The following is a 72,089-nucleotide window of genomic DNA, read 5'->3' on the forward strand; positions in this document are numbered from 1 at the left end:
ATGTCCGAGACCTGTAACCAAAAACAAAAGGGCCTTCAAAATTTCTAAACTAGTTTGAAAGGCTACCCTCGGTAAATTGTAATCTAAAAAGTTCTAAGTACTTTGGGGAAAGCTTCCAGTCATACCAATCCCCCCCCACGAGTCTTAAACAAAATAATATCGAGATCAAGACCTATTCGAACCTCCGAACAAGACCTAATTATTACGTGCTAAGGCATTCAATATATTTACAATCATAAGGAAAAAAATGAAACGAAACGAGCTTAAAATCTGTCGAAGGGATATATATATATATATATATATATATATATATATATATATATCTTTACAAAGGTCAAACGGCCTTGACAAAAAAGTACAAAAATATGGAATAATCTACAAGGCACTTAAACGGCTTGATCTCCACCGGAGAGTGTCTCATCACCGGGACCATCAGAGTCTTCTCCGCCCCCGGATCCGCCCGAACCCTAGGAGTCTTCTTCGTCCTCGAGATACACCAGTTTCTTGGCTTTGACTTTGATTCCCTTAGCAGTTTCGACCTCGGCCGACAAATCAAAACCCCGGGGATGAACTTCCTCGAGGGTCTCCCTTCAGGACTGCTGCTACACATATTAGACGATATATTTTAGTCGGTCATGGGCTTCCTCGGCATAGGCCTTATACTGGGCCACCATCTCGTCGGCATCAGCTTTGGTCATATCAACCATCGACTTGGCCGCTTTAAGCTTCTTGGCAAGGGTCTCTCGATCGGAAACAACCGAGCTTACCTGAGACTGGAGCTCCTCCATTTTTGGGACCGTGCCTCAGCCTTCTCCCTTGTCGCTCGAAGCTGGGCCTCCGCCTAGGTCAGCTACACCCGGGCAGTCTCATTTTTCGAGGCCAAGTGGTCCATCCTGCCTCTCCACTCTTCGGCCTCGACCTTTATTGCATCCATCTCGGCTCGGAGTTAGTCGATCCGATCAATCTTCTGTTGGACCTACGGGTTCCGACCATTAATCACCGTGTCTAGATCATTGTCACTAACTTCAAAGATTTTTATCTGTTCAACCAGGTCGTCGTGTTCTTAATGAGCCACTTCCAACTCAACTCGAAGGATCTAAGCCTCTCCTTCATGAAGCTCGCTGAGAAGTTTGTACGTGTCTTTCTTCTCAGTAAGTTCTCTGACTTCGGCTTCAAGTCGATTCAGCTCATCCCGATACTGGAGGAAAGTTTCGTGGTGAAGCACCGAGGCCTACAATTACGAAAAAAAATATTAGGATTATCAATGAATTAGTTCAAGTATAAGAGGAGAAATTGAAATCATCGATAGTTATCTATCTAAAGTTACCCAGTTCAGCGCCTGTTGTGCTTTATTGAACAGGCAGGGCACGTCTACCTCGTTCATTTTGGCTTGGTATTCTTTGGTCACCAGGCACCGGAGGTAACTGGCCACCCCTGTGAGGGCGGAAAGGACCCGATCATCTTACAGGACGGCGATGATGATGGAACGCTTCCGATCAGGATCCACACTCAGGGCACGGAACCGGTTGATCAGTTTCATGCTCAAGTTAAGCCCACTTTCCCCTAAAAACGGGCTCTTCCTTGGTACCTCTAAGTCACCCAATCTAGTGATGTCATCCATGGCTATGGAATCCACACCATCAAAAAAGTCGCAGAAGGCCTCGTTGTACATGGGCTCAGTAAATGAGGGTGACTCGAAGATGTCTATCACACCTAGTGCCTCCTTCAGGGCACTGCCCTCATCTCGGGAGGCCTCGGCCCCAGTCTCCTCATCGACCTCCCTGTCTTGAGGAAGATCGGCCTCATGGTTCTCTGGTTCAGATGCCTCTTGCCCTTTGAGCTACGACAGCTCGTGGGCCACCAAAACAAAAGATTATTCTTCTCCTTCGGATTCGTCCCTGAGCCGATAGAGTGAATCCGAAGCTGGTGCTCGGGCGATAGTGTTTCCTTTTGACTTGCGCACCAACCTTCTCATTGTTTTCTTTTTCTCCGAGCTCGGGGAACTCAAATCCCTCTCCCTTTTCTTCTCTTCAGCCTATCTTGGATCAAGGGACTCGACATGAAAGTCCTCGCCACCGACTGGAAGCCTCATCTCGACATCCTTAGATAAACCTGCGAAAAGAAGTAAATGGAGTAGGGCTTAATGTTGAAAGGAGAATCCTAATACTACCTACTTGGAAAAGAAGTCTCACCATGGGAACGAGCCTCCCAATGGACCTTCGAGAGTTTGCACTAAGAGCGCTCGGAGTAGGGCATCTATGATACGATACCCTCGACCCACTTCTTGAATCAAGGGACAACATTTAGGACCCTGCGACAGTTGCACCATCACAAAGCACTGATAAGGAAAAGAGAAGTAAGTATAAAATCGACATTCGAAAGTAAGTTATACTTACGTGATGTATTCCACTTCTCGGGGAATGGCCTGAACTCGTCTGGGATCAAGTCTGAAGTCCTAAATCGGAAAAAACGTCCTTGCCAGCCCCGATCCCGATCCTCATCAATACTTGAGAACGGGGCTTTACTACACTGATGCACAAGCTTTATCAATCCCCTCGGAATATTCGAGGACGGTATAAGCGAAGAAAATTATCGATGGTGAACGAGATCCCATCGATTTTATTCACTGAGGAGGATTACGATCCTCCAGATCGATGGATGAATCTGGTCTAGGCACACGTTGTACCTTCTGCAGAAATCTAAAATGACCGGGTCCACCAGGCCCAGTGTAAAGGGATATGTGTAAACACTTTAGTATCCCTCAACATAGGTGGTAATGGCTTCATTGGGGTCGGCACTATGTCTTTATCGGCCCAGTTTCAATCTCTTCGGACCATAGGGAGGACCTCTTCGGTAATCGCGCAGATGTATCTCAAGACCTCCTCACACTGGCCATGTATAGAGGAAGGCTTTTCGACCTTGAAATCGATATTGACTGGTCATCCCTTGGGGATGAACATTTTCAAAGGGGTTCAGATACTGGTTCATCGACGGCCGCGTGCATTACGGTCTCCTCGACCTCAGTAGCCGACCGCGAAGTAGAAAGAGCTTCTTTCTGGGGAACGATTTTGGAAGTCTTTGCCATTTCTTTAGAAAATAGAGGAAAATCTGAGAAAATGTGAAGAAAGAAAGGAAGTTGAAGGATTAGACTTGTTATCTTGAGATTAATATGGGTAAATATTCTTGCAAAGGACCTCGAATAACCGGGGTAAAAGTGCAAAAGTGAATCGAAATCTTAAAGGTACGAGGGTAGAAAGTTTGGATGTGAAGTTAAAATAAACAAAGGATGGGGTATTTATAGCAGTTCAGTGGCGTTTCGCATCCAAGGACGGCCGACCGGCGGCTGACATGCATTTAATGCCATTATGATTTGAAAGACGAGATGTTTTAGTTGTTTTGTCGTTTCTGTCACGGTGTATCAAAGTAAGAATCAGAAGCTCATATCGTTTCTAGTCGTTTACTCTCTGAAAAATGAGAGGACTATATGTTTACAGGTAAAATCGAGCTCATGGTGAATCCTAGCCTCCGACAAAATAATCTAGGCTCGAGACATGGCAATAAGGGACCGAAATTGAGCCAAAGTCCCACCGGTCCAGAACCCGGGGGCATGATGCCTGCCTTCGAGAATACCGAGGCCATGGTCCCTGAATCGGTCCTAGCCTCGAACGACTTCAAAGAACATTGTCAAACAATCTAGAATAGCCAATAGAAGGCCAAAATATCCGTGATCGGCCAAATATTATGGCGGGGATCTCGGCATATATCGATAAGGAACCGACAATTAGTGAATCAGAAGATTTTTTTCTTTTATAGAGTTGTACCTAAAATATAACTCCCCCACTATATAAAGGGGGCTGATAATTCGTGAAACACATTGTAACACGCACTCAAAAGCAATTATATTATTATTTTCTTTATCTCAAGCTCTTGTTCTTTTTCATCTATACCGGTCTTGGTGAGCTCGATTTAAGAGTGGCTAGTTCATTAAGGGTGAAACTATCCAACTTGTGTGGTTTGAATTTATTTTATCTTATTTTATTCAATAGCAACTTAATTTATCTCTTTGTACTAAATTAATTCGCGTATCCTTAAAATCACTTACACATTTAATTATTATCCGATTTTGAAGGTAAATATATATATACATATACACAAACTTGTGCTAGATCAAATTTGGTAATGAGGCTGCCTGGTATTGCCTCTTGTGGTCCAAGATAGGAGCTGATACGTTGGTTCTGCACTATCTTGGATAAGGAGTTAACAATGAGAAGCAAATATACTTGGGGGTAGTTATACAAGAATTATAATACAAGAATCTTTCTACTCACCAAATTATTTAGTTCACATGTTTTTAGCGAATGTATGGTTCATTGCATTAAAAATAAGATATACAGTGTATACTTTTACCCATAACTTTAATATATAACTATATCTATATTAATATAAAAGCATGAATAAAATGTTGGATTACAAAAATAATATTTTAAAATTAAGCATAATAACTCACAATAAAAGGACATAATCAGAATTTTAGACATTAGCCTTGTAATCTGTAACGATCCAACCGGTCGTTTTGCCTTTTTGAACCACGTTCCCCTAAATAAGACTCCTTGTATGTGATTTTACTAATTTCTGACTTGCGGGAATAGTTAGTTCGGGATTTGAAAGTGTTCGGGTTGAAATCGGAACACTTAGTTCCTTAGTTTGGCTTTAAAAGGGGCAAGTTTGACTTCGGTCAATATTTTTAGAAAATGACTCCGAAATTGGGACATGACGGTTCCAATAGGTTCGTATGATACTTTTAGACTTGGGCGTACGTTCGAATCGGGTTTTGGACAACCCGGGAGCGTTTTGGCGCTTAATAGTAAAAACTAGCTATTTAAAAGTTTAAGGTTCTTTAAATATGGTTTGGCGTAGGTTTTGGAGTAATCGAGGTCCGTTTGGAATTTCAAACCTGGTAATAGCTTCGTATGGTGATTTAAGACTTTCACGCAAAATTTGGTGTCATTCCGAGTAGTTTAAGTATGTTTCTGCGCGTTCAGAGTAAGTTTGAAGAATTTGAAAATTTTAAGTTGAATCAATTTGTTTTGAGGTATGACTCTTAGTTTTGATGTTATTGTACACGTTCCGAGGGTTCGGCGAGTCCTTTTTATGATTTCAAACTTATTGGTATGTTCGGGCGGGGCCCCCCGGGGTCTCGAGTGTTAACCGGACGAGGCTCGGACCAAGTTTGGAAATTTTGAAGAGTAGCTGTTGCACCAGGCTTCTGGTGTAATCGCACATGCGGAGGCTAGCCGCAAGTGCGAGCTTGCAGAAGTGAGCCCAAAGCTCGCAGAAACGGCCAAGTGTTGGCAGCCCAGAAGTCGCAGGTGCGGACGAGCAGGGCGCAGATGCGCGACCGCAGGAGCGGTCCAAGGGACGCAGAAGCGGGATCCAACGTAGGTGCAGCGCATGCACCGCAGAAGCAGGATCCAACGCAGGTGCGGGCGAGCCGGTTAATGGGGGGATGCAGAATCGCTGAAGCGAAAATGTTGTCTGGGCAAAACGTTTTAAAGGGGCGAGGCTCAACCATTTTTGCCCATATTTCCTCCATTCTTGGGCGATTTTTGAGTTTTTTGAGAGGGGATTTCAACTAGCAACTTGACGGTAAGTTAATTCTACACACTTTGAGTTAAATACATAGATTATGGATAGATTATAACCTGTACATCGTGGAAATCAAGGATTTAGATGAAAAACCTAGGTTTTGATAAAAATGAGATTTTAACCACGAAAATGGTTATGGAATGGGATAAAAATTATACATTTGAGTTCTTCAGATTATGGGTAACAATTTCCTCCGAAAAATTCTGAAATTCGGGCATGTGGGCCAGGGCTGAATTTTAGAAAATTTTCTATTTTTGGTTTTGTAATTAATTTAATAGCCTAATTTCGAATTGTTGAGCATGTATTAATTATTTTGTATAACATTTGGATAGTTTCAGATTTTTCGGCATCGAATTGAGACGTTAACGCAACGTTGTGGTCGGGAAGTGGACTTTGAGACAAGGTAAGTCTCTTGCCTAACCTTGTAAGAGGAAATTTGCCTCATAGGTGATTTAAATTAATAATTTTTGCTAATTGCGGGGTCTACGTACGCACGAGGTAACGAGAGTCCGTGCGTAGCTACTAATTATGCTATGTCCAGGTAGTTTAGGACTCAAATCATGAATTACTTGTGATAATTGCATCCTTTATTTAATTAAAGTACTGGAACTATATTAGAAAATGTTAGAGGAAATAGTAAAAGGCCAAAATTTCATATACTTGAATTTTGTGCAAATTACTTTACTATTAATAGAAATTGTACCTCCTTATGTGTTAGCCTTATAATAACTTCTCATTCTAGAGGTTCATAAGAAAATGTCCTTCTTTCTTGTAGAGCGAGCCGAATGCCTCGGCAGTATAGATGCATCTATGGATCGTGTCGCACGTCCATCGGCAGTGTACACGATACTCTGGACCGGGCCTAACGACCTCAGCATAAATAGTATTTAATAATAATAATTACACGATGTCTTGAAATTTAATTGCAACTTGTGAAAATAATTGAGTACTGGAAATCATTGAATTTGAAAGAATTATTTATTTTCGCTTGTTAAGAAAATTATTATTATTATTCACATAAATCATGTTCATTTAAATATTATTATTTTAATATTATTGACCCATAGTGACTGTCAAAGTCGACCTCTCGTCACTATTTTTTCGAGATTAGACTTGATACTTATTGGGTACACGTTGTTTACGTACTCATGCTACACTTACTGCACTCTTTGTGCAGGACCTGAGACAGGTGCGACAGGTGGTCCTACCGGTGCATACCCGAGATATCCAGAGACTTAGTGGTGAGCTGCTTCCTGAGTCATCATGCAACCCTTGAGTCTCTCTCTTTTGGATTTGTATGTTTTCTATTTTATTTCATACAATATTTAGAAATTTTGTATAGTCTACTAAATGTTCATATACTTGTGACACCAGGTCTTGGCACACACACTAGTAGAATTGTGGATTTAATTATTTTCTTGGTTTTTATTTAATCCGAACCGATTATATTTTCTTAAATAGTGCAAGTAAGAAGGGTTTAATTACTCAGAAAAATTTCTAACAGAATAAAATATATGTTTAATTCACTAGTTGGCTGGCGTAGCTGTGATGTTGGGCACGATCACGACCTATAGGTGAAATTGGGTCGTGACAACATGGTATCAGAGCACTAGGTTCACGTAGGTCTCACAAGTTATGAGCAAGCCTAATAGAGTCTTGCAGATCGGTACGGAGACGTATGTACTTATCATCGAGAGGCTATAGGGTGTTAGGAAACTATCTTTCTTCATCTCCTATCGTGCAATTGATATAGTACTAAATATTTTTCTTTTATTCTCTCACAAATGGTGAGAAAGCGCTCTAATGAGGTTCCAGATCAGGGAAGAGCTGCTCCCCCAGTTTTTAGAGGTCGAGGCAGGACTCTAGCCCGTGGTAGGGGACGAAGACGTCAAAGAGTTATTCCAGTTATGCCACCAGTGGTTCCAGTAGAGGATCATATTATCGAGGAGCATGGTGAGGTTCCCGTAACAGAGCCAGCTCCGGTGGATTTTACGTCCGCACCAGGATTTCAGGAGTTCTTGGGCCGTATGCTATGGTTCATGGACATTATGACTCAGACTGCTTTATTTTCGGTAGACGCAACCACATCTCAGGCGGGAAGGGGAGCACAGACTCCTACTGCACATGCTCATGGGAAGTCAGCTGTTGTATATCAGACCCGGGGTGTACTACCCGTGGGTGGAGCCCAGCCAGTGGAAGCAGCTATACATGAGCCCAGACCCACTGCGTCCGCCGAGCCGCAGAAGATATTGGACATATGGACTAGGCTACATCCTCCTGTATTTGAGGGAGAGTTACATGAGGATCCCCATGACTTCATTGATAGGTGTAGGGACATACTGCACAACATGAGGATATTGGAGTCTCATGGGGTAGACTTTGCTACTTTTCAGCTGGAGGGCAGGGCCCATAGATATTGGAAGTCCTTTATTCTTGGCAGACCAACAGATTCTCCTCCCATGACTTGGGATAACTTCACCCGTATTTTCCTGGATAGGTATATTCCACCCTCCCAGAGGGAAGAGTTGCGGTTTCAGTTTGAGTAGCTCCAGCGGGGTCAGATATCAGTGACTAATTATGAGGCGAGGTTCTCTGAGTTGTCTTGCCATGCACTTATAATACTCCCTACTGATGCGGAGAGAGTGCAAATGTTTGTTGCGGGTTTGCACACTAGCATTCAGGCCACTATGGCCCGAGAGGTTGAGATAGGGACTTTTTATGAGTTGGTTGTATAGATAACTCGGAGGATTGAGGGTGTGCGTCAGCGTAGCCGAGAACAGGTTACGAGAGATAAGAGGTTTAGATATTCTGTAGAGTTCATAGGTGGCTCGTCTCGGGGTAGAGGTCAGTTCGTGAGAGGGCAGTCTGGCAGGCCCTCATATCTAGCACCACCGTCTCCTTGGGGTGCTCCAATGAGACCTTATTTCAGTGTTATGCCAGAGAGTTCTTACGGCCCCCGGCTATTCAGGGTTCTTCCTGTGGGTATTCAGGTCACCAGGGCCAGACTTCAGGTCAGCAGCCCATCGTACCGAGAAGTTGTTTAGAGTGCGGGGATTCTAGCCATATGCGAAGATTCTGCCCCGGGCTTCGGGATAAACCAATGCAGTAGGGTCAGAAGCCTATGATTACTGCACCAGTTGCTCCACCAGCCATCTGACCGCCCATAGGTGGAGGGCTGGTGGGTAGGGGTCATCCTAGAGGTAGAGGCCAACCAGGTGGAGGCCCGCCAGGTGGCGCTCTAGCTCGGTTCTATGCTTTTCTAGCCATACCAGATACAAAGTCCTCAGATGCCGTGATCACAGGTATTATTTCGGTCTGCGGAAAAGATGCCTCTGTATTATTTAATCCAGGGTCTACATATTCCTATGTGTCATCTCCATTTTCTCATTTCCTTGGTGTTTCTCGTGAGTCCTTGGGTACTCAAGTTATGTGTCCACTCATGTGGATAATTCTGTTATTGTAGATCAGATCTACCGGTCCTGCATTGTTACATTCTGTGGCTATAAAACTAGAGCAGATCTTCTGCTGCTTGAGATGACCGACTTCGAGATCATCCCGGGCATGGACTAGTTATCTCCATATCATGCCATCCTAGATTTCCATGCCAAGACTGTTACCTTGGCGATTCCAGCGTTGCCCAGATTGGAATGGAAGGGTTCATCTGTCAGCGTATCTAATCAGGTTATTTCTTTTATGAAGGCTCGACATATGGTCAATAAGGGTTGTTTGGCATATCTAGCCTATGTTCGGGATACTACTGCAGAGACTCCGACGATTGATTTAGTGCCTGTAGTCCGAGAGTTCTCCGATGTATTTCCTTGAAATCTTCCAGGGATGCCACCAGATCGTAATATTGATTTCTATATTGACTGGGCTTAAGATATCAAGCCTATATATATCCCACCGTATCGCATAGATCCAAAAGAATTGAAGGAGTTAAAAGAACAGCTTGAGGTGTTACTAGCCAAAGGGTTTGTCAGACCGAGTGTATCACCTTAGGGTGCACCGATATTATTTGTGAAGAAGAAGGATGGAACTATGCGAATGTGTATTGATTATCGCCAATTGAACAAAGTCACTATTAAGAACAAGTACCCATTGCCGCATATTGATGATTTATTTGACCAGTTGTAGGGTGCTAGGGTGTTCTCTAAGATCGACTTGAGGTCGGGATACCATCAGTTGAAGATTCGGGATTCGGATGTTTCGAAGACTGTATTCCGGACTAGATATGGTCATTATGAGTTTCTGGTAATGTCCTTCGATTTGACTAACGCCCCAGTGGCATTTATGGATTTGATGAACAAGGTGTTCATGCCATATATTGATTCGTTTGTCATTGTCTTCATTGATGACATTTTGATTTACTCGCGCAGTAAGGAGGAGCACGAGCAACATATAAGAGTGATGCTTCAGACGTTGCGGGAACAAAAGCTATATGCTAAGTTCTCCAAATGTGAGTTTTGGGTAGATTCTGTAGCATTTTCGGGGCATATTGTATCGGGCGAGGGTATTAAAGTTGTTCCCAAAAAGATCGAGGCAGTTCAGATTTGGCATCGTGCTACTTCGGCGACTGAGATCGGGAGTTTCCTAGGTTTAGTAGGTTATTATCGTCAGTTCGTGGAGGGGTTTTTATCTATTGCAATACCTTTGACCAAATTAACCCAGAAGGGTGCTCCGTTCCGATGGTCCGATGATTATGAGGCGAGTTTTCAGAAGCTCAAGACAACATTGACTACAACACCAGTGTTAGTGTTACCTTCCTATTTAGGGATGTATACAGTGTATTGCGACACTTCACTTGTTGGCCTGGATTGTGCATTGATGTAGGAGGGGCGAGTTATTGCATATGCCTCACGTCAGCTGAACCCCCATAAGAAGAATTACCCCGTTACATGATTTGGAGTTAGCTATGATTGTTCACGCTCTTAAGATTAGGAGGCATTATCTTTATGGGGTGTCTTGTGAGGTTTACACTGATCATCGAAGTTTGCAGCATTTGTTCAAGTAGAGGTACCTAAATTTGAGGCAACACAGATGACTCAAGTTACTAAAAGATTATGATATTACTATCCTGTATCATTTGGGCAAAGCAAATATAGTTGTAGACGCCTTAAGTAGAAAGGCGGAGAGTATGGGTACTTTGGCTTTTATTTCAGCAGAGGAGAGGCCATTAGCATTGGATATTCATTTCTTGGCTAACAGACTTGTGAGATTGGATGTTTCAGATCCCAATCGAGTTCTTGCATGTGTTGTTGCCCAGTCTTCACAATTTGAGCGGATCAAGGCTTGTCAGTTTGTTGACTCACACTTATTGGTTCTTCGAGAACGGTACTACGAGGTGGTGCCAAGGAGGTTACTATCGGCGAAGATGGTGTTCTGTGAGTCCAGGGTCATCTATGTGTTCCTAATGTAAATGGGATTATGGAAAAGATCCTAGAGGAGGTACACGGTTCTAGGTATTCTATTCATCCAGGTGCCACGAAAATGTATCGTGACCTGAGGCAGAATTATTGGTGGTGGAGGATGAAGGACATACTTGAGTATGTAGCTAGGTGCCTACATTTCCAGCAAGTTAAGTATGAGCACCAGAGGCCAGGTGTCCTACTTCAGCAGATGACGATACCGGAGTGGAAATGGGAACGCATTACTATGGACTTTATAGTTGGGTTGCCGCGAACCTTGCAGAAGTTTGATGCAGTTTGGGTCATTGTCGACAGGTTGACCAAGTTAGCACATTTCATTCCGGTTGTGACTACGTATACTTCAGAGAGGTTGGCCCAAATTTATATTCAGGAGATAGTTCGGTTGCACTGTGTGCCAATTTCCATCATATCAGATAAAGGCCCTCAGGTTACTTCACATTTCTAGAGAGCAGTACAGAGTGAATTGAGGATCCGTGTAGAGCTCAACACAACTTTTCATCCGCAGACCAATGGGAAGTCGGAGTGGACAGTTAAAATCTTGGAGAATATACTCAGGGCATGTGTGATTGAATTTGGAGGTTAGTGGGATCGTTTCTTGCCTTTTTCCGAGTTCGCTTATAATAATAGTTAGCCAATCCAGCATCGAGATGGCTCAATTTGAGGCTCTATATGGTCGACGATGTCGTTTACCCATCGGATGGTTAGAGCCCGGTGATGCTAAGTTATATGGTACTAATTTGGTGAAAGATTCCTTGGAAAAGGTAAAGTAAATTCAGGAGAAACTTCGTACAGCACAGTCCAGATAGAAGAGTTATGCGGATCAGAAAGCGCATGATTTATCGTTTATGGTGGGTAAAAAAGTTCTCTTGAAGGTTTTGCTGAAGGGAATCATGAGATTTGGTGGGAAAGGCAAGTTGAGCCCAAGGTTTATAGGCCCATTTGAGGTGTTTAGACGAGTTGGGGAAGTTGCTTACGAGCTTGCTTTGCCTCCCAGTCTATCTGGAGTTCATCCGATTTTCCATGTATCTATGCTCCTAAAGTATCATGCCGACCTATCACATGTGTTAGACTTCAGCACAATTCAGCTAGATAAGAGCTTGGATTATGAAGAGGAGCCAATTGCCATTGTTGATAGACAGGTTCGCCAATTGAGGTCCAAGAAGATTTCAACGGTAAAAGTCTAGTGGAGGGGCCAACCAGTCGAGGAAGCGACTTGGGAGGCCGAGGAAGACATGCGGAGCAGATATCCATACATATTCAGCACTACATGTATAATTCTAAACCCGTTCGAGGATGAACGTTTGTTTAAGAGGTGGAGAATGTAACTACCCGACCGGTCGTTTTTGCCTTTTTGTACCCCGTTCCCCCTAAATAAGACTTCTCGTGTGTGCTTTTACTAATTTATGACTTGCGGAGATGGTTGGTTCAGAATTTGGAAGTGTTCGGATTGAAATCGGAACACTTAGTTCCTTAGTTTGGCTTTAAAAGGGGCAAGTTTGACGTCGGTCAACATTTTTAGAAAACGACCCCGGAATCGGGATTTGACGGTTCCAATAGGTTTGTATGATGATTTTGGACTTGGGCGTATGTTCGAATCGGGTTTTGGACAACCCAAGAGCGTTTCGACGCTTAATAGTAAAAACTAGCTATTTAAAGGTTTAAGGTTCTTTAAATTTGGTTTGGAGTAGGTTTTGGAGTAATCGAGGTCCGTTTGGAATTCCGAGCCTGGGAATAGCTCTGTATGGTGATTTAAGACTTTTGTTTTAAACCCCTCCCAAATTAGGAGGATTTATAGTGTTTTCACACTTCCCCTCCAGCGTGACTCGAACCCAGGACCTAACGTTCGTGGGTGGAGGTGCTTTTACCAACTCATCAAGCCTCACTTGTCGGTGATTTAAGACTTGCTAGCAAAATTTGGTGTCATTCTGAGTAGTTTAAGTATGTTTCGGCACGTTCAGAGTAAATTTGAAGAATTTGAAAATTTTAAGTTGAATCAATTTGGTTTGAGGTATGATTCTTAGTTTTGATGTTGTTTTACACATTCTGAGGGTTCGAGCGAGTCCGTTTTATGATTTCAAACTTGTTGGTATGTTCAGGCGGTCCCCGAGGGCCTCAGGTATTAACCGGACGAGGCTCGGACCAAGTTTGCAAATTTTGAAGAGCAGCTGTTGCACCAGGCTTCTAGTGTAATCGCACCTGCGGAGGGCTAGCCGCACGTGCGAGCTCGCAGAAGCGAGCCCAAAGCTCGCAGAAGCGGCCAAGTGTTGGCAGCCCAAAAGTCGCAGGTATGGACGAGCTGGGAGCTGATGCGCGATGGCAGGAGCGGTCCAAGGGCCGTCGAAGTGGGATCAAACGTAGGTGCGGCGCATGCACTGCAGAGGAGGTCTCACAGATCCGAGCCGCTGACCGCAGAAGCGGGCGAGCCAGTTAAGGGAGGAGCCACATCTGCGAGGTCGTTTTCGCAGATGCGGAGCCGCAGAAGCAAAAATGTTATCTGGGCAGAACGTTTTAAAGGGGCGAGGCTTAGCCATATATGCCCATATTTCCTCCATTCTTGGGCGATTTTGGAGCGTTTTGAGAGGGTATTTCAACTAGAAACTTGAAGGTAAGTTAATTCTACACACTTTGAGTTAAATACATAGATTATGCATAGATTATAACCTGTAAATTGTGGAAATCAAGGGTTTAGATGAAAAACCTAGGCTTTGATAAAAATGAGATTTTAACCACGAAAATGGTTATGGAATGGGATGAAAATTATACATTTCAGTTCTTGAGATTATGGGTAACGATTTCCTCCGAAAATTTCTGAAATTCGGGAACGTGGGACCGGGGTGAATTTTAGAATTTTTTCCATTTTGGGTTGGGTAATTAATTTAATAGCCTAATTTAGAATTATTGAGCATGTATTAATTATTTTGTATAACATTTGGATACTTTTGGATTTTTTGGCATCACATTGAGAGTTTAACACGACGTTGTGATCGGAAAGTGGACTTTGAGACAAGGTAAGTCTCTTGTATAACCTTGTAAGAGGGAATTTACCCCATAGGTGATTTAAATTAATAATTATTGCTAATTGCAGGGGCTAATTACACACGAGATGACGAGAATCCATGTGTAGCTACTAATTATAGTTTAGGACTCAAATCATGAATTACTTGTGATAAATGCATCCTTTTAATTAAAGTACTGGAATTATATTAAAAAGACCGAAGTTTCATATACTTGAATTTTGTGCAAATTACTTGACTGTTAATAGAAATTGTACATCCTTATGTGTTAGCCTTATAATAACTTCTCATTCCGGAGGTTCATAAGGAGTGGAGCGGGTCGAATGCCTCGGTAGTAAAGATGCATTTATGGATCGTGCCGCACGTCCCTCGGCAGTGTAAACGACACTCTGGACCGGGCCGAACGACCTCAGCATAAATCATGCTTAATAATAATAATTACACGATGCCTTGACATTTTATTGCAGCTTGTGAAAATAATTGAGTACTTGAAATCATTGAATTTGAAAGAATTATTCATTTTCGCTTGTTAAGAAAATTATTATTATTATTCACATAAATCATGTTCATTTAAATATTTTTATTTTAATATTATTGACTCATAGTGAGTGTCAAAGTCGACCTCTCGTCACTTATTCTTTGAGATTAGACTTGATACTTACTGGGTACACGTTGTTTACGTACTCATGCTACGCTTGCTGCACTTTTTGTGCAGGACTTAAGAGAGGTACGACGGGTGGTCCTACCGGTGCATACCCGAGATATCCAGAGACTTAGTGGTGAGCTGCTTCCTGAGTCGTCCTGCAGCCCTTGAGTATCTCTCTTTTGGATTTGTATGTTGTCTATTTTATTTCAGACAGTATTTGAAAATTTTGTATAATCTACTAGATGCTCATATACTTGTGACACCAGGTCTTGGCACATACACTAGTAGAATTATAGATTTAATTATTTTTCTTGGTTTTTATTTAATCAGAACCGATTATATTTTCTTAAATAGTGCAAGTAAGAAGGGTTTAATTACTCGGACAAATTTCTAACGGAATAAAATATATGTTTAATTCACTAGTTGGTTGGCCTAGCTGTGATGTTGGGCGCCATCACGACCTATAGGTGAAATTGGGTCGTGACATAATCCTATTAGTTTTAGGATATACTTCTTAAAAACTTTCTATTACTAATTTAATTTAAAAATGTATTATATTGTCCTAATCTATTTAGAAACAAGAGAGCATATATTATTATAAAAGCACTAATATAATATTGATAGACCAAAATAGCCCTAAAATATTAAACAAGAGAATTCATAGGGAAATGACATAGATGTAATAACTACAATAATTTCTATGTTAAATTTTTTAATTTTTAAGATTTTAAAATTAATACAATCTTGTCTATTGAATTATTATTAAAAATATGTAGGAAGGTTTAATAAAATCAATTTGATAAGAATTCTCCATATTGGTAATACATTACCAATTTATAATATTCAATACAAAATACAAAAATTAAATGTAATTCTAAACGGACTGAATAAAGCGTTGAAATTGAGAAAAACAATCATCACGATAATATATTATTATATTATATTTAAATTACTTTCCTACTCAAATAATTTTATTATTATTAATTTTTCGTATAATACAAAAAATTATATCCAATTATTAAGGAACAACTAAGAAACTTTTTAAGAATATAAATGTGTGAGTAAAGAAAGAAAATTGTTGGTAAGAGCCAGTACCACTAATGATTTTGCAAACATAAAGATCTAAAAGTAGAATGTCATCGATCTATTTACTCTTTGAAAATAAAATTTATGGTGGATAATATTCAAACATGAGATGAACTAATATTAAGAATCTAAATCAATAGAAAATAAATTATATTTTATATTAAAACCAAATAATTAAAAAATTTAATTAATTATTTAGCAAGAGAATCCAATTAAATTATTTTTTAAATTTATCATATGAGTAAAATTATTTTTCAAGTTGAAAAAAATATAATATTAAGAAGGCCATACAAGTGTTTGAGAAAGCACAATCAAAGCTAAATCCTGAACAAAAATAAGCTTTCAAGACTATATTATAAAAAAATCGATCCTGGTACAACATGATTATCCTTTATAGATGCTTCCGTCCGAATCGAAATAATATTCCTATGTCATGCATTACTTGCAAATGTCATATCAAGAGGCATGATATTGTTAGCAATACGAACAAGTGGTGTACCAACAATAATTTTATTATGAGGTCGTACAACTCAATTTAGATTTGATATACCTCTTCAAATAATTGAAATAACCATCACAAATATATCAAATCAGATCAATAGTACTAAATTTATAAGGAAAGCAAAAGTGATAATATGGGATGAAGTGCTTTTAGTTAAGCGTCAGTGTCACAACCCAATTTCATTATAGGTCATGATGGCACCCAACACCGTAGTTAGGCAAGCCAACACTGATCAATTAGTGATTCCCATTTTAAATAAATTAATAAGTAGTTAAGAAAATCCATAAGGTTGCAATTTTAATATAAATAAGTGGAAGCAACGATTACAAATCAAAATCATGTAAGCCAAAACCAAAGTCACAAGTCTACTAGTGTGTGCCAAGACGTGGTGTCACAAGTATGTGGGCAATCTAGTAGAATATACAAAACATATGCTAGCCTACTGTCTGAAAGGAAATATACAGAAAATAAAGCCTAAGAGAGACTCCAGCTACTGCAGAACGGCTCAAAAGGGCAGCTCACCGGGAAGTCTCGAGCTGGGAAATCAATCTACGCGTCGGACTGGTGGCCAGATGTGCCTGCCTCAAATCTTGTACGATCAAGTACAGAAGTGTAGCGTGAGTACATAAAATATATATACCCAATAAGTATCTAGTCTAACCTCGAAAAAGTAGTGACGAGGGGTCGATTTCGACACCTACTAGGGCCAAAAATATAGTAATGTGTGATTCTAAATAAGCATGATATACATAACTAACAATAAACTCAGAACAAGAAATAACTGAACATTTCTTCCGTCATATTTAAGAACCCAAACCACTTCCTTTATTTAAAACAAATGACCTCTAAAACAGTAGATTTATACCAAGTATACAAAGGCTTCTAGTCCTAGTATCACACACAAATTCCACCGAGGACGTTCGACCCAATCCAACATAAAAATATAAAATGTGCACTGCCGAGGATCGAACGGCGCGAACCATAGATGCATCCTGCCGAGGCGAACGGCCTGCTCCCATGAGAGTAGAGGAAATAGTCACCCCGCTCGCGAAATATACTTGCGACGCGGTTACATATAAATATAACATAGCTTTCCCTCAATTCTTTTCAAAATAATAATTTACTTGAAACCTTTGAAATTCTTAAAATCTTCAATTTAGTTTTATCCAATACAATCAACATATATGATCAGTTAACAGTGTCCACAAAGCATGGTGTAAGCCTAAAACTACCCGGACATAACATGAATAGTAGCCACGTACGGACTCTCGTCACTTCGTGCGTATATAGCCCCCACAAATAATCACATATTAATTAAGTTCACCTATGGGGATATTTCCCTCTTACAAGGTTAGAAAAGAGACTTACCTCGCTTCAAGGCCTACTTTCCAGTCCAAGCTTATTCCCCAAACCCTCAATTTGGTACCGAACAATCCGAAGCTATCCAAATAGTGTGAAGACTAATCAATATAGGCTTAAAAGTTCATTTTTCAACTATTAAAGAAATTTTCCAACTCAAATGGCAAGATTTCTAAAACTACTTCCTCGGGACCACGTGCCTGGATTCCGAAATTTTTTGAAGAAAGTTGTTACCCATAACCTTAGGAACATAAATATATGATTTTCTTTAAGTTCCATAACCATTTTCGTGGTAAAACTCCATTTTTATCAAAAACCTAGTTTTCCTCTAACCCATGAGTTTTCACTAATTTACATGTTATGATCTACCCATAAACTATGTATTAAATTCACATTAGGTAGAAATTACTTACCTCACAAAGCTAGGTCAAAATATCCTCCTTAAGAGCCTTAAAATCTCCCAAGAGTGTAATAAATAACCCCCAAAAATGCCTAAGTCCCGATTTTTAAACTCACTGACCCCAAAAAATGCCTAAGTCCCGATTTTTAAACTCACTGACCCCAAAAATGCCTAAGTCGCGAAGGCAAATGACACATTCCCCATAAAGATCCTTCATCGCGAACGCGATCAATGTTTCGCGAACATGGAGGCTGGCTTGGACTACACTACGCGAACGCGAAGAACAAAGCAGCCCCAGCCCAGCCTAGTTACTCTACGTGAACGTGAGTCGCCTCACGCGAATGCGAAGGTCACTGGCCCCAGACCTTCGCGAACGTGTAGCACATTTTCCTCCTAGCCCCAACTCCTTCTACGCGAACGCGATGGTCCCAGAATTGGGCATTTCTGATTTCTCACACTTTGCTCTGAGGGGTCCGAAACTCACCCGAGCCACTCGAAACCCCGTACAAAGGCACTAACAGGTCTGTAATCATAATACGGACTTGCTCTAACTCTTGAAACGCAAAAAATAACAACGAGATCAAGAATCATACCCCAAAACCGAATTGAATCAAACTTTAAACATTAAGTTTTCCAAATCCTCCGAATACGCCGAATCATGCTTAGACTACTCGGAATGACATCAAATTTTGGGTGCAAGTTTTAAATGAAATTACGAAATTATTCCTGGTCTCAGAATTCAATTCGGTCCTCGATAACACCAAAACCTGCTCCAAACCAACTTTCACTATTGGGCGCCAAAACGTTTTCGGGTCATCCAAAACCCGGTCTGAACATACGCCCAAGTCCGAAACTATCATACGAACCTATTGGAACCATCAAATTCTAATTCCGAGGTCGTTTACTCAAAATATTGACCGAAGTCAAACTTGCCCTTTTAAGCTAACCTTAAGGAACCAAGTGTTCCGATTTCAATCCAAACTCTTCCAAATCCCGAACCAACCATCCACGCAAGTCATAAATCAGTAAAAACAAGTATGAAAAGTCTTATTTAGGGGAACAAAGTTCTATAAAGCAAGACGATCGGTCGGGTCATTATAGTCAGACGGTCGAAATAATTGCCCGGAGTTTTAGAGATATATTAGATATCGATGAACTATTTGGTAGAAAAGTAATAGTTTGGGAGGTGATTTCTGTCAAGTACGATCATTAGTTCCAAAATTGACCAAATCAGAGACTGTAAAAGCTAGCTTGCCAAAATTATACTTATGACCTCAAATGAAAAATATTCAAATGACAAGAAATATAAAAGTAAGAACAGATCCAACATTCAGTGACTTCTTGCTTCGTGTCGGAAACGAATAAGAGCATCCAATAAAAGATGATTTGGTTCTTTTAGAACACTTGGTTATCAACCCCAATGGTAATAGTAGTGCATTTACTAAGGAAAATATTTTCACCATTAGATTAAAACACAATTTGTGCAAATTGCATGATAGAAATTAAAGAGCTATCTTAGCTAGCAGAAATGAATATCACTACTAGAAAATGACTAAATTTTGACTGTCAAAACGGTCGAAAATCAACCAAAAATTGAGCTTTTCCGATGGATTTTCGACTGAAAATGATTGGTCGGAAAACACATGGTCGCAAACAATTTATGACCGAAAACAATCAAAAATTTCTGACCAAATTGGTCGCAAAATTGATAGTCTGGGACGCATTGAATTTTTAGGGATTTGTGACTGATTTGGTCGGTAATTTTCCGACAGAATCGGTCGCAAATTTGAATAATAAAATAATAAAATAATTAAGTTTTCCGACCGATTCGGTCGGACAATTAAATAGTAAATAAATTTTTCGACCGAAATGGTCGGAATATTTAATTATTTTATTATTCAAATTTGCGACCGAATCGGTCACAAATCTGAAAATTTCCAGGTAATAATTTCTACTACTACTTGTTTTCGAATCTGGAAATTTTCGGATAATATTCAGCATAGATAGTAACATAAAGAACAAAAAGAAAATAACAAAGAATAAAACCAAATCAAGCTTAATTTGAAGAAAAACGTTCAATCGACCCAAATGGAAAACTCTTGGAGTACAACTGCAATACAAGATGTGAAATATCAGTATACGTTACTCTAGTGTTTCTTTAAAAATCAACAGTTGAGAGAACAAAGTGTTACCCACATGCCACAAGTGGATCTACATTAGGAATAATTCAAATCTAGTTGCTACCTCAGGTTTAACTACAAGAAAAATATTTCAACTATGAACAAATACCTTTCATGTTAGAAATGAAAGAAAATATGAAAATGGATATAAAACACACCGAGCCATTTTTATCATGTACAACCAACAATCTCAAGAATTCTACAGCCTCCCCCGAACTGCAAAATAAATAAATAAATAAATAAATAAGTTTGGAATTTAAGTGGGAAAGGGGAAAATAGAGAGAGAAATAAATAGATAGATAGATATATAGATAGAGATAGATAGAGAGAAGTGGACTGACCGGAGGGGGAGACACTAGAGATGGTGGGAAAGAGAGAAGCGACACTAGTAAGGTGGAGAAGAAAGCGATTGTGAAGAGGAGGGGGAAAAGAGAAGAAAAGAAAGAGAGAAGAGAAAGAAAAAAGGGATGTTGGGCGGGGTTATAAAAACAAATTCCGACCGAAACGGTCGGAACTTTATTTCAATTTTTAAAATTTTTGAAAGTGCGACCGAATCGGTCGCAAACTGGGACAAACTAATCAAACCTCGTAAATGACACATTTTGCGACCGAATTGATCGCAAAAAAATATTAATTATTTTTTTTATTTTGCGACTAAAACGGTCGAAACTTTATTTCAAAATTTTGAAAGTGCGACCGATGCAGTCGAAAACTGGGTCAAACTAGTCAAATCTCGTATATGACATATTTTGCGACCGATTCGGTCGCAAAAAAATTAATTTTTATTTTATTTTGTGACCGAAACGGTCGAAAATTACGCAAATATATTTTGTGGTATTTTGCGCCAAAGTTTTCGACAAATACGGTCAGAGTGTCTGCCATAAAATTATTTTTAAAAAATAGATATTTTTTTTCCACAAGTTGCAACCGAATCAGTCGGAATTTCCGACCGATATTTTTCGGTCGGAAAATAGATATTTTTTAGTAATGATATCTTGATCAACTAAATAAAAGGTTGATTGCTAAGTTTTATGGTAAAAATAAAGTATTTTTTAGTTTTGACTCAATAGAAGATGATACCAACAATAACTACCAAGAAGAATACTTAAATACTTTAATACCAGTTGGCCTTCTATCGTACATGTTTGTTGTCAAGTTTATTATTTATTATGTATGTTAGTGTTACCATACATATAATAGACTAAGTTAAAATTGATCTTGCATTGCATATAGGTTTATGTCCGTTATGCTATTGAGAACTTAGATCCGTTGAAGCTTGTGTAATAGTACACACATAGTATATAGAAGTTTAAACAATAACGTCATACATGCAGAACTTATGATACTGGTCAATGTACGTCTAAGTATGTGTTTATTCCCGAATTCAACTTTCGTCTTCCAAAACTAAAGAATATTCTTTTAAATTTGTGTGAAAATAATTTTCAGTGTGTTTATGTTTTGCAGTTATAATAAATAAAGCACAAACACAAATATTCTAAATATTGAACTATATTTATCACAATATATTTTCTTACACGAATAACTATATGTTGCACTTTCAAGAGAGATATCAATATCGACAATAAGAGTTCTAGTTATGGCAGAGTAACTAAAGCATTAGAAGGAAACTTATACAAAAAAAATATCATCTATAAAGAAGTGTTCGGTAAGATACCATCACATTAGATACCTTTAAACTACAATACATAATTATCTATTTAACATAACTAAAATTGACCATTTATGTAAGTTCTGATGATATCCTTTCATTTTGAATTCACATATTATGCTAATGTATCAACATCTTTGGATATTTAGATGATTATTGTAGTATTATATACAAAATTTCTCTCATTAATAAGATTTTATTATTTCTTCATATAAATAAATATTTAAACCATCATGTGTCATTATTAACGTGCATAGATACTAGTTTAAATAAAAATAGAAAGATGAAACAAAGGTCATTTTAGTCTTTTAGGTTTTGTCCGTAAAGTTGTCCTATGATGGATCCGGTATGAAATAATAACGGAATTGTGGTATGTAATTATACTATATTGCTTGTAGCGGAAGTGAAATTCTAACCAAACAACATAAAGTAATACCGAATTTTATACCAGAATTAATTTCCTAATCCCGATGACATAACAACACAATGATATAACCACATTACAACAGAATAATGCATGAGTTTAAACCCCTTATTCAATTTTCTATGATGACTTGATCCATTGAATGAAATTTATGAAATTCTGGTGAGACCTCCCTCCTTTGACAGAGCTCATAGTCATTTCCTTGAATTGTAACGCTCTTTTCTTGAATGCATTTCCCATCAACTGTTCCACCTTATGCTTTATTTCTTCCCTATTGATGATCCCATTAGCCTCTTTGTTTATTCCTACTCCAACTTTCCATATATCACAAATGTAGCTCTGGTTCATAAATTGGTCAGCAAAATAAGGCCAACATAAGATAGGAATTCCATTGCTTATTGCTTCTATTGTTGAGTTCCAACCACAATGGCTCACAAAACAACCTATACTAGGATGACTTAATACCTTCAATTGTGGTGCCCAACTCACTATTTGCCCTTTTTTCTTCCCTATTCTATCCATAAAAAATTTCAAGAAAACATCTGTTTTAGCATCTAGAGCATCATTCCTCACAACCCACAAGAATGACATGTTTGTTAGTTCAAGCCCCAATGCTAATTCTTCAAATTGAGCTTCATTGAATAATGTGAAACTCCCAAAAGCAACATACACAACTGAACATAATGGTTGTTGATCAAGCCAGTTTAGGCAAGTCCAGTCCTCGGGCCAGAAGGATCCGGCGACTGAACTAACTTCGCAATTAGGAGATTCTCTAGAAGAAATACGGGGTTCTGCTTCTGGAGGCGACATGCTTGGTTCGAGACAATTGCTTGCCAAAAGAGGACCTATAGGCACAATCTCTGGTGCTAAGTTGAAGGCTCCTGGTTCAAGGTCATATATTGAGTTGCAAATCAGCCAGTCTGCTGATTTCACAGATTTGTTGTTGTGAACCATCATGTCAAAAATGATTTTTTGCATGGTCAAATTCCCCATGCGTGTCCAAACCAAGTCTGATGTATTCATGATAGGCATAGTTGGTTCGAACTGAAAAATATGATCCTTTATTGTTGGAGTCCCTGCATTAAAGGTAAAATTTTTCACTTATAGATAAAGAGTTTAAGTTCTAAATACTACTGATGTAAAAATATTTACACAATCATGTCACTTATAAGGTAATTACAAGTAATCTCTATTAATAATTAGTAACCTAGTAAAACTGGTTAACTTACTATCAGTTACTCCTTGCCTTCTTGAGTGTCGTGGAAGGGCGACATAAGGAAAGGAAACCGACTTTCGTGTGATTACTTTTTTGCTATTATGGCATATTCAACGAGCTTTTTATTTGCGGAAAATAATCATACGGAAGTCAGTCATTTTTCTTATATCACCCTTCTCAGACACTTAAGGGAGGCATCACGTAACATCAGTGGTGTTTACATAAGCGGTGTCATAATTTGTAGAAAAAGACAAATAAATAAATTACTATAGTGACAAGCGATGTAATTTTCTATACGTATCCCCAATATTTTAATTTTCTTACAGATATCTAGTGAAAAACTTTGATCAAGTGATGTCCCTTGATACCACATGGCATAAGGTGCGTAGTCCTGTGTAACATCACATGTTAAATTACACCGACAGTGTAATACACTGCCCAATGTATATAACTTAAATCCGTACATAAAAGTTTACAATGCATAATTTTCGAAGAAACAGCAATTGGTAGAAAGTACTTACCATTATTGTCAATTATACCATCATCAATCAGCTTTGGAATGTTAAAACCAAGTACCAAATTAGCAGCTGCAGCTGTTAAGAAGGCTGCTCTCTTAATTCCCATCTTGGCAGCAAGTTCCAGAGCCCAACCAAGGCTCTGGTCAGCAATAACACAAGTGATCTTATCATCCTCAAATGCATTGGTTTCTCGTATTAGCTTCTCAATTTTCCCAGGCATGACTTTAAAGATTGCCTCAGATAACTTACCTGGCACATTATTATTTTCCCCTGATTCTGATTCATCCAAAATTGAAATCAGATGAATCTGATCATGCAATATATTTTTTCCTCCTAAAGAATTTATAATACGCTTGTGAGTGGACTCGGTGTTGGCAAAAGTGATTTTGAAGCCATATTTGACTAAGGATTGAGCTAGCTCCATCAAGGGAATAACATGGCCTTGTACTGGATATGGTATCATTAGTATGTGATGTTTGCTCATTCTTGTTTCTTATTGTTGATGTTCTTATGAAAATGTGTATGAGCATATTGTTATGGGGAGCATTGTAGATTTATATAGATAGAGTTTAACTTCTATGACACTGACAGTGTAAAATAATTCTTTCTAAAATATAACTACTAATAAGTAATAACAAGTCATAAAAAGTTAGATCAATAACTTGGAAATAAGGTCGGTTACATTATTCTTTACACGGTCAGCGTATATAAGTTTAATTTATTTATGAATTATTATTTGCTGGCTCTAGTGTTTTATGCGATTTAAGTTGGGGAATCTTATTCCATTCCTGTCACACCAGGCTATAATTTTTGTCACGAAATAGAATAGATTATTTTCGTCTCTTTTCTGACTGGATGAAGACCAAAAGGAGTTAAAAATAGCACTAGAAAACATTATCTGGAAGATGTCCCAGCTGACATATTGAAAACGAAGTTATGTACGAGAAATAATAAACTTAATATTCTACGTCTAGGTGGATTCAAAAAAGATGGACGTCAGCACTTGATTCTCTTTTTAACACTGCAATTTGATCACTCCCACCCTTTCTCTTTCAGTCAAGGTACTGGAGTTCAATACCAAGAAATGGATTTTAGATGGGAACATTTACCTATCTATCTATACTATACTATAAACTTATTTACCTCTTACTAGAGAGATTATCATTTAATTACATTAGCATATAAAGTTGATAATATGTCTAAGTGATATGAAGTTAAGAATTGATATAATTGTAATGAAAAAGACTTATCCAAAAGTGAGGGAGGTTATTTTCCCCTTTTCGGTGGAAAATATTTTCCCTAAAACATATTTTCTTGACAACCAAAAACAAGGAAATGATAGTTTCTGAAAAACATCTTTTGCATCATACCAATTACTATCAAACACTTACTGCACCTTACATGGATAAATTTGGAAGGAGATTCTATTAATAGTTGATGGGTTGAGCTTCAAAGACTTCTGATATCTCTGATATGAGGAATGGTATTATAATTACAACACACGAGAGCAATAAAATGGGCAGAATCCCAATAAGAAAAATGTAATTCTCGAATTCTGTGGTATTATTGCCTGAGCCATATTTGATATTCTGGTCCTTTATCAACAAATTTCTGCCAGGTTCCATCCAAATGAACTTCCTTGGAAGGATTCCAGTCCAAATGACCAAGTTTCATCACAAGGGTATCTCCAATCTGTGCAACATAACCATCATTGTTTGCATGATATATCTTTAAAGCGCTACGACAATGAATTCCAGCTCGCCTCCGCGCCTCAATTAACTCATTTATGATATCCCGAATACCAAAATCATAGAAATGATCGTAAAATATTACAGGCTGCAAACAAATGAGTAAGAATTAGGGTGTTTCTGGAGCTTTAACTCAAGATTGAGAGATCATATAACCACCCATACTGAAATTATCAATACGATTTAATCTTGTGAGAGAGTAACTAAATAAAATCATATATCAATGCAGATACATGTGGCTGGGCGTGCTGCTGAAGGCAACCTTTTATGACGTAAGCAACATGAGTCCATCTTCAATTCAACAGGGTAGTAGTGGTACATCCTTCCAATAGGTCAAAGTATGTTTAACTACAGGGTAGTAGTAGTACATCCTTCCAATAGGTCAAAGTATGTTTAACTACATGATGCTTTTCGTTTTCTCGTGAAAATCTATAATTCACAGACTCACTAGCAGCCTCATGTACTCAGTTTGGATTTCATTATCCCTTTCCAGTTTTAAAAGCTACTACTAATGAATGACAAGGTGAAAGATAATTGATTTGGTAGAAGGGAGAAAAAGAGAGCTTTAGTCACTCAATTTAATTTAGAGGATGAAGTTTTATCTTCTCCTACTTCCAGAAAGCAAAAGCTGAAAATTTTCTAAAATCTACCACAAAAATAAAAGAAACAAGGATTACCGTTCCAGGGTGAGTTAAAATATATGCATATCCTTGTGTAAGCTTATCCCGTGGAAATGGCCAATGGCCCTGAAAGAGAGGAATATCATTTATGTCATTACATGATAAAACATTTGGCATTAACCTGATCCCATGAATTATTTGGTATTAATATGCCAAAGTGAGAATCAGATCTTCCAACTGGCAGCAATCAGTGAATCAAATGCATTAAAACAAATTACTTTTCAGTTCACAAAGCAGACAAAATTATATAATAGTACATACAAATAACTTTAGCTCAATCCCAAGATAGTTGGAGTGGGCTACATGAATCCTCAATGTCCATGTCGTTCCATTTAAGCTCATCCCAAAACGAATGCATGGAAACTAAAGTTGAAGTCATTTAAGAAAAGGAAAAAGGTCCAAAGTTGCCATTGTACTACCCAAAGTTGCTCAATTTACCCTCTGTTATAGTTTAGGTCCATTCATACCCTTGTTGTTCGCAAATCGTCTTGTATTTGCCCTTGCCATTAACAAAACTCCAGCTGAAATCGGTGGACTTCATGTGACAATATACTTCAAGAGTAAATATTCAAATTTACCCCTCTACTTTTGACTAGGGTTTAAAATTACCATCCATTATACTTCAAGTTAGAGCTATGTTAGGAGGCAAGGGCAAAAACGAGATTTTCCTAACGGTGGTGGTAAGATTAGACTCAAACTATAACGGAGGGAAAATTTTACTCAATTTCAGACAGTACAGGGGCAAATTTGACCCTTTCCCCTTTATAAAGAATTAAGCTCAAATGTAACTGCGAGTTTTACTGGAGACACTTCAGGCACCTAATATACAATAGAGCAACTGATAAAAGATCTTTATGTAAACTTCACTCAGATAATGGATCTCTACAGCGGTAATTGTATGCGAAAAATTCAAATTTAATAGTTTCATTGGAACCCCAATCATTAAAAGAACAAACTCGTGTTGACCTATTTTGTTTTCAAGGTAAAACATGTGAGTTGGAAAGAAGACACACACATCAACCGCTGGACCATGAATTCGAAAATGAGCAAGTAAAACATGTGCAAGTGTGAGGGAGGAACTGCGAGACAGCCCGGGGAAGGGGGGTGTGGGGTGGTTGGAGGAATAAATCACTCAGATTTAGATATTGTGACGAGTATCAAATGATGGAGACCAAGATACAAGACTCTAACTAGCTCAGCATAAATGCTGGCTAGCACATTCCTTAATAAACGTCTTGGTTAGCCTGGGTACCATCTCAGAGCCATGCTCAACAGATCCTCACACCAAGCTCTGTTCTGGTATGCGATCCCGTAGACTAAACACTTTCACTTGTGAACTTAAAGTTTAAATTTCCAAATCTCTCAAAGGAAAGCTGAATCTCATGCCTGAACTACTCTGTTTATTTAACTTCTAAGGACAAATGCAAATGTAAAGCTGCATATGGAGATCTTATGGATCAGATAGGAAGGATCCCAAAGAATCGATCTTTCCTTTCGTTGTTGAATCTGTCTTTGATTAATCAATGTGTGATATTCCGAATCCTCATTACTAATGGAATCCAAAATGAAAAGCGAAAACTATATTAACAGAATATATTTTTGGATTACCCCAAGATTTTAGGTGACACGTGAACTTACAATTTTTTTCCGAAAACTTTCCTCAAGTTGGCGAAAAGATCAAGTGGTTCCCTCTAAAATTATAGTTAACAAAATAACATCTCCATCTACAAAAATTTACTCCCTCCATTTCAAAAAGAATGAACTTATTTCCTTTTTAGTCAGTTTAAAAAAGAATGAACCCTTTCTAAATTTGGAAACAATTAAACTTTAAAATTTTCCTTTTACCCTTAATAAGATGATTTATAGCCACACAAATATCTATGAATTGTTTTAGACCACAAGTTTCAAAGTATTCTCTTTTTTCTTAAACTACGTGCGTGGTCAAATAGGTTCAAACAAATTGAAATGGAGGGAGTAGTTCTTTTGTCCAGAAGTTAACATTCTGTCAAGCTTTAACAGAACTGTCATGTGCACCTCAGGTGAATGTTCTCCTTTCCCTTTTCCAGGAGAAATTCTGCCTCTCCTGTTCATCACTCCTTTTTCCCAGTAAAAAACATTACATATGCCTCTGGGAAGTGGGAAAGCCCAAGGTTTCGGAAGTCTTTTTCTGAGGCCAAATTTAAGAGGGAACTATTCAGGTCGGAGTTGTTGACACATGAAGGTGGATCCATACATGATGGCATGGTAGAATCAGGCTTCATAAGGCTTGGTTTACTTTTTGAAAGCAAATTCAGAGCTTTCGATTTCCAAGGACTTCCTGTCAATACCTTTCAGCTCTTTCTATTTACATACTGCCTGCTCGGTTAATTGCAGCAATCAGAGGGTGCTGATAAAGGATGAAGAACAAGGAATAGTATTAGTTCCGCTTGAAACTATTATCTAAAGTTTCAAACTTGGACAATTTCATTTTTGTATTTAGTTCCTTGGGTCAGTCCTGAACCTAGCATGGTTTCAAAGGTCATTTAACTGAAAATCTCATGGCAAGAAGTTGGCCTTCTCCAGAGACAGAAGTGCTCAAATTCTGGAGGATTGTGAAAGATTAGCTTATGTTAACTCTATTAATTCACTTGTATGAGAAGGCTGGCTTGGGACTTCCACGATCTCTGCCACGAGTTCTTAGGTTGCTCTTCGATGGAGATCCCACTTATGGCTATCCTGAACTCTTTTCTGCTACATCCCTCAAGGTACCAGCTACTGGAAATTGATTAGCTGTTGGAAAAACTGAGTTTTGTCTGATTTCACAGTGAGAAAGCCTGGGGGGAGAAGCTGCAGAAAATGCCCATTCTATTTCTTATTCTGCGAGCCAAAATGGAAAAAGGAGCCAAAGGGCAAGAAGCAGAGTGCAGTCATGTGCTGCTTGCATGCCTATCTTTTTGTCCGAAAGTGACGACTATCTAATATGGGAGCGAACTTGTCAAGTGTTTGAAATTTGGAGGGCGTATTAGAGGGACCCACTTAATCTTTTGGCCGAACGTAAAGGATAATTCGAGCCAAAAGCTGTGAACTAAATTTAAAGACGGTGAATGAAACATATTTTACCTCCATGCAATGCATTTACGTTGGGCATCTGTCTCACTGAATGAGAGAGAGCACAAGTAGACATGTAAATCTATGTGTGTATGTGTGTGTTAGCAAGAAAGAGAGAGACCTGTGTGGATCCAGTATCATGATTCTCCAAAAATGTGACAGCACGTGAGGGCCACCATCCCATCACTCCTGTTGGTTTGCCTTGAGGATCAATCAACCTCCAATATTGATTATGTAAAGCAGAATGCAGTATACCCTGCCAGAAAATTATCATTCACCAACAAGCTGAAAATCTATCATTATGTCCTTTCTACACTAACATGAATAAGCAATATAAATCTAAATAAGGAGAGGGAAGATATTAACCTATAGATACCCTGGCATGAATTGTTAAAGGGTGCTTTATTCACGAAGAGATTATGTGAGACTATAATCTCCCAGGACTACTAACGGGACCAAAAGTGGGATTATGTCTCTCAGGACTAGTAATACCAAGAGCAGGATTACGTCACCACACTCAAATGTTTGATTCATACGAAATCTCAAAATTGGATTAGAGACTAGATTCTTTTAAGACAGTACCCTTGGTTTTTAGTACATCATGCAATTGACATGTCAAAATAATTTACACACATGCAATCAATAATTAGAAGGAGAACGAAATTAAAGCAAAGTACAGTTATTGTACATGAAACAAGAGAAAATTTTGCTTAATATATCGTATGTTTGTAATTTAATATAAACAATCAATATATAGGAACAAAATTATAACAAAATACCATTTGTTCGGCGTCAAATTAAGCAAAGAATATATGCTTAAAGGACAAACCAAATTGAAGATGAAAACTTTAGTCCGAAATTATGGAGTGGCAAGAAGTGGGATAAGGGGAAAATGGACATAATATGCCTTACCAAAAAGAAAAAAAGGTGGGAAAACGTGGAATTAACTCAGATGTCCTTAAAATAGGGGATTGATAATTTATCTTTAGAAGGTCACGTATGGTTTGAAAAAGCTAAAAGACAGTACGAGTGTGACATTATTTTTGTTTGCCATAATGCTCGTGTGGTGTCTTTTCTTTAGCCGAGGATCTATCGGAAACAGTCTCTCTGCCCTTCCAAGGTATACCCTACCCTCCCCAGACCCCACTTGTGAGATTATACTGGGTTGTTGTTGTTGTTGTATAATGCTCGTATGATAAGCAAAGGCTACAACCAGCCATAGGGATAGAGACTTTGATGAACCACTCAATCCAATTACCCGGTTGGCATCAAATAGCTTCTCATCCCCCTATTCCTCTCATCCGACAGACATATGGCTCCTAGATTCTATCGTTAACTGCTTCATCGTCACACACCTATACGAACCAGAGTTAGTCAAGGTTTTTCAGATAGAGCCTTAAAATGTTAACATGCCAACAAGCTAACTGTACAACAGATCTCCTTATGGATTCCACTGTTTCTTAAAAGTGTTAAGTCCAATCGAAGTGGTTGATTTTCTCGCAGTTTACAGGATTTGAATTTGCCGCCCAAAAGAATCATTACTAATCAAGTTACATAAAAGCAGTGAAGGTGTGTTTATTAACATTGAAAGACAATCGACGAACTGTAGTGTTGTTTCTCCTCAACTTCTATCTTGGTAAATACTAATTCTATTTTACTCATTCGATTTCATTGGCCTTGAAAAGATTGTGTAAAGTAAAATAAGCCTTGTCCATTTGTCCCGCCAGTGGGTCAAGGGTATGAAACTACAGAATAAACCTGCACGAAATCAATCATCTTCAACCTATACATAGCCATTCTGATACTCATCCAAAACCATGTGTCATACTACTTGCTCTACTTCATTCAAGAACAGAGGCATAAGAGCATGAAGGACTGGCATGCATTATCATTTCCAAATGATTGAGATGCTTTCATATGAGGGGATAGAGGAAACCCTACAAATAAAAGATGCTCTAACAGAAGTACCTTTGTCGTGACATCAAATGCTGAAGAGCTCCCACCAGTAGCATTGATCCAGTTAACTATGCGCTGGCGATGGGCATCTGGATGCATCAGAATAACACAAATTTACTATTAGAAACAACTGGTGAATTTTCTACATTATGGAAGCATGATATAGAAATTTAAAGCTGTATGTCCTCAATGTTTAAGGATATTGACACCTAATCAGTTTCAAAGCTGAACCGAGAAATGACCCTGGCTAGCACAGACAGTTGGAGCCAGACCACCTTTTGTTATTTGCTCGAACAGATCTCAGAAATACCCAGATAAAAGAATTTGCATAAAATGACCAAATGAGTTGTCATAACCTAGCTTCATGCACAACACTTGTCAAACTTCTTTTTCCTTTGACAATCCCAAGCTGAGACCAATTAGTCAAATCTACAGCTACAAATGAAAAATGCTCACCTTGGTTGTAACACAAGTTTCCACCTTCATAAGCCAGACTATCCCAATACTCGCCAATAGAAAATGCGGGATTTGATGCTTCTATATATTCTTTCACATATCCCCCTGAAAAGCCCCTGCAGACAAGAAAGAGACCGTGTTACTACAAATGACAAAGGTATCCTATCGAGTCGAAAGATTCATAGGACTGAATAGATCAGCCACTTTCCAAATATCGTAGAGTATCGACTCAAATTGAAGTTAAAAACTCCAGGAATGTATTACATGACAGTGCCACGCTGATTTCCCTCCTAACATCTCATTCAAAATCGTACTTGCATTGTTTCATTCTGGACCACAACATAATTCTTAGACTATACCTAAAGGATAATAAGATAACATGGAGATCAAAATGAAGATGAAATACAGCTCCATGAGAGGTCTGATGTCTGAAATATGATCGTTGTTTCCAAAAATTCTTTTCTGTGGTATATTCAGTCCACTAATGCAAACATGACATGAAGAATGTGGACATATAACTCCAGCAGAATCAAATGCGTGACTAGAAGTTTCCACCTCATCTTCATTTAGCTTCCAACGTCCATTAAAAGGAGAGACAGAACAGACAGACAAACAGAGATAGAGAAGACTTGAACAGCTTCCCCTAACAAACTTCGGTAAAGGAAAAACTAGTATCAATAAAACAAGCAGGTAATGCAGTATAACCACATATTGCAACAAGAGAGTTATGTTTTTCCTCTTGATTTTCAAGTTTTCTAACCAATATGATGAATGCAAATCAATGTTTTACAAAAAACTGGACTTGTTTCTAGAAATGGAAGACAGAAGTACTAAGTTCAAAAGTAGTAAACCAACAAGAGTTACGGCTTCACCTCACAAAGTCAAGGCGCCACCCATCAAAACCGATGTCATTTCGCAGCCAATTTAGCCACTCCTTTACATCTTGTCGCACAAATTCCTGGGAATGATCAATGTTTGGTGCAGCATGAAATATATCACCTACACTTCAAAGGCACACAAAGAAGGGGTAACTAGAAAAATCCTGTAAGAGGAAATACTTATAATCTCTTCTCATCAGTCTGTGAAGCTCATCAAAATCTAATATACACGTGAAGAACAACACTTTTAGAGGCTATTCTGGAAACTTTTTTTTAATTAATAAGGTAAGATTTCAGCTATTCTGGAAACTCAAGAAAGTTATGCACCAAAACTGGACTATCTCCAGATGATTCCTCACCTTCACCACATGCTACATAGTCCCAAGCATACCCTACTGTCTTGCAGAAACATATACAAATCTGAGCAGAAGCATAAACGTATTGGTGCTCTCAGAAAAGAAAATACAATGAAAAGATTTTACAGTACAAGAATATTAGTTTTGGTAATTGCTTTAATCAAAGACCGGACAAAGACATGTTACAGTAAAATAGCATGTTGAGCAATTGAATAGAAAACTTGGGCAAATTTCAAAGAGTGAAATCAGAAGCTTAGAGGTGCAAAGATGAAGACAATCTAAAAGAGCACCAATGACAACAGTCATTTCCATTAAATTAAAAAATTAACCAAGATTGCACCAAGTGATAGGAGCTCTCCAATATCTTAATGTGCTGATAAACCTCTTCCATCTGGCAATAATGGACATGACATTTACAAACATATCCCATTTGTTTCATGGAGAGAATTTATACCACTTGAAGGATTTCCACGGCCTTGAAAGTTTGGATCATCACAAACAATTGCTTCAGGTCCCCACGCAAGCTTGCCTCCGTAAATGTTCCAGACACCATTTGGACTCTACGATCAGGTGAGAGCATTTATCAACACTTGCAGCATTAGTATGAGTTAAAAGGATCAGCAAACCTATTGGACTAGTTTGCCTTGATTTACTCCAAAGCAGTCTCTACAAGGTTTATACAAAATGTACAATCTCAAGGAGCATAGGAACTATACACATCCATGAAAGATTGGGTACAGATGGCAATGCTAACTTAGAAGAATATGGTCTTTCATACGGGGAGAGACATAGGCAATTACGGAACATAAGAGTTAACAGATAAATCAAATACCATGATGAATGTTTCTTTCTATATAAACTCCAGAACTTGGACCAACTTAACTATGCCATGTAAAATGATATTTTAATAAACCATTGCCAGCAAGCACAATGAAATAGTGTTTGAAGTATATGACTTGCAAACAACTCCTACTTGCTTCTAGAGCTAAAAGGTTTTCCTACATGAACATTTATTTACAAGCAAGACGAAGCTAACATTCTTATGACATATTAAGAAACAAGGGCAGCAGTTGAGAAAATGATTACCTGTTTATGAGCACATCGATGGTTCAACACAACATCTCCCAAAGCCTGCAAACACAAGCAGAACAGCTAAAAGACAAACCACATTGTTCTATGCCCATAAGCAGTTTAATAACCTTTACATAATTCAGAAATTACTCATTTGGTGTTAGTAAATCCATTGCACTAGCAGCAGACATATATTACTGGTTAAAAAAGATAAACATAACTGCATACAGATTTGCATTTCATGCAAAGGAAAAAAAACATGTAATACACGATTAAAGGATCATGGTAACTGTGTGAATGCAAACTATTAAACTACAAATGCCAAGAACAACAAGTCAAATCACTAATTAGATACTGACCAGAAGATCTTGGTTGTGCATCTCTTCTATGCAGCTTCTAAGCTCTTCCACAGAACCATAAGCAGAATTCAAGTTGTAAAGGTCAGAAGGCATGTAACCTGCAATAGTTCTGTGTTATTTACAATGCACTAAGTGATACCGTAAATCTTATTTAACCAAATCATTGAATAAAAGGTAGTTAATTCAGGAGGTTAAGGGACATCTTTTCACCCCAACTTATAATGAATTGTTCAATTATTAACAACTCCTCTGAAACAAATAACGATAATGAATTAAAAACAATCATCTACAAAATAATATAAATCAAGAAACAAATGTTATTGTTAGCAGTTCCCATTTGGCTTCTAAATCTAAATTGATCAAAGATGACACCTTGAGGAGCAACTGATTCTGTTGGTGGTGGAAACCAAACTGCTGTGATACCGCTGCGGGACAAATCAGCAGCTTTATTAGCAAGCTCAAGATACCACTGTCTTCTCCAGCTTTCCCAATTGAAACCTTGGAACTTCAAAATCAAAGAGAGCTTTATAGCTACTAAGAATAAAGGAGACTGCGTGTAAAAGAAGTATAGGCATTGATAATGATAATGATAATGATAATGATAATGATAATGATGTAATGCAGGTGTCCTGTGTGAAGACTTTCAGATGATAATGACCCTGGAAGAGGATAAGAATTTCAGATAAAAAGTGGTTGTAACAAGAGCTTCATATAAGTTTTTGAAAGCCTCGGAGTGAATTTCAATCCATTAGAAGATGAAGATGGTGGCAGTGGTAGTGCTGGACTGCTGGTCGGTGATACTGATGGTTATAATAATATTGAGGATGAGGATGACGATGACGATGATAGTAACACCAATAGCAGCAGTAATAACAATAACAATGACAATAATAAGAATTATAATAATAAGAATTATAATAATGATGACAGTTAAAACACAAAATATATAACATCCTCCTCCCAAATTGGAACATCTTAGTTTGACTTAGGTTATTGTTAAAAGTGAATTATTTACTCTAGGGGAAACATGTAGGTGCATAATACTTTTTGTTTGTTAATCGAGAAGAGAATTAGAAAAGTTCTTTTGTGAAGAGTAAACGTGGTACGATAAAAATTTTCGAGACAGTAAAATATGCTTAATTTTTTTCTTAAGATAGTATACAGTATTTCAGAAGGAAGTAAAAAAGGAAAGGTGGACATCCTAGTTAACACAGAGGAAGTAAGAAATATGGTAAAACTACCAGTTCGCTTCAATTTTAATTTCCACCTCTAAATATGTATTCTCCTGCACTAACCCAATAGTAGGTAGTAACTGAGCACCCAGCTAATGTCAAACACTGATTGCAGCAATGGAACATCAGGAGGCAGTAGGAGCCTATAGTTAACTCTCCGATCTACCAATCATCTTGATTATCATTTTAGATTTCTGTAGAAAGTAGAACTATGAAATAACATGCACAGTTGAAGTGGTAATTCCCTGCTCTTGCAGAAACCCAATGCACAAGACTCCAAGATAGCAGGGTCTTAGGAGGTCTATCCATCTGCCCATCTAGGTGTAGGCTTTCTTCACTAATGATTCTTTTATTTCTTCTACTCGGTCCAAGTCAGGCTCAAATCTAGCGTTCCACTAAGAATACTTGCAAGAACTCTGTACACTTCTCAGTATGACATATGATATATGAGTCACATCACCTTTCCCCCAACAATTAATATTTATTACTTTAGAAGCAAGGCCTCTTTCTGTGATCTGTTTATACAAAAGCTCTTGCTGGATGGAAGCAATTTTTAAATGAAAAAATCTACATAAGTCAAACCGGTGTGTCAGCTAGTTTTCAAAGATGGAAATAAATTTCTTCGACTTGCTTAGCAGTGGCTTTTGAACAGATGAAGTTATCAATGGAGCAGTCATATGTTTCTTAATGTATCAAAAAGAGTTGGAGAGAAATAAAATGCAATATTCATTCAAGTCACAACTAAGCTTACATTTAACAGTCAAACCAATTATAAGTTGATGCAAGCCAAAAACTGATTCATACACAAATCAAAATAGAAGCTGGTATATACTGACCACAATCTCTCGTCCAGTACCAGTCCCTGATTCTGCATGCAAAAAGTCGATTATACACAATTATGCATTTGAGAACAAGCTTCGCGAGTGAACTAAACTAAGATCTTTGACATGAATAGCGGTACCTAGTTTTGTTTCTTCTGGTGTTCTCTGCCATTTAACTGTCTTCCGTTGAAGAGCACGTTCCAAAGCCTTCCTCTTCTTTTCAATAACTTCTTTCTCAATCACATGCTCAACTAGCACATCTCCTTCCTTTAGCTTTTCTTGGGCAATAGACCATACTTCATCAGGTTTTGGTAAGTCCAAAGTTTTATATCCTGCTGTCATGGCCTCAGATACATGAGTCTTCCTAGGTGGAAACCTGGGACGGAGAGATCTTATCCTCCGTGCCATCCACTCAGGAGTTGGCCTGCGAGGACCATCAGTTAAAAGTTTCCATTTCTGTGAATCGCCATCCATAAGAAGGTCTATTCTTCCACCATTAACAGAATAAATAGCTTCCTCATCCCTTTCTTCTGAAGAACTTTTCTTCAGTAACAGATCCTCAGCCATTTCTGCTCTTTGCCTCCACATTTTTGAAGCAGCTTCAGCTGCTCTTAAAGATCTCTGCAGTGCTTCACATCTTCGCATATATGCCTCATCTTGTGAACGTGCTATTTCTTTTGCTGCTTCAATCGCAGCCTTCATTCTCTCGATCTCAAGCTTAAACGCCTTTGATGCTGCCTTCCTTTTCTCGGTAGCATCTTTTCTCATTTTCTCTAATGATGATTTTATTTCCTCCTCCTGTTGGACAGCTGCTTTTCTACTTGATTCCTGAAACTCAAGCAATAATTTCTCTACATCATTTGCACGGAGTTCGTACGCTTTTGCTTCTTTACGCGCCTGCTTTAGCTCTAATTTCAATCTGTCAATGTCATTTCTATAAATCAGTAATTGAGACTCCAAGTCATTCACAGTGTTGCTTAACTTAATATTCTGGGACTGAACTGATATAATCTCATCAACCGGACCCATGTTATCTACAAATGCAGCCATGGCTTTTGTTGTATGGTCACCAGCTGATTCAGCTACAGCCAAAGCCTTTTCTATGGCATCCTTAGACTGTTGCAGAACAGAGTTTATGGCCCCTTCAGAGGCACTCCTTATTTGTTCTTCAATTTGAAAAGAAGCCTCTGCTGCAGAAGCTTCAGCAGCTGAAACTCGTAATTGTGCATCTTCAAGTATGTGAGAAGTTGCCTGCTGAAAAGCAATCTCCGCAAGCTTCTCAACCTGAACCGCAAGTTCAACAGCATCTTGTTTTGCCAAGACCAACTTAGATTCTAAGCTAAATTTCTCCTCCAAAGACTCTTCTAGCTTATTGTTAAATAGAGCTTCCGCCACCTCAAGTTCCGATATGGCCAAATCCTTGTCATGCATTACAGTTGACAAATACTCCTTCTGTTTAGCCTCAGACCGAGCTAACTTTTCAAGCAATTGATCTCTTTCCTTTTCAATGGCTTTGTTTCTGGCTCGAGCATCAGAGAGAGCTTTTCTAGTTGCCAACAATTCATTGTCATCAACCCCTACTACTTTGCTACTCCCCAACGAATTACCATCCCCATCATCAAGGAAATCTGTGAGAGCTTCTGCTGAATCATCCTAGAAGTAACAATGATGTTTCAGTAGTAGTAATCACTAGCACCATAACTCAGTTAAATAACAAGATATCAAAGATACTTGTAGAAGGCATAGAAATGTAAACCATGCTCGAGAAAACGACATGTCTTGGTTTGCAGAGCCAGGCTTCCGCGAATAGAACTTTTCTGAAATAATAAGATTATCACATTTAACCTTTCTTGCATCCAAAATAATTCAAACTTTGTGTATACTGGAACGAATGTCACACCTTTTCCCACCAGAACTCCTTCTATTGACTGTGGAAAGTGACTTAACAGCAAAAAATTGAACAGGGTCATGATGTCTGCGCGAAGAAATGCTAGGATGATATTGAACAGATCCAAATAATGCATCTGGTAATGTGCTTGTAACCATATCTTCCTGTCAAGAGATCACTAATTAATAAAGAACCAAAATTCCATAAACATAGTATCAACAGTCAATCAACTACTACTCAATCCCAAATGTGTTTGAGGTTGTTATATGAATCCTTTATAAGGTGAGATACATGTGATAACTATCGCGGGATTGCACTTCTCTTTTTATATAACCGTGGTGTCCAGGCCAGCTTATGCGTACCTGGACTAACTCCACGGGATATCTACTACCTCCCGTCAGCAACAGGTACCAGATAACTTTGTCCACCAAGGCATGGACAAATGGAAAGAAATCACGTAGTGTTTTTGCCTCCACTGAGATTTGAACATGAGACCTGATGGCTCTTGACCCACTTCATTGACCCTAGGCCACACCCTTGGGTGCTTGGGATTGCAGTTATTTTGCTTTAATTTATTAAGTTATTTGGTTATAATATATATTAAGGGCTAAAAGCTAATTGATACAAAATAAGAGAGGCATTTTACGCCTGCATGAGATTGCTCACATTGCCGCTCCCAAGACCGAATAAAGGAGTAGGTTGCGGTAAGCTGGCAGCCAGCATAAAACATGCAAATTTCATGATGAATCCTCACATTACATACTTTTTATTTGTATTTGCATAATATTGGCACAAGATGAGTTTAAATGGAGTAGCGAGCGCCAGCAAGAATTCATATAGCTGACCCAACTTGTTTGGGACCAAAGTGTTATTGTCGTTGTATTTCAGATATAACTAAAGGTAACTTCAAAACGTGATGGACCCTGAGACTATAAACAGACATTTTAGAAACTGGTCCTCTCTCTAACATAAGAAAGAATGTTTCTATTAATTAACATTAACTGAAAGCAAGAGGGTTATACATAAAATGGGTAAAAAGGAGCATGCAGGATAGCTGAAAGGTACAATGCGGTGCAGCACTGGAATTATTAAGAAGAACCAACACGAACATAAAAAAAAATAAGAAGATTGTAACAGAGAATGCAATTTAGAGCTTCATAATTTGATAATAAAATCGAATTGATTGAGAAGCATTTTAGCTTAACCTGATTGTGATGTTGATACACACAATTCTTAAACGAAGAGCCTCATTGAATTTTGAGGTCACCCAAAAGCTGAAGTGAAGTTAAGTAGATGAATATTGGGATTCAAGTAGTATGTTATGTGTACATGGAGGAGGAGAGCTGAATGTACGGCACTATGGCTGGCGCTGAGAAGGAAAAAGGAGTTCTACTTTTCACTTTTCAGCAGGAGCAAAAGAGGCCACTGATTGTTTAATGAGTGTTCAAGTTGACTTCATTCATGGAAAGACGCTAGTACCCTTAAGCAAGCTCAAATGATACTACTCTCGTGTTCTTCCGTCGCTGCGGTACGGTATTTATACATTTCAGTTCGATATTTTCGGTATTCGATTTCTTAAAATATAATACAAATACCGTACTTAATTAAATTCGATATAGTTCATTTTTTTCCTTTCGGTTTGAATACTAACTAGTGCATAGAGTCATAAATTATAATATTCTTAATTAAAGTATTCAAAAATACAAAACTAAAAGCGTTTGTTGACAAAAGTTTTATCCAAAACCAGCAAATATCAACCCAGAGAGAAAAAATTGTGCATAGAGGAATAAATTTGATCATTAAAAATATCTTGTTACTTGCTTAGAGTTGATTGATGAACTTAGACGATAAAGGAAAGTAAAATTTTAGAGTTTATATATTTATATTATAATTAATTGTAACGACTCGACTGGTCGTTCGAGAGTTATAGCCCCGTTTTTCCCATTTCTGCTTCTTTATGTGTTGTTCAGTTGTGTTGTGTTGTATCGGGTTGGTACGTTCGGGTCCGAAGTAATTTCGGAGTGAAATGAGACACTCAGTCTCTCATTTAGAAGGTTAAGTTGTAATTTCGCGGATCGCATAATTCTGCCGCGGCCGCACTCCGGGGAAAAGTTCTGCACATCCGTTAGTCCGACTTCGGAAACCTATATCTTTTGATCTACAAGGAATTTTGAGATGATTTAAAAATAAAAGTTGTAGCCCTTCATGTCTAGTTACCAGAAAGATAATGAAATCATCATTTGGACATTTGTAGAGAAAGTTATAGCCAAAATACTAAAGTCTGGCAATGCAGCCACCAAAAAGTGCGGCCGCACCAGTTTTTCGCGACCGCAGGACCTGGGAGGCGCGGCCGCGCTTGGAATTTCGCAGACCGCATAGTGGGAGTTCAGAGGGTGCACTATATAAACGGGGTTTAGGGTATTATTTCACATTTTAGACCTAGGAGCTCGGTATGTGGCGATGTTTCGTGGGTTTTTTAAGAAATTCATCTGGGTAAGTGATTCTAACTTGAATTTGATTAATATACATGAATATATCAATGATTTCATCATCTGATTAGTACTTTGAGGTGGAAATTTAGGGAAAATTGTAGAAACTTCATAAAATGAATTTTTGGGATTTGAATGTCGATTCGAAGTCGGATTTGAGTGAAACTAGTATGGTTGGACTCGTGAGTGAATGAGCGTTCGTAATTTATGACTTTTACCCGATTCCGAGTCATGGGCCCGGGGCCGGTTTTGAGCCAATTTCGATTTTTGGTCTAAATTGGTAGTTTTTCTTGTGGAATTCATTCCATTAGCGTATATTGATGGTATTGTACTGATTGTGAATAGATTCAGAGCATTTGGAGGCCGAGTCGAGAGGCAAGAGCATCGCGGGGTAGAGATTTGACCGGTTTGAGGTAAGTAACGATTGTAAATCTAGTCCTAAGGGTATGAAACCCCGAATTTCGTATCATTTTACTATTTTGAGGTAACGCACATGCTAGGTGACGGGCGTGTGGGCGTGTACTGTTGGGGATTGTGACTTGGTCTATCCCGTAGCAACTGTAAAGTTGCATATTTTGTTGAAACTATATGATACTTATGTGTTTTAGAAAGAGTTTCTGTAAATTGGGTTGAATGCCATGTTTGGGCCTTGTGCTAGTGCTATTTAGACCCTTAGGGGCCTTTTCTTACTATTCCCTCACTGTTTTCGATTGAAAATTTATACTCAGTCATGGTTATACCTGTTTACTGCATAACTCGATTTTTATTACTCTATTTTGATGCATATAAATGTTATTTTGGGTTGAATACCCTGTTTTACTGAGAGCCCGAGTGGCTTGAGAGGTTTATGACTGAGTGAGGCCGAGGGCCTGATTTGTGAGGATATTTATAGGATCGGGCTGCACGCCGCAGCATTTTGGATATAGGCCGATGGCCTGATTGATTTATGCCATGATTTGTCTTGATATAGCGCTTGGACTGAAGGAGTCCCTCCGGAGTTTGTACACACCCCCAGTGAGCGCAGGTACCTACTGAGTGCGAGTGCCGAGTGTCGAGTGCTGAGTGACTAGGAGGCATGAGTGATGGTGAGGTATGCCCGATGGGCTGTTTACGAGTGATTGTGAGGTATGCCCGAGGGGCTGTATATGAGTGACTGTGAGGTTTGCCCGAAGGGTTGTTTATAATTTCATCATTTTCGCTTACCTTGCATTGAGCCTTTGTTTGAAAACTGTTGAAAAATATCTTTAAATGATTTTACTGGAACTGGGTTTAAACGAGATGTTTTGATTCAAACCCTGATTTTAAAAGCATGTGGTATTTTAATGAGATTTCATGATATAAACTTTATATGCTTATTGCTCGTCACTACTGCTCAGTCTTTATTTATTGTTGTTACTTACTGAGTTGGCGTACTCATGTTACTCCCTGCACCTTGTGTGCAGATCCAGGTGTAGCTGGATACGGTAGCGGTTATTGACTATTCGGTTGCAGATTTTCTCGGGGATAGCGAGGTAGCTGCCTGGCGATCGCAGTTCTGCTCTTCTCCATCTTATCTTCCTTTAGTTGTATTTAGCTACTTTCCAGACTATGTTAATCTCGATATTGTCAGATAAATTGTAGTAGATGCTCATGACTAGTGACACCCCGATATCGGGCTTTTCTTTCCGCACTTTTATTTTGATTTGAACTCCTTTACGAAGGTTTTTATGTTAGATAGACTTAAAATTATCTTTGAAATGAAAATATCAGTTTGTTTTGGAAATGAATCGGCTTGCCTAGTTCTACGATACGTGCCATCACGATAGGGTTAGTTTGGGTCGTGACAAGTTGGTATCGGAGCCTAGGTTACATAAGTCTCACGAGTCATGAGCGGGTTTAGTAGAGTCTTGCGGATCGGTACGGAGACGTCTGTACTTATCTTCGAGAGGCTGCAGAACCTTTAGGAAACTCCACATTTTTGAATTCTTGTCGTGCGAATCTGTTGATTCTAGTAACTAAACATCTATTGTTTCATTCTCTCACAGATGGTGAGGACTCGTGCTACCGGTCAGGAGGGCCAGCCACCAATACCACCAGCCAGGGCCGCGAGAGGCCGAGGCCGCGGTAGAGGCCGTGGTAGGGGCAGAGGTGCAGCCCGCACTGCAGCTGGGGCATTACCAGCAGATCTACCAATTGTCCCAGATCGGGACCAGATTCTAGCTGTTGATGCACCCGCTCAGGCACCACCTGTGCCTATTGTGATTTCAGGCCTTCAGGAGGCCCTAGCTCAGATTCTGACAGCGTGTACCGGCCTTGCACAGGCGGTCTCTATCTTGACGGCCATAACCACTTCTCAGGCCAGGGGAGGCACAGGCACTCAGACTCCCGTCGCTCGCACACCCAAGCAGGTTGTTCAGGGACTCCAGACACCGAGGGCACCACCAGCTTAGCCGATTGCAGCTGCACAAGATTATGTGGTTCCTGCTATGCCTGAGGATGATCAGCGTAGGTTGGAGAGGTTTGGGAGACTCCAGCCACCACCTTTCAATGGCACAGAGAGATAGGATGCTCAGGACTTCTTGGACATGTGTCAGAGGATACTCCGTACAGCTGGTATTCTAGAGACTTGTAGGGTTTCATTCACTACTTTTTAGTTTTCCGGGGCTGCACTCAGATGGTGGGAGACTTACGAGAGGCGTAGGCCTGTTGGCACAGCACCCCTTACTTGGCAGGAGTTCTTTATGGTCTTTTTGGAAAAGTTCGTGCCTCGGTCCTGCAGAGAGGAGCTGCGCAGACAGTTTGAGCGGCTTCGCCGAGGTGATATGTCTGTGACGCAGTATGAGATGTGATTCTCGGAGTTGGCCCAACATGCTATCTGGTTGGTTCCCACGGACAGGGAGAGGATCATGAGGTTTATTGATGGTCTCACTTTTCAGCTATAGTTGCTTATAACCAGAGAAAGGGTGTCTGGTGCTACCTTTGATAAGGTTGTCGACATTTCTCAGCAGATTGAGATGGTTCACGGTCAAGAGAGGGTTGAGATGGATGCCAAAAGGCCTCGTGGTCAGGGTGGATTCAGCGGTGCTCCTTTTGGGGGTCAGTTCCAGCATGGTAGAGGTCGTCATTTCAGACATGCTCAGTCAGCTCGGCCATTTTACCGTGGTGCATCATCTGGCCATGGTTCTCATAGTTATCAGCAAGGTCGTTCATCTCTTGGTGCCCTTCCAGTATAGAGTTCTTCACGTGCTCCACCGGGTTAGTGTTCGTCTATGCCAGGTCTTTCTGCTAGTCATCTCGGTGCTCGGGGCTCCCTTCAGTTCCCGCCACCAGCACCAGGGAGTTGTTTTGAGTGTGAGGAGTTTAGGCATATGTGGAGGCAGTGTCCTCATCGTCATGAAGGTCTATCTCAGTAGAGGAGTCAACCTTCGACTTTAGCACCAGTTACTTTACCCCCGCCCAGTCATCTCGGGGTGAAGGTTAGTCAGCTAGGGTCGCTCTAGAGGGGGAGACAGATCAGGGGGTGGCCAGGCCGGTTTCTATGCCCTCCCTGCCAGACCAGATGTTATTGCTTTAGATGTTGTGATTACAGGTATTGTCTCAGTTTGTCACAGAGAAGCCTCCGTATTATTTGACCCTGGTTCCACGTATTCATATGTTTCCTCCTATTTCGCCAATTTTCTAGATACGCCTCGTGAGTCTTTAGTTTCATCTGTTCATGTATCTACTCATGTGGGCGATACTATTATTGTGGACCGCATATATCGGTCATGTGTGGTGACTATTGGGGGTCTGGAGACCCAAGTGGACCTTTTGCTGCTCAGTATAGTTGACTTTGATGTGATATTGGGTATGGATTGGTTATCTCCATGTCATCATGTTCTAAATTATCATGCAAAGACCGTGACGTTGGCGATGCCGGGATTTTCGAGGGTTGAGTGGAGCGGTTCTGTAAATTATGTACCAAGTAGGGTGATTTAATATTTGAAGGCTTAGCGTATGGTTGATAAGGGTTGTCTGTCTTATTTGCCTTTTGTGAGGGATGTTAGTGCAGAGACTCCTACCATTGATTCTGTTTCGGTGGTACGTGATTTTCCGGATGTGTTTCCTGCAGACCTGTCGGGCATGCCGCCTGATAGGCATATTAACTTTGGTATTGATTTGGTGCCGGGCACTCAGCCCATTGTTATTCCACCATATCGTATGGCACCAGTGGAGTTGAAGGAATTGAAAGAACAGCTTCAGGAATTCCTTAATAAGGGGTTTATTCGACCTAGTGTGTCACCTTGGGGTGCACTGGTTCTATTTTTGAAGAAGAAGGATGGTTCCATGGGAATGTGTATTGACTACAGGCAGTTGAACAAGGTCACAGTCAAAAACAAGTATCTCTTGCCTCGTATTGATGATTTATTTAACCAGCTTCAGGGAGCGAGGGTGTTCTCTAAGATTGATTTGAGGTTTGGGTATCACCTGCTGAAGATTCGGGACTCGGATATTCTTAAGACAGCTTTCAGGACCCGTTATGGCCATTATGAGTTCTTGGTGATGTCTTTTGGGTTGACCAATGCCCCAGCAGTGTTCATGCATTTGATGAACAGTGTGTTCCAGCCATATTTGGACTCCTTCGTCATTGTGTTCATTGATGACATCCTGGTGTACTCTCGTAGCCAGGAGGAGCAAGCTCAGCATTTGAGGATTGTATTACAGAGATTGAGGGAGGAGAAGCTTTATGCAAAGTTCTCCAAGTATGAGTTTTGGCTCAGTTCAGTAGCATTCTTGGGACACGTGGTGTCCAGTGAGGGTATTCAGGTGGATCCAAAGAAGATAGAGGTGATGCAGAGTTGGCCTAGACCGTCCTCAGCCATGGAGATTAGGAGCTTTCTTGGTTTGGCGGGTTATTACCGTCGCTTTGTGGAGGGATTCTCATCTATTGCTTCACCCTTGACCAAATTGACCCAGAAGGGTGCTCCATTCAGGTGGTCGGACGAATGTGAGGAGAGCTTTCAGAAGCTCAAGACTGCTTTGACCACAACTCCGGTGTTAGTTCTGCCATCAACTTCAGGTTCTTATACCGTGTATTGTGATGCCTCGAGGGTAGGCATTGGTTGTGTTTTGATGCAGGAGGGTAGGGTGATTGCCTATGCCTCGCATCAGTAGAATACCCATGAGAAGAATTATCCGGTGCATGATCTTGAGTTAGCAGCCATTGTTCACGCCTTAAATATTTGGCGCCATTATTTGTATGGGGTTCATTATGAGATTTATGCTGATCACCGGAGTCTGCAGCATCTGTTTTAGCAGAAGGATCTTAATTTGCATCAGCGGAGATGGTTGGAGCTTCTTTATGACTATGATATCACTATTCTGTACCATACGGGGAAGGCCAATATGGTGGCCGATGCTTTGAGTCGTCGGGCAGATAGTTTGGGGAGTTTAGCATATCTCCCAGCAGCAGAGAGACCTTTGGCATTGGATGTTCTGGCCTTAGCGGGCCAGCTTGTGAGATTGGACATTTCGAAGCCTAGTCGGGTAATGGCTTGCGTGGTCTCCAGGTTTTCTCTTTATTACTGTATCAGGGAGCGTCAGTATGATGACCCCCACTTACTCGTTCTTCAGGACAGAGTTCGGAGAGGTGATGCTAGGGATGTGACTATTGGTGATGACGGCGTGTTGAGGATGCAGGGACGGATATGTGTGCCTAATGTAGATGGGCTTCGGGAGTTAATTCTTGAGGAGGCCTATAGCTCGCGGTATTCCATCTATCCGTGTGCCACAAAGATGCACCAGGATTTGAGACAGCACTATTGGTGGAGGCGGATGAAGAATGATATAGTTGGGTTTGTGGCTCGGTGTCTTAACTGTCAGCAGGTTAAGTATGAACATCAGAGACCGGGTGGCTTGCTTCAGAGATTAGAGATCCCAGAGTGGAAGTGGGAGCGGATCACCATGGACTTTGTAGTTGGGCTCCCACGGACTTCAAGGAAGTTCGATGCTATTTGGGTTATTATGGATCGGCTGACCAAGTCCGCGCACTTCATTCCAGTTGGCACTACTTACTCTTCAGAGCGGTTGGCTGAGATTTACATCCGAGAGATTGTTCGCCTGCATGGTGTCCCGGTTTCCATCATTTCAGATAGAGGTACTCAGTTTACATCGCAGTTTTGGAGGGCCGTGCAGCGAGAGTTAGGTACTCAGGTTGAGTTGAGCACAGCTTTTCACCCTCAGACGGACGGGCAGTCCGAGCGCACTATTAAGATATTTGAGGACATGTTGCGCACTTATGTCATTGACTTTGGGGGTTCATGGGACCAGTTTCTGCCACTCGCGGAGTTTGCATATAACAACAGTTATCAGTCGAGTATTAAGATGGCTCCGTATGAGGCTTTATATGGGAGGAGGTGTAGATATCCGGTTGGATGGTTTGAGCCAAGTAAGGCTAGGCTCTTGGGTACAGACTTGGTCCAGGATGCATTAGATAAAGTGAAATTGATTCAGTAGCAGCTTCATACGGCGCAGTCTAGGCAGAAGAGCTATGCAGACAGGAAGGTCCGTGATATATCTTTCATGGTTGGGGAGAAGGTTTTGCTGAAGGTATATAACCCATGAAGGGTGTTATGAGGTTTGGGAAGAGGGGCAAGTTGAGCCCCCGGTTCATTAGGCCTTTTGAGGTGCTTCAGAGGATAGGGGAGGTGGCTTATAAGCTTGCCTTGCCACCCAGCTTGTTGAGTGTGCACCCAGTGCTTCATGTTTCCATGCTCTGGAAGTATATTGGAGATCCGTCCCATGTTTTGGATTTCAGCACGGTTCAGTTGGAGGTGATATGACTTATGATGTGGAGCCGGTGACTATTTTGGATCGGCAAGTTCGAAAGTTGAGGTCAAAGGACATAGCTTCAGTGAAGGTGCAGTGGAGAGGCCAGCCCATGGAGGAGGCCACCTGGGAGACCGAGTTGGAGATGCGGAGCAGATATCCACACCTATTTGAGACTCCAAGTATGTTTCTACACTCGTTCGAGGACGAACATTTGTTTAAGAGGGGGAGGATGTAACGACCCCCGATCGGTCGTTCCGAGAGTTATAGCCCTGTTTCCCCTATTTTTGCTTCTTTATGTGTTGTTCAGCTGTGTTGTGTTGTATCGGGTTGGTAGGTTCGGGTCCGGAGTAGTTTCAGAGTGGAATGAGACACTTAGTCTCTCATTTAGAAGGTTAAGTTAGAAAAGTCAACCGGATGTTGACTTATGAGTAAACGATCTCGGATTGGGATTATTTTGGTTCGGATAGCTCCGTTAGGTGATTTTGGACTTAGGAGCATGTCCGGAATGTAATTTGGAGGTCCGTGGTAGAATTAGTCTTGAATTGGCGAAATTGGAAATTTGGTGATTTCAAGTCGGCAGTGGAAAATTTGACATCAGAGTTGGAATGGAATTCCGGGAGTTGGATTAGATTCGTAGTGTCATTTGTGATGTGTGTGCAAAATTTGAGGTTATTTGGACGAGGTTTGATAGGTTTCAGCATCGGTTGTGGAAGTTTGAGGTTTCAAGTCCATTAAGCTTAAATTGGTGTGCGATTCATATTTTTTTTATTGTTTGATGTTATTCGAAAGTCGATTGAGTTTGTATGGTATTTTAGGACTTGATGGTACCTTTGGTTGAGGTTCCGGAGGCCTCGGGTATGTTTCGGGGTGAGTTTTGAGTGAGTCCGGGCATTTCCGGAACTCAGGTATGATTCTGGTGCTTTGAATTTCGCGGACCTCAGCAGAATTTTGTGGACCTCAGCAGAATTTCGCGGACCTTAGCAGAATTTCGCGGACCGCATAATTCTGCCGCGGCCGCACTCCAGGGAAAAGTTCTGCATATCCGCTGGTCCGACTTCGGAAGCCTATATCTTTTGATCTACAAGAAATTTTGAGATGATTTATAAACAAAAGTTGTAGCCCTTCGTGTCTAGTTTCCAGAAATGTAATTAAGTCATCATTTGGACATCTGTAGAGAAAGTTATGGCCAAAATACTAAATCATGGCAGTACAGCTAGCAAAAAGTGCGGCCGCACCAGTTTTTCACGACCGCAGGACCTGGGAGGTGCGGCCGTGCTTGGAATTTCGCAGACCGCATAGTGGGAGTTCAGAGGGTGCGTGCTTGGAATTTCACAGACCGCATAGTGGGAGTTCAGAGGGTGCACTATATAAACGGGGTTTAGGGCATTATTTCACATTTTGGACCTAGGAAGCTCGGTTAGTGGCAAGTTTTCGTAGAGTTTCAATGATTTTATCATCTGATTAGTACTTTGAGGTGAAAATCTGGGAAAAATTGTAGAAACTTCATAAAATGAATTTTTGAGATTTGAATGTCGATTCGAAGTCGGATTTGATTGAAACTAGAATGGTTGGACTCGTGAGTGAATGGGCGTTCGTAATTTGTGACTTTTACCCGATTCCGAGTCGTGGGCCGGGGGGCCGGATTTGAGCCAATTTCGAGTTTTTGGTCTAAATTAGTAGTTTTTCTTGTGGAATTCATTCCATTAGCGTATATTGATGGTATTATACTGGTTGTGAATAAATTCGGAGCATTTGGATGCCGAGTCGAGAGGCAAGAGCATCGCGGGGTAGATATTTGACCGGTTTGAGGTAAGTAACGATTGTAAATCTAGTCCTGAGGGTATGAAACCCCGGATTTCGTATCATTTTACTATTTTGAGGTGACGCACATGCTAGGTGACAGGCGTGTGGACGTGCACTATTGGGGATTGTGACTTGGTCCGTCCCGTAGCAACTGTAAAGTTGCATATTTTGTTGAAACTATATGATACTTATGTGTTTTAGAAAGAGTTTCTGTAAATTGAGTTGAATGCCATGTTTGGGCCTTGTGCCAGTGCTATTTGGACCCTTAGGGGCCTTTTCTTACTATTCCCTCACTGTTTTCGATTGAAAATTTATGCGCAGTCATGGTTATACCTGTTTATTGCATAACGCAGTTTTTATTACTCTATTTTGATGCATATAAATGTTGTTTTGGGCTGAATACCATGTTTTACTGAGAGCCCGAGAGGCTTGAGAGGTTTATGACTGAGTGAGGCCGAGGGCCTAATTTATGAGGATATTTATGGGATCGAGCTGCACACCGCAGCATGTTTGAAATAGGCCGAGGGCCTGATTGATTTATGCCATAATTTGGCTTGATATAACGCTTGGGCTGAAGGAGCCCCTCCGGAGTCTGTACACACCCCTAGTAAGCACAGGTACCTACTGAGTGCGAGTGTCGAGTGCTGAGTGACTGGGAGGCATGAGTGATGGTGAGGTATGCCCGGGGGGCTATTTATGGGTGATTGTGAGGTATGCCCGAGGGTCTATATATGAGTGACTGTGAGGTTTGCCCGAGGGGTTGTATATGAGTGATATTTTTGCCCGAGGGACTGTTTATGATTTCATCATTTTTGCTTACCTTACATTGAGCCTTTGTTTGAAAACTGTTGAAAAATATCTTTAAATGATTTTACTGAAACTGGGTTTAAACGAGATGTTTTGATTCAAACCCTGATTTTAAAAGGATGTGTTATTTTACTGAGATTTCCGTAGTCCCAAAGTAAATATGTAGCGCAAGTGATAGAAATACAACTACATCATGAAATTCTTACAATTTAGCATAAGTACCAGTCAGGGAAGAAGCAGGAAAATTCACTAAGCATGCTGCACGCAATTCACATAAACAATTAAGACACGTAGACATGGTGTATTAGACTAAACATGATAGCTGCACATACTGGAATAACTCACTTAAGAATGAAAATAGATTAGTATACATTAAAATGGTATAACTCAAAATAACAGGAAAATATGTTGTTGCTCGGACATGAAAATCGGATTTTTACACAACTAGCTCGTGTACGTACTCATCACCTTACGTACACGGCGCTCACATAGCATAATAGTTCCAAATCTTAAGGGGATTTCTCCCACGCAAAGTTAGGCAAGCCACTTACCTCGAACCAAGCTCAATCAATCGGTCACAATGCCTTTGCCACGAATATCCGGCTCTGAATGGCCCAAATCTAGCCAAAAGCAATTACATATCATAAATAAAACAATAATACACTCATCTAATTAACGAAATCAACATTTGAACGAAAATTCTGAAATTAACTCAAAATTGCCCGTGAGCCCCACATCTCGGAACCCAGAAAAAGTTACAAAATATGAACTCCCATCCAACTACGAGTCCAACCATACAAATTTCACCAAAATCCGACATCAACTCGAGCCTCAAATCTTCAATTAAAGTCTATGAAGATTTCTATCATTTTAAACCCAATCTTTACCCATTTTAACTTAAAAATCTTTCCACAAACTTATTGGTATGTATACATGATACTCTTACACCCAAGAATCATCCTATTAATCATCCATCTTTACTCCAAACCCGAAATTGAAAAATTGAGGAAAGCAATTCTTACCTCTATGAAGCCCTAGCAAGATCCTTGTGAAATCTTCAAACCTTGAACAAGAAATTGATGAATAAATGACAAAGTATTCACTTTCTCTCTCTAAAATGCTCTCACCTCTCTCTAAAATATCAGATGAAACCCTTCAAAATGACCCCAAATAGTGTTCTATAAGACTGGAGTCGGGTTTATAAAATCAGAAAAATGAAGCTCCGGAATAGGTTCTGCGGTCGCATATGCGACCGCATAACGGTTATGCGGACCGCATATCGGTCGCATAATCGGTGTCCAAAATTGGCAAACATCTGCCTGTGTATGCGGTCACTATGCGGCCCGCATACCTGTTCTGTGGTCGCATAGTGACCGCAGAACAGTTATGCGGTTGCATAGTCGACCGCAGATTTCATCCAAATTGGCCCTCTTCTGCCTCAATTTTGCGGCCATTATGCGGCCCGCAGAGTGATTATACGGTCGCATAATGGACCGCAGAAACGCATTTTTTTGCCAAAAATTTTCCTCTACTTCCCGGTGCATTGTTCAAGCCAAAAAGTTCGAGTCGCGTTGTACTATTTGATCTACCTCGACGCCACAAAAACTTAATTTCCTTAGCAAAAATTTCCGGGTCACTACACATACGTCAACATCTGGTCAACCTTTTCAATTGAATTTCGAAACCTTGGAACTTGGTGTTCCAAATCATTCAAAAACAAAATCTCACCGGACCCGAACCAATTACCCCTGGCAAGTCACATAACAAATGTAAAGCATAAATTGAGTAGTAAATGGGGAAACGAGGTTATAATACTCAAAACGACGGGTCGGGTCGTTACATTCTCCCCCTCTTAAACAAACGTTCGTCCTCGAACGGGTTTAGAATAATACCTGGAGTCTCAAATAAGTGTGGGTATTTTCTCCGCATCTCCTACTCAATCTCCCAAGTAGCTTCTCCGACTGGCTGGCCTCTCCACTGCACCTTCACTGATGCTATGTTCTTTGACCTCAGCTTTCGAACCTGCCGGTCTAAAATAGCCACCGGCTCCACATCATAAGTCAAATTACTGTCCAGCTGTACTGTACTGAAATCCAAAATGTGAGACGGATCCCCGACATACTTTCGGAGCATGGATACATGGAACACTGGATGAACACCTGATAGACTAGGTGGCAAAGCAAGTTCATAAGCCACCTCCCTAATTTTCTTAAGTATCTCAAAAGGCCCAATATACCGAGGGCTCAACTTGCCCTTCCTCCCGAACCTCATAACGCCCTTCATAGGAAAAAACCGGAGCAAGACTCGCTCTCAAATCATGAATGCCACCTCGCGTACCTTCCGATCCGCATAACTCTTCTGTCTGGACTGCGCTGTGCGAAGTCTATCCTGAATCACCTTCATCTTTGCCAAGGCATCATGAACCAAGTCCGTACCCAATAATCTGGCCTCGCCGGGCTCAAACCAACCCACTGGAGACCGACACCGCCTACTGTACAGAGCCTCATACGGTGCCATCTGAATGCTGGACTGATAACTGTTGTTGTAAGCAAACTCTGCAAGTGGTAAGAGCTGGTCCCAAGCACCCCAAAAATCTATCACACACGCACGGAGCATATCCTCTAATATCTGAATAGTGCTCTCGGACTGCCCGTCCGTCTGAGGGTGAAATATTGTGCTCAACTCAACCCTAGTACCCAATTCATGTTGTACAGCTCTCCAGAACCGTGAAGTAAACTGCGTACCCCGGTCAGAGATAATAGATACCGTTATGCCATGAAGCCTGACAATCTCACGGATGTAGATTCAAGCTAGCTGCTCGGAAGAATAGGTAGTCATCACAGGAATGAAATGAGCCGACTTGGTCAGCCTATCCACAATCACCCAAACTACATCAAACCTCCGCTGAGTCCGTGGGAGTCCAACAATGAAATCCATAGCGATCTTCTCCCATTTCCACTCCGGAATCTCTAACTTCTGAAGCAATCCACCTGGTCGCTGATGCTCATATTTTACCTGCTGGCAATTCAAACATCGAGCCACATACTCTACTATGTTCTTCTTCATTCTCCTCCACCAGTAATATTATTTCAAGTCCTGATACATCTTTGCGGCACCAGGATGAATAGAGTACCGCAAACTGTGAGCCTCCTAGAGAATCAACTCACGCAAACCATCTACATTGGGCACACATAGTCTGCCCTGCATCCTCAATGCACCATCATCTCTAATAGTGACCTCCTTAGCATCACCGTGCTGGACCGTGTCCTTAAGGACAAGCAGATGGGGTTCATCATACTGACGCTCCCTGATACGATCATAAAGAGAAGACCGAGAGATCACACAAGCCAATACTCGACTCGGCTAAAAAATATCCAATCTCACAAACTGGCTTGCTAAGGCCTGAACATCCAACGCCAATGGCCTCTCTGTTGTTGGTAGATATGCTAAACTCCCCAAACTCTCTGCCTGGCGACTCAAAGCATCGACCGCCACATTGGCCTTCCCAGGGTGGTACAAAATAGTGATATCATAATCCTTAAGTAGCTCCAACCACCTCTCCTGACGTAAGTTAAGATCTTTCTACTTAAACAGATGTTGCAAACTCCGATGATCAGTGTAAATCTCACAAGGAACACCGTACAAATAATGCCGCCATATCTTCAAGGCATGAACAATAGCTGCTAACTCAAGGTCATGGACATGATAGTTCTTTTCGTGCACCTTCAGCTGTCTGGACGCGTAGGCAATCACCTTACCGTCCTGCATCAACACTGCGCCGAGACCAATCCGCGATGCATCATAATATACAGTATAAGACCCCAAACCTGTAGGTAATACCAATACTGGGGCTGTAGTCAAAGCTGTCTTGAGTTTCTGAAAGCTCTCCTCACATTCCTCTGTCCACCTGAATGGAGCACCCTTTTGGGTCAGCCTGGTCATAGGTGCTGCAATAGATAAGAATCCCTTTATAAAGCGACGATAATACCCGGCCAAACCAAGAAAACTCCGGATCTCTATAGCTGAGGACGGTCTAGGCCAACTCTGCACTGCTTCAATCTTCTTCAGATCCACCTGGATCCCCTCACTCGATAATATATGACCCAAGAATGCCACTGAGTCTAGCCAAAACTCACACTTTGAAAATTTTGCATATAACTTCTTTTCTCTCAAGGTCTGAAGTGCAGTCCTCAGGTGCTGCTCATGATCCTCTTGACTCCGGGAATATACCAGAATGTCGTAAATAAATACAATGATGAATGAGTCAAGATAAGGTCGGAACACACTATGCATCAAGTGCATAAAAGCTATTGGGGTATTGGTCAACCCAAAAGACATAACAAGAAACTCATAGTGACCATATCTGGTCCTGAAAGCAGTCTTTGGGATATCCGGCTCCCGAATCTTCAACTAATGATAACCTGAACGCAAGTCAATCTTGGAAAACACTCTGGCACCCTGTAACTGATCAAATAAGTCATCAATACGAGGCAATGGATACTTGTTCTTCATTGTGACTTTGTTCAACTGGCGGTAATCAATACACATCCGCATAGAACCATCCTTCTTCTTCACAAATAAGACAGGATCACCCCAAGGTGACACACTGGGCCGAATGAAGCCTTTATCAAGCAATTCTTGTAACTGCTCTTTCAACTCCTTCAATTCAGGAGGAGCCATACAATATGGAGGAATAGAGATGGGCTGAGTGCGCGGCAACAAATCAATGCCAAAATCAATATCTTTGTCGGGCGGCATGCCCGGAAGATCAGTTGGAAACACATCTGGAAAGTCCCTCACTACTGGAACTGACTCAACTATAGGGGTATCAATACTGATATCTCTCACATAAGCTAGATACGCGTCACACCCCTTCTCAACCATTTGTTGAGCTTTGAGAAAAGAAATAACTCTGTTGGGAGTATGCTCTAAGGTACCTCGCCACTCTAATCGCGGTAAATCTAGCATAGCCAGCATCACGGTTTTAGCGTGACAATCAAGAATAGCATAATGGGGTGACAACCAGTCCATGCCCAAAATAATATCAAAGTCTACCATGCTGAGTAATAATAAATCAGCTCTGGTCTCAAAACCACTAAGAGCAATCAAACACGACTGATACACGCGGTCCAAAACAAGAGAATCTCCCACAGGAGTAGATACATAAATAGGGGAACTACAAGAATCCCAAAATACGCCCAAATACGGGGCAAAATAAGAGGACACATAAGAATATGTAGAGCCTGGATCAAATAATACCGACGCATCTCTATGACAGACCGGGCAGGAAGTGCATAATATCTGGCCTGACCTCCCCCTCTAGGGCGACCTCTACCTCCCCAACCTCCACCTCGAGCTGGTTGAGAAGGTGGGGTGGAAGCTGGTGCTGTAATCATAGCCTGAGGACCCGGTGGAGCACGTTGTGGCTGAATAGTCTGTGGAGGTGCACCCCTCTTAATCCTGGGGAAATCCCTCACCATGTGGCGAGTGTCTCCACACTCAAAATAAGCTCTGGGAGGGCATGGCTGCTGTAACTGGCTCGGGTCAGGTCTGCTGGACTGGTCGCTAGGAACACCCCGTGTAGGAGGCACACTAGATACTGGCGGTGCATAATAAGGCTCCTGGGGTCTAGAAGGAGCTGGAACACCGCTGGAGGCTGGAAGGGCTGAATGAACGGGGCAGCTCACATAACCCCTACCATGGCGAGCTGCTGGGGCACGAGCTCCTGAATAATAACCAGCCTCTCGAGACCTTTTGGCCTACCTGTCCTCTCTATCTCGGGCAAACATGCCCTCGATTCTCCTGGCAATATCCACAACATGCTGATAAGAAATATCCATCTCCAATTCCCTGGCCATACTACTCCGGATGCTAGGATGGAGACCCTCAATAAACTGTCGAACCCTCTCCCGAACTGTGGCAACTAAGGCCGGTGCATGTCGAGCCAAATCACTGAAGTAAACTGCATACTCTAACACAGTCATAGCCCCCTGGCCCAGTTGCTCAAACTCCGCGCGCCATGAGTCCCTGAGGCTCTGAGGGACATACTCTCTCAAAAATATGTCCGAGAACTGAGTCCATATAAGTGAAGCTGCCTTAGCTGGACTACTCAACTCATAAGCACGCCACCACTGATAGGTTGATCCTCTAAGCTGGAATGTGGTAAAAGAAACCCCGTTTGTCTCTGCTACACCCATAGTATGGAGAATACGATGAAACTCCTCCAGAAAACCCTGAGCATCATCTGTAGCCAATCCGTTGAAGGTAGGTTGGTGGTACTTCTTGTACCTCTCAAGTCTGAGCTGTTCCACCTCAGAAGCTGCTGCCCTAACCTCGGGCTGAGCTGGAGCTACCTGCTGCATTGGTACAATATCTGGAACCTGGTCGACCTGAGCCCGCTGCTCTGGAGTACCGGCGACAGGAGTCTGTGCTCCTTCCCCGGCCTGAGATATGGCAGGAGCAAGTGGAATCAATCCAGCCTGAGCTAAGGTGCTGAACATGCTCAGAAACTGGGCTAGAGTCTCCTTGAGGGCTGGTGCAGGAACATGTATCTCAGGTGTCTGCCCTCCAGCTTGAGCTACTGGGGGCTCCTCTGTAGCAGCTCATGCGGGTGCTCTGGTTGCACCACGTGGACGTTCTCGGCCTCTACCCCGGCCCCGGCCTCTCGTGGCTCTAGTAGGTGGCGCGAGTGCCTGGTCATCAGATCCGCTTGTACGTGTCCTCACCATCTGTGAGAGAATAGAATTCAGAAGTTTAGAATCTTTGAAGTCAACAATTTTCGCACGACAAGGAATCAAAGTAGTGAAATTTTCCTAACAGTTTCATATGCTTCCGAAGATAAGTACAGACGTCTCCGTACTGATCTGCGAGATTCTACTAAACCAGTTTGTGACTCACGACACCTATGAACCTAGAGCTCTGATACCAACTTGTCACGACCCAAATTTCCCCTCCGTATAATGTCGTGACAGCACCTAGTCTCTACGACTAGGTAAGCCTAACATTTGCGAAATAATGAAATAAAAACATAATTTTAACACTTAACCGTTCAAAAATCCACAGCAAATCCCAAAACCCAAAACATCGTGAATCACAAACTACAGAAGGAAAAATCTAGTGTCTCTATACATCAGTCTAACAAGGAAAAATACAGAAGATAATGGACATGAGAAAGAATAGAAGGGGACTCTGAGGTCTGCGGACGCTGCAGATATACCTTGAAGTCTCCAAAGCTGTCCTGACTCATTGATAGTGAGGCTGATAAGGTGCACCTAGATATGCACACGAAAAACATATGCAGAGAGTAGCATGAGTACACCACAATCGGTACCCAGTAAGTGCCAAGCCTGACCTCGGTCGAGTAGTGACGAGGTCAGGTCAGGGCCCTACTGGTAATTATATAAATAAACAATATAGAGTATAATACCGAAATAAAATAAAGGCTGAAATTTAACAACAATGGAATCATAAAAGGTAACAGCTCAGTACAGAAACACAACAGAGAATCTCCCGAGATACCGTCTCGTAGTCCCAAACGTAAATGAGCAGGGGGATCTCCCGGAATCCCGTTCCGTAATCCTAAAGTAAATGTGCAGGGGAATCTCCCGGAATACCGTTCCACAGTCCCAAAGTAAATATGCAGGTAAATCTCCCGGAATACCATTCCGTAGTCCCAAAGTAAATGTGCAGGGGAATCTCCCGGAATACCGTTCCGTAGTCCCAAAGTAAATATGCAGGGGAATCTCCCGGAATACCATTCCGTAGTCCCAAAGTAAATATGCAGGGGAATCTCCCGGAATACCGTACCGTAGTCCCAAAGTAAATATGCAGCGCAAGTGATAGAAATACAACTACATCACGAAATTCTTACAATTTAGCATAAGTACCAGTCAGGGAAGAAGAAGGAAAATTCACTAAGCATGCTGCACATAATTCACATAAACAATTAAGACACGTAGACATGTTGTATTAGACTAAACATGATTGCTGCACATATTGGAATAACTCACTTAAGAATGAAAATAGATTAGTATTCATTAAAATGGTATAACTCAAAATAACAGGAAAATATGTTGCTGCTCGGCAAGAAAATCGGATTTTTACACAACTAGCCCGTGTACGTACTCGTCACCTCACGTACACGGTGCTCACATAGCATAATAGTTCCAAATCTTAAGGGGATTTCCCCCGCGCAAAGTTAGGCAAGCCACTTACCTCGAACCAAACTCAATCAATCGGTCACAATGCCTTCCCTATGAATATCCGGCTTCGAATGGCCCAAATCTAGCCAAAAGCAATTACATATCATAAATACAATAATAATAGACTCATCTAATTAAAGAAATCAACATTTTAACGAAAATTCCGAAATTAACTCAAAATTGCTCGTGGGCCCCACATCTCGGAACCCGACAAAAGTTACAAAATATGAACGCTCATCCAACTACGAGTCCAACCATACAAATTTCACCAAAATCCGACATCAACTCGAGCCTCAAATCTTCAATTAAAGTCTATGAAGATTTCTACCATTTTCAACCCAATCTTTACCCATTTGAACTTAAAAATCTTTCCACAACCTTATTGGTATGTATACATAATACTCTTACACCCAAGAATCATACTATTAATCATCCATCTTTACTCCAAACCCGAAATTGAAGAATTGAGGAAAGAAATTCTTACCTCTATGAAGTCCTAGCAAGATCCTTGTGAAATCTTCAAATCTTGAACAAGAAATTGATGGATAAATGACTAAGTCTTCACTTTCTCTCTCTAAAATTCTCTCACCTCTCTCTAAAATATCATATAAAACCCTTCAAAATGACCCCAATAGTGTTTTATAAGAATGGTGTCGGGTTTATAAAATTAGAAAAATGAAGTTCCGGAATAGGTTCTGCGGTCGCATAACGGTTATGCGGACCGCATATCGGTCGCATAATCGGTGTCCAAAATTGGCAAACATCTGCCTGTGTATGCGGTCACTATGCGGCCCGCATACCTGTTCTGTGGTCGCATAGTGACCACAGAACAGTTATGCGGTCGCATAGTCGACCGCAGATTTCATCCAAATTGGCCCTCTTCTGCCTCAATTTTGCGGCCATTATGCGGCCCGCAGAGTGATTATGCGGTCGCATAATGGACCGCAGAAATGCATTTTTTTGCCAAAAATTTTCCTCTACTTCCCGGTGCATTGTTCAAGCCAAAACGTTCGAGCCGCGTTGTACTATTTGATCTACCTCGACACCACAAAAACTTAATTTCCTTAGCAAAACTTTCCGGGTCACTACACATACGTCAACATCTGGTCAACCTTTTCAACTGAATTTCGAAACCTTGGAACTTGGTGTTCCAAATCATTCAAAAACAAAATCTCACCGGACCCGAACCAATTTCCCCCGGCAAGTCATATAACAAATGTAAAGCATAAATTGAGTAGTAAATGGGGAAATGAGGTTATAATACTCAAAACGACGGGTTGGGTCGTTACATTCTCCCCCTCTTAAACAAACGTTCGTCCTCGAACGAGTTTAGAATAATACTTGGAGTCTCAAATAAGTGTGGGTATTTAATCCGCATCTCCTGCTCAATCTCCAAAGTAGCTTCTCCGACTGGCTGACCTCTCCACTGCACCTTCACTGATGCTATGTTCTTTGACCTCAGCTTTCAAACCTGCCGGTCTAAAATAGCCACCGAGTCCACATCATAAGTCAAATTACCGTCCAGCTGTACTGTACTGAAATCCAAAATGTGAGACGGATCCCCAACATACTGGCCTCTCTACTACACCTTCACTGATGATATGTTCTACAACCTTTGTACTATTTGATCTACCTCGAAGCCACAAAAACTTAATTTCCTTAGCAAAACTTTCCGGGTCACTACACATACGTCAACTTCTGGTCAACCTTTTCAACTGAATTTCGAAACCTTGGAACTTGGTCTTCCAAATCATTCAAAAAATAAAATCTCACAGGACCCGAACCAATTACCCCCGGCAAGTCACATAACAAATGTAAAGCATAAATTGAGCAGTAAATGGGGAAACAAGGTTATAATACTCAAAACGACGGGTCGGGTTGTTACATGTGCCAACTGAAATTTCAATTTCCTTTCTTTATTCTTTTCAATATATTTCTTAAACAGTTTTCACAACATATAATGAACCCTCATACCGGTAAGGCATATAATTCATAAAAATTAGAATCAATTATTCCAAAACACATTAAACCCACTGTAATGAATAATAAAAATTACTTTTGGACTTATAGCCCTCAATGGTGTACAAAAATAAATGACAGACACGGGCTCACATCTTCAAATCTCCCAACAGGGATAAACATATAAGTGGGTCACAAAAATTACGAAGCTCACCCATGAGCGGAGCATAATAGGAGGACTCACCTCAATATTTAGAACCGAATTAAATTAAAGAAAAATATCCTTTTATAACAGAATCAGGATCGTACCTGTAACGACACCGTCTGGTGTATCGGCCTCAGCCAAAACATATCGATTATATCAACGGATCGGGCCTCCACCTCTTAGGCGCCCACTACCCGCCTATCATTCACCTCTAACTAACTGTGCACGTGGAATATTAACTGGAATAAAGCTCGTAGCTTGAGTGCTCTGATGAAATCCACCCCTCCCAAGTCTGGGACAATCTCTCATGATGTGCCTAGTATCACAACATTCATAACAACCCCTCTGAGGTCGCGGTTGCTCGTACTGAGTCTGTGCCGGATAACTTGAATAACCATTATAGGAATCTCGTGCCGGTGGTGCACTATAAACTGGAGCACCCCGAGTAATCTGATGTGCGGACTGAACTGACCGACTGCTCGAGCCTACGCTATAATGGGTTCTACCTGAAGAGTAAAATCCACTGAACCCTCTAGATCTTCGAGACCTTTTGGCCTCCTTAGACTCCTTTTCCTCGCCTAAAACACTCTCAATCTTTCTTGCAATCTCCACTACTTGTTGAAATTGAGTATCAGTTTGCAATTCTCGAGCCATGCATATTTTAATATCATAATGGCACCTAGTCTCTAAGACTAGGTAAGTCGATTTCAATTACATTTTGAAACCATTTTTTTTAATTAAATAAATAATCAAAATCGACAGCGGAACAAATATGAATATACAACCTCCCAAGACTGGTAGTACTGAGTCACGAACTCTAACTGAATACATGGAATGATCACGAGGACCGAATATATAATACTGTTTGATTAAAAATTAACAATACAATGAAATGAAAAGACTGCAAGGGACTGCGATGACCAAGCGGCTCTACCTTAAATCCATACGATCTCGCTTTAACTTTGTTCAAGTCCGATATCTCCAATACCTGGCTCTGCACAAAAATGTGCAGAAGTGTAGTATGAGTACAACATGGTCGGTACCCAGTAAGTATCAAGACTAACCTCAGTGGAGTATAGACGAGGTACAGTCAAGACATTCACTAGTCTAATAGCATGTGCAACGTAATATACAAAATAATAGGAAACAAGTAACAATAAGGGCAACATAAAACAACCAGTGATATGCATAACAGACAGTAAGAACACCATTAATATCATTCAATAATTAATAATTACAATTACACCCAATTAAATCAAATCCTTCAAATAAATGTCTTTCACATAAAATTCTTCCTAATAACTATTTTTCAAATATAATTTATTCAAATAAATATTTTTCAAATATACTTCCTTTGACTAAATTTCTCTCAAATATAATTTCTTTAAATAATTATCTTTCGAATGTAATCCTTTCCAATAAATCTTTTTGCATAAAAATCCTTCCAATTAAATATTTTAAATATAATTCTTTCAATTAAAAAGTCACTATGTGACACTTCATTTCATAATCATTCAACCACGGGTCTCAGCCTATTTTCATATTTTTCATAAACACGGGTCTCAGCCCATTTTCATATTTCCACGGCACTTCGTGCCCATAATTAAATCATTATATTTTCCTTGCACCTTGTGCCCTCATTTCATATCACAACTGCACGGATATATTTCCGTGCCAATATCCTCATTAACTACTCACAGCACCTCGTGCCCATATTTTATTTTTATAATCCACCTGGAAATATCCTCATCTTCTTAAGCTTGCTTAATTAATTAATTGCATAGAGAAAATCAATAATGAAAAGTAAATTCCAAGAATATCAACCATCAAACTCACGGAATTCACATAAATGTACAAGTAATATTTACATCAAATCGTCATATAAAAACAAATTCAATAAATGTGATTTGTGGCATGGCAAATAGATAATTAAATATATGCCAACAATTATCCAATTTACTACACAATATTTCTAAGTCTTTAACTCAATAAATTTTGCACATATAAACCATAGTACGTACTCGTCACCTCGCGTACTCGGCTTTTCACATATCACAAATGGCACATAAGACTCGATGCCTAAGGGGTAATTCCCCCACTCGAGATTAAGCAAGACACTTACCTTTTTGAAGTTAGGCCGATATTTTAAAATAGCCTTCTTGCTTGAATTGACCTCCGGACAGCTCAAATCTATCCAATTCAATTGTATAACTTCATTAAAATTCATCAGAAACAATTCCGGATAATAAAATGTCGACTTAAAAAATTATTCCAAAAAGTCAACAAAAGTCAATGCGGGGCCTGCCCCTCGGAATCCGGCATAAATTTTATGAAATCCGAACACTCATTCTGATACGAGTTCAACCATACCAATTTTATCGAATTCCAATAACAACTCGACCTCCAAATCTTAAATTTTCGTTTTTTGAAGATTTTACAAAAATCTTGATTTTCCTCCATTAAAATCCGAATTAAATGATGGATTCAAAGGCATAGTCATGGAAATTAATCAAAACTGGATAAGAATCACTTACCCCAAATACCCACGCAAGAATCTCTCCAAAAATCGTCTTCTACCGAGCTCCCAATTTGATTTTGTGTTATGAACTCAAATCCCTATTTTTTGGACTTTTAATTCTGCCCAGATGTGCCTTCTTCGCGAACGCGTCAATCTCCTCATAATCGCGTAGGGGAAAAATCCACTGATCAAAATTACCCTACGCGAACGCGAGAGTCCTCTCGCGAACGCTCTGCTTCACCTACTAGACCCTTTGCAAACGCGAGAGTCCTCTCGCGAACGCGTAGCTTCACCTGCCAGACCCTTCGCGAACGCGTTCTCCTCTATGCGAACGCGTAGAACATATCATTGGGGTCCCAGCTGTTCCATTTTTCCTCTATGCAAATGCGTCCTCCAACACACGAACGCGATGCCCATCTTTCTACACCTTCGCGAATGCGGGACCTACATCGCGAACGCGAAGGCCAAATTCCAGCAGCACTCAAACTTCCTCTACGCGAACACGTAGAAGGAAACCAGCACTAGCAAAATCTGATGCTTCAGCTATAACACCAAGCCCGATTCTAGTCCGTTAACAATCCGGAACATACCCGAGGCTCACGGGACCCCGTCTAAACATACCAACATGTTCCATAACTTAACACGGACTCGCTTGAGGTCTCAAATCACATCAAACAACATCAAAACGACGAATTGCACCTCAAATCAAAATCTATGAACTTTGAACTTTCAAATTCTATATCTTGTGACGAAACACATCAAATCAATCCGGAATGACTTCAAATTTTGCACACAAGTCATAATTGACATAACGAAGCTATTCAAATTTCCAGAATCGGATTCCGGACTCGATATAAAAAAGCCAACCCCCCGGTCAAACTTCCCAAAAATTTAACTTTCGGCATTTCAAGCCTAATTCCAGTACGGACATCCAAAAAGTTTTCCGGACACGCTCCTAAGTCCAAAATCACCATACGGAGCTATTGACATCATCAAAATTCCATTCCGAAGTCGTTTGCTTAAAAGTCAACTCTCCGGTCAACTCTTTCCATTTAAGCTTCTAATTAAGGGTTGTTCTTTTAATTAAATTCCGAATATTCCGAAAAATCAAACTCGACCACACCCGCGGGTCATAATATATATTACGAAGCCGTTTGAGACCTTAAGTCACTGAACGAGGCATTAATTCTTAAAACAACAAGTCGGGTCGTTACATTCTCCACCTCTTAAACAAACGTTCGTCCTCGAACGTGCTAAGAATTATTCTGAGGTTACCAAATTGATGATTTTACTTTTACACATATACTTACGGTTGATTTGTCACGACCCAAAATTCTAACATGTCGTGATGGCGCCTATCTCAGTACTAGGCATGCCGACAACATCAATAACCCACGATTTTCTTTAATTTTTTTTTTTTAAAATATAACGTTTAATACAATACCAAAAAAATAGCAAATTCCGATACAACACTCCCAAAACCTGGTGTCACTGAGTACATGAGTATCTAATATGAGTACAAATCTGAAAAATACGGTCTATAATAGTCTGAGACCAAATACAGTAAACAAGGAGATAGAGAAGGAGAGACAAGGTCTGCGGAACATGGAGGCTACCTCAAAATCTCCTGAAAATCAACTGCGCGAAATGATCAACACCCGCTATGTTTAGGAATACCCGGATCTGCACACGAAGTATAGGGTGTAGTATGAGTACAACCAACTCAGCAAGTAAAAATAATAACTAGGGAACTGAAGATAATGACGAGCTACACAGTCATAGTTCACTTTCAGTAGTTCGAGCAAAGAATAGACATGCTTTTAAATCCGGCAGTTTAAGTCAAATTAATTTTATACAGTTCAATTTCAAGTAATCCGGATATAAATTCTTTCAGAGATTTTACAACAATGACAGATAGCAACCAAGTACAACAACAAATGTAAAGCAAGTACAGCCTCTCTGGCAACAGTCACTCAACTTATCACAACAACTCAACCACTCGGCTCTCAGCCCTCAGCACTCACACTCAATGTGTACCCGTGCTCACTGGGAGTGTGTACAGACTCCGGAGGGACTCCAACAGCCCAAGCGCCATAATCTGCACGGACAACTCACGTGCTGCACGGACAACTCACGTGCTATAATATCCTGTACGGACAACTCATGTGCCATAATATCCTTACCTCACCGACCGGCCCTCGTCCTTACCCAGTCCTCAACCTCTCAAGTCTCTCGGACTCTCAGAAATCACAAAGATCAGCCCAAACAAAGATAACATAGTATATCAACAAATATCCAGAAAGACTGAGGTATAATACGCAAGAAAAATCAAGACTGACTACAAGACAACAATTAGTAAATAATTCAACAAGTACGCGACCTCTACGGGTCTCAACAGTACTATAACATAGCCTAAGCATGATTTCTAACATGATTTATAGTCAAATTTCTTCAACACATAGAGATCATATAGCTAACAATAAATTATTCAACTTTACAGTTTTTCGGGATAGACCAAGTCACAATCCCCTTGGTGCATGCCCACACGCCCGTCACCTAGCATGTGCGCCACCTCCAAAATAATCACATGATACCAAAATTCGGGGTTTCATACCCTCAGGACCAGATTTATAATTGTTACTTACCCCAACCCGTGTAATTATTTATTCCGCTATGCCCTTGCCACGAGAATTGGTCTCCGAAATCCTTGTATCTAGACACAATTAGTTCGATTCAGTCAATACAAATTATTATAATTATATTCATAAGAAAATACTAATTTTTCCAATAAAATCCGAAATTAACTCAAAAATTACCCGTAGGGCCCATGTATCGGAACCCAACAAAAGTTACAGAATATGAACGCCCATCCAACCACGAGTCCAACCATATAAATTTCACCAAAATCCGACATCAACTCGACCCTCAAATCTTCAATTAAAGTGTATGAAGATTTCTACTATTTTCAATCCAATCCTTACCCATTTGAACTTAACAATCCTTCCACAACCTTATTGGTATGTATACATAATACTCTTACACCCAAGAATTATATTAATCATCCATCTTTACTCCAAACTCGAAATTGAAGAATTGAGGAAAGAAATTCTTACCTCTATGAAGCCCTAGCAAGATCCTTGTAAAATCTTCAAACCTTGAACAAGAAATTGATGGATAAATGACTAAGTCTTCACTTTCTCTCTCTAAAATGCTCTCACTTCTCTCTAAACTGGACCTCTTCTTCCTCACTTCTGCAGCCATTATGCGGCCCGCGGAGTGATTATGCGGATGCATAATGGATCGCAGAAACGTGTTTTTTCGCCAATTTTTTTTTTTACTTCCCGGTGCATTGTTCAACCCTACAACCTTTGTACTAATTGATTTAACTCGACACCACAAAACCTTAATTTCCTTAGCAAAAATTCTCCGGGTCACTACATATACGTCAACATCTGGTCACCCTTTTCAACTAAATTTCAAAACCTTGGAACTAGGTGTTCCAAATCATTCAAAAACCTCACCGGACCCGAACTAATTACCCCCGGCAAGTCACATAACAAATGTAAAGCATAAATTGAGCAGTAAATGGGGGAACGGGGATGTAATACTCAAAATGACCTATAGGGTCGTTACATGATCCCACACTACCGTATTTGAGATAAGCCCGACAACACCATCTCATTTGAGATTATTTCTTTTATCCATATTCGTAAACTTTAAGACTAATTTTTTACACTCTAAACCTTTTCAAAAGGCTTGATTTTCACAACAACGCATGGTATTAGTCCTAACTGGCTATAGCAACTCGTGCCTACGCACACATCAACTTTCTTGATGGTGTTGAAGTACTTCAAAAATTTTCTGGGGTGTTACATTCTTCCCCGCTTAGGATCATTCGCCCTCAAACACATAACATAATTTATCGCTTCTTTCGCACATATCAATCTTCCAAATTTTTCTAACTCCCAAATTTTTTTCAGAAATTCCGGCAGAGTTTCCCCTGTAATTGGGTCTATCCACTTGCCAGAGTAACACCAAAATAAATCCTAACAACACATCCACAACCCTACAAAATACTACAAGGTATATACCACTAACACCGATCTCAGCATTACAAGCACTACATTATCATAATGACATCAGTACATGAAGCACATCATATGTATGTTCATCACCACATCTCTGGTCTTAAAAGTTATTTGTAATTAATTCCAGCATCATAAATTAATCTCATATTAACCACCACCTCATTTCGAATTTTTACAACACTGACAACAGAATGTGAGGCATGAAGACCTCATGATTACTTACTCGGATTAATAAGTCACATTTAATGCTACCTGGGCACTCATCTCATAGGTTAAAACTCAATGTTTACAGCACACAAATGGCTGAATATGCACAGAAAATATACAAGAATTATCAGATAAGTCTAACAGGCATGACTCCCTATTAATATTATTGTACAAATTAAATTTCACAAAGGGAGAATTTTAAACTCATAAATATTTTACCACAAGGACCTCGTCCTTATATAACTTCCACCGCGGCTTGTAGCCCGGTTTAAATATTTTCCATCATATAAAAATGCGAAGATCTCATCCTCAACTCCGAATCACAAGTATTTTGCACATTGTGCCAACTGAAATTTCAATTTCCTTTCTTTCTTCTTTTCAATATATTTCATAAACAGTTTTCACAACACATAATGAACTCTCATACCTGTAGGGCATATAATTCATAAAAATTAGAATCAATTATTTCGAAACATATTAAACCCACTGTAATGAATAATAAAAATTACTTTTGGACTTATAGCCCTCAATGGTGTACAAAAATAAATGACAGACACGGGCTCACATCTTCAAATCTCCCAACAGGGATAAACATATAAGTGGGTCACAAAAAGTACGAAGTTTATCCATAAGCGGAGCATAATAGGAGGACTCACCTCAATATTCAGAACCGAATCAAATTAAAGGAAAATATCCTTTTATAACAGAATCAGGATCGTACCTGTAACGACACCATTTGGTGTATCGGCCTCAGCCAAAACATATCGATTATATCAACGGGTCGATCCTCCACCTCTTAGGCGCCCACTACCCGAATGTCCTCCATCTCTAACTAACTGTGCACGTGGAGTATTAATTGGAATAAAGCTCGTAGCTTGAGTGCTCTGATGAAATCCACCCCTCCCAAGTCTGGGACAATCTCTCATGATGTGCCTATTATCACCACATTCATAACAACCCCTCTGATGTCGCGGTTGCTCGTACTGAGTCTATGCCGGATAACTGGAATAATCATTATAGGAATCCCGTGCCGGTGGTGCACTATAAACTGGAGCACCCCGAGTAATCTGATGTGCGGATTGAGCTGACCAACTGCTCGAGCCTCCCCTATAATGGGTCCTAGCTGAAGAGTAAAATCCACTGAACCCTCCAGATCTTCGAGACCTTTTGTCCTCCTTAGTCTCCCTTTCCTCGCCTAAAACACTCTCAATCCTTCTTGAAATCTCCACTACTTGTTAAAATTGAGTATCAGTTTGCAATTCTCGAGCCATGCATATTTTAATATCATAATCGAACCCCTCAATGAATCTGCGGACCCACTCTCTGGTTGTAGGAACCAAGATAGGTGCATGACGGGCTAACTCACTGAACCTGATAGCATATTCTGACATTGTCATAGTGCCCTGACGCAACCGTTCAAACTCCGTGTGTCACGTATCTCGGAGAATCTGGGGAACAAATTCCTTCAAGAACATTTCCGAAAATTTAGCCCAAGTTGGTAGTGTTGCATCGGCTGGTCTACCTTCTTCATAGATTTGCCACCACCGATATGTTGCGCCTGACAGTTGAAATGTAGTAAAGGCAACTCCGCTCACTTCCACAATACGCATGGTGTGGAAAATACGGTGATAATTTTCTAGAAATCCTTGGGCATCCTCTGTAGTTGTGCCACTGAAAGTAGGTGGACTATACCTCTTAAACCTTTCAAGCCTCTTTTGTTCTTTTTCTGATGCCTCTGACCTGACCTCAGACCGAACCGGAATAACAGGTTGTACCAGTATTGCACCCGGAACCTGACCAACGTGAACCTGCTGCTCTAGAGTTGTGGTATGAGTCTGAGCTACTCCTCCAATCTGCGAAATATTTGGTGCAACAGAGATCAATCCCGCCTGAGTTAATGTACCAAACATACTCAGGAACTGTGCTAAATTCTCCTGAAGTCTGGGGGTAACAACAAGTGTTTCTGGTACCTGTACCCCAACTGGAGCTACTGGTGGCTCCTCAATTGTTGTTCTGACAGGTGCTCTAGTCGCAGCACGTGCCTTTCCTCGACCTCTACCTCGGCCTCTACCTCGGTCCCAGCCTCTTGCAGCCCTAGCAGTATGTGCGGATGCCTGCTCAGCTAACTTGGTAGTACGTGTCCTCACCATCTGTGAGAGAATAGAGATACAAAGGCTCAAATTCCAATTTCAACAAATTCCGTACGGCAGGAATGAAAGAAGTGAAAATTTCCTAACAGTTCTGTAGCCTCTCGAAGATAAGTACAGACGTCTCCATACCGATCCACAAGACTATATTAGACTCGTTCGTGACTCGTAGAACCTATGAACCTAGAGCTCTGATACCAACTTGTCACGACCCAAAATCCCACCATAGGCGTCATGATGACACTTAGTCTCTAAGACTAGGTAAGCCGATTTCAATTACATTTTGAAGCCATTTTTTTTGAATTAAATAAATAATCAAAACTGACAACGGAATAAATATGAATATACAACCTCCCAAGACTGATAGTATTGAGTCACGAACTCTAACTGAATACATGAAATGATCACGAGGACCGAATATACAATACTGCTTGATTAAAAATTAACAGTACAATGAAATAAAAAGACTCAAAGAGATTGCGACGACCAAGCAGCTCTACCTTGAGTCCTTATAATCCCGCTTTAACTCTGTTCAAGTCCGATATCTCCAATACCTGACTTTGCAAAAAAATATACAGAAGTGTAGTATGAGTACACCACGGTCGGTACCCAGTAAGTATCAAGACTAACCTCAGTGGAGTAGGGACGAGGTACATTCAAGACACTCACTAGTCTAATAGCGTGTGCAACGTAATATACAAAATAATAGGAAACAAGTAACAATAAGGGCAACATAAAACAACCAGTGATATGCACAACAAACAATAAGAACACCATTAATATCACTCAACAATTAATAATTACAATTACACCCAATTAAATCAAATCCTTCAAATAAATGTCTTTCACATAAAATTCTTCCTAATAGCTATTTTTCAAATATAATTTCTTCAAATAAATATTTTTCAAATATACTTCCTTTGAATAAATTTCTCTCAAATATAATTTCTTAAAATAATTATCTTTCGAATGTAATCCTTTCCAATAAATCTTTTTGCATAAAAATCCTTCCAATTAAATATTTTGAATATAATTCTTTCAATTAAAAAGTCACTATGTGACATTTTATTTCATAATCATTCAACATCGGGTCTCAGTCCATTTTTATATATCCATGGCACTTCGTGCCCATAATTAAATTATTATATTGTCCTTGCACCTTGTGTCCTCATTTCATATCACAACTGCACGGATAAATTTCCGTGCCAATATCCTCATTAACTACTCACGGCACCTCGTGCCCATATTTCATTAACTACTCACGGCACATCACATAAAAATCACCAATGCAACCACTCCTCCTCATCATATACCATCCCTGACAATAGCCACCCTTATCTCTCCTATAGCCACCCTTATCCCTCCGCCCTGACAATACCAATAGCCACCCTTATCGCTCCTATAGCCGCACTTATCGCTCCGCCCAGACAATATTCTAACAAATACAACAACAGCGAAATGCCACCCTTACACCCACATAATATCAACGGTGAAATACCACCCTTATCTTCTCAAAATAATAACTCACACAACACAATAATTTACACGAAAAATTATCACGGTCAACATAACAAAATCAATTCATATCACAATTTGCCTAATGGTCACAACGAAAATTCCAAAGATACAACCAAGTCAATTAATTTCACAACAAATAACCGAAGGCTCCACACAATATGTATAACACTACAAGAATAATCAGCAGAGATAGAAATTATTCAGCATAAAGCAAAGCCTTCATTAATCTAAATTTAAGTAATTATATTAGCACATCTTCTTAAGCTTGCTTAATTAATTATTTGTATAGAGAAAATTCATAATGAAAATTAAATTCCAAGAATATCAACCATCAAACTCACGGAATTTACATAAATGTACAAGTAATATTTACATCAAATCGTCATATAAAAATAAATTCAATAAATGTGATTTGATGCATGGCAAATAGATAATTAAATATATGCCAACAATTATCCAATTTACTATACAATATTTTCAAGACTTTAACTCAATAAATTTTGCATATATAAACCCGAGTACGTACTCGTCACCCCGCGTACTCAGCTTTTCACATATCACAAATGGCACATAAGACTCGATGCCTAAGGGGTAATTCCCCCACTCGAGATTAAGCAAGACACTTATCTTTTTGAAGTTAGGCCGATATTTCAAAATAGCCTTCTTACTTGAATTGACCTCCGGACAGCTCAAATCTATCCAATTCAATTGTATAACTTCATTAAAATTTATTGGAAATA

General features: G+C 40.2%; 2 protein-coding genes and 1 long non-coding RNA gene across 4 annotated transcripts; all 3 read right to left on the bottom strand.

The window, feature by feature from the left end:
- Positions 1–20,158: 20,158 nt before the first annotated feature.
- LOC104085348 (uncharacterized) lies at positions 20,159–20,693 on the bottom strand. The gene is made up of 2 exons (XR_683822.4): positions 20,601–20,693; positions 20,159–20,475 (listed from the first exon to the last, which is right to left on the bottom strand). It is a non-coding gene; the product is annotated as an uncharacterized lncRNA (long non-coding RNA).
- Positions 20,694–22,353: 1,660 nt separating this feature from the next.
- Positions 22,354–24,614, bottom strand: LOC104085349 (UDP-glycosyltransferase 83A1). Its single transcript, XM_009589358.4, has 2 exons — positions 24,090–24,614; positions 22,354–23,428 (listed from the first exon to the last, which is right to left on the bottom strand). Exons 1-2 carry the CDS (start codon positions 24,568–24,570, stop codon positions 22,473–22,475), a joined length of 1,437 nt encoding a protein of 478 aa, XP_009587653.1. The 5' UTR covers positions 24,571–24,614; the 3' UTR covers positions 22,354–22,472.
- Positions 24,615–25,428: 814 nt separating this feature from the next.
- Positions 25,429–40,045, bottom strand: LOC104085350 (protein WEAK CHLOROPLAST MOVEMENT UNDER BLUE LIGHT 1-like). 2 transcript variants are annotated; one of them, XM_009589360.4, is made up of 15 exons: positions 39,824–40,043; positions 38,631–38,782; positions 38,487–38,547; positions 36,871–38,383; positions 36,746–36,777; positions 35,050–35,182; positions 34,678–34,775; positions 34,334–34,378; positions 33,702–33,807; positions 32,886–33,012; positions 32,014–32,129; positions 31,570–31,646; positions 29,723–29,857; positions 26,512–26,580; positions 25,429–25,922 (listed from the first exon to the last, which is right to left on the bottom strand). In XM_009589360.4, exons 2-15 carry the CDS (start codon positions 38,774–38,776, stop codon positions 25,650–25,652), a joined length of 2,931 nt encoding a protein of 976 aa, XP_009587655.1. In that variant the 5' UTR covers positions 38,777–38,782; positions 39,824–40,043; the 3' UTR covers positions 25,429–25,649. The 2 variants fall into 2 exon arrangements, with proteins under 2 accessions (XP_009587655.1, XP_070052189.1); XM_070196088.1 differs by lacking the exons at positions 25,429–25,922; positions 26,512–26,580; positions 29,723–29,857; positions 31,570–31,646 and adding an exon at positions 31,718–31,913 and having other exon boundaries at positions 39,824–40,045.
- Positions 40,046–72,089: the final 32,044 nt, after the last annotated feature.

The sequence above is a fragment of the Nicotiana tomentosiformis genome, chromosome 2, assembly GCF_000390325.3.
Source record: "Nicotiana tomentosiformis chromosome 2, ASM39032v3, whole genome shotgun sequence".
In the NCBI taxonomy this organism is placed as follows: domain Eukaryota; kingdom Viridiplantae; phylum Streptophyta; class Magnoliopsida; order Solanales; family Solanaceae; genus Nicotiana; species Nicotiana tomentosiformis.

Bases quoted from the DNA above. Each gene is read 5' to 3' on its own strand.
- LOC104085349 (XM_009589358.4), bottom strand. From the start codon at position 24,570: ATGAGCAAACATCACATACTAATGATACCATATCCAGTACAAGGCCAT. The intron at 23,429-24,089 runs GTAAGTACTTTC...CCTTTAATGCAG, and splicing joins TGGTATAATTGACAATAATG to GGACTCCAACAATAAAGGAT.
- LOC104085350 (XM_009589360.4), bottom strand. From the start codon at position 38,776: ATGGTTACAAGCACATTACCAGATGCATTATTTGGATCTGTTCAATAT. The intron at 38,384-38,486 runs GTTTACATTTCT...TGTTACTTCTAG, and splicing joins ATGTCGTTTTCTCGAGCATG to GATGATTCAGCAGAAGCTCT. The intron at 33,013-33,701 runs GTATAAATTCTC...TTTGAAGTGTAG, and splicing joins CCGTGGAAATCCTTCAAGTG to GTGATATATTTCATGCTGCA.